Below are 71,459 nucleotides of genomic sequence, written 5' to 3' on the forward strand. Positions count from 1 at the left end.
CCCTCCCTTTCTTTCCAAAATATCAGCCTGGAGGAAGCTCTGCAGAACCCTGGGGTATCATGTTGCATGGTTTGAGAACATGTGCCCCTTGAAAGTGTGTCTTGAGCTTACTCAAAAAGCAGAACTGACTCTCAGTTGCTGTTATCTGCTGCTATAAGTACTAGGTGGATTCGCTGGGGAGAGAGAGGAAAAGGAAGACAGGAGCTACCAGAGAAGGTTTCTCGGAGGAAGGTGGCTGGTGCTGAGCCTCCAAGGATAAGAAAGATATGCCAAGGAGGAAGTAGCAATAAGAGTGCTCTATGAAGAGCTGATGCTGGCAAGGGCACTCACTGGAATTAGATGAGTGGTATGGTGGGCAGACTAAAAGATGTCCCCACTAGTCCTTGTCTCCTGGGATTCACACCCTCATATAATCTCCTCTTCTTGAATGTGAGCAAGATCTGCTTTTAGCAAATAGAATATAGCAATGGTAATCGGATGTCACTTCTGTCATTAAGTTACATGAGATCTTGATTTCTGTTTTTCTTGCAGCTCTCTTTTTTGTCTTCTGGCCTTGCACACTTTGATGAAGCAAGCTGCAATACTGGAGAGGCTCATGTGGCAAAGAATTGCCGGTGGCCACTGGCCAGAAGTCATCTAGGAAGTACCCTCAAGGAGCTAAATTGTGTCAACAAGATCCTGAGAAAAGGCCTGCAGTGGATACATCCCCTGTTGAGCCTTCAGATGAGCTCCCAGCCCTGGTTGACACACTGATTTCAGCCTTGAGAGAGACCCTGAGCAGAAAGCTCAACTGAGTTGTGCCCATCTAACTGTGAGATCACAAGTGTGTGTTGTTTTAAGTCACTAAGTGTTGTGAATGTGTTACACAGCAAAAGACAGCTGATGTAGTGACTTTGGGCATGTTCTTCACATTCCTGACCCTCAGCTTTCTACTCTGTAAGTGTGGGGGAATATGTGAACCACCTTTCAGGTTTGTTGGAGGGATTATATAAAGCAAGACATGGAATGCCAGCATTCTGTAGAGCTAGTTGTAGATGTTCAATAACCAGTAGCTACAGCCACCACCACTAACATCAACCATGCATAAAGGAGAAATAACCCTCAGTAGATTTTCGCAATCTGTGCATGTCTGTCACTTACTGGAAGAACCAATATGGCCCTGTGAACCTCTCCCAGAAATCTAGCACTGGAATAAGAGCGAAAGACAGACAAAACATCTCTAGATGCTTTAAACCCCTCAGTTTCTAGGTTTGGCCCTAACGATGCATGCTTCTTGATCACACTGCACCAAGGAAATCCCAGGTTCAGTACCATGGCTGGATCTGTAATACACATTCATGAACTGATCTTATGTTAGGGGAGAGAAGGGCAACATTGTGCTAGTATTTTCAGGCAGCATTCCCAAGTTAATGTAAAAAAAAAAGTCTGCATTTTCTTTATCATTCCTCCATCATGTTCAACCCCCAACGAAGATTACAACCTTCAGATATTAGTCACTCTCCAGTTGTAAGAGTTAAGATTAACAGGGTAAAAAGATATTCTGTACTGCTTTACCAGAAAAGCTTGGCTGATCCAACAGATTTTAACTCTGTAGGACAGATTTTGCTGTATTTGTGCTTTCCTTTTTTTATTCTGTCTTCCCCAGAGGAGTATTAACTCAAAGTCATCACGAGAAACCCATTGCTGCTTCCTGCTTTTTATTTTATCGCTTGCATCTTTCTCTTTTATAATTTCTCCAGTCATTTGATTAAGCACACACACACACGCACACACACACACACCCCGAGGATGCCATCCACTTCTAAAATGGCAACAATTTGATTGGAAAATGGAGAGTGTATAAAAGCATTTTCATAGCCACCCATTTCACTTTCATCTACCTTTCCTGGTCTACTCAAGCCAACAGCAGGACTTTGCTCTTTAAATGTAAAAGCTGCTATGGAATGCAGTTAGTGACTGAACTTAGAAAGGAATTAAGAAGACTGGAGTGGGTTGGAAACTAACAGAGAGGTACCCTCTGGACTTGTATTTTCAGTGATCTCTAATAAAAATATGATGGATTTCAATGATGTTTTAACAAGGTTGCTGATACTTAAATCTTAAGTATTTAGGAAAAAAACAGATAAGAGATGAAAGAACTTTTTTTCTTTGTCCAAAGTAGGTACGGTGACTGTGTTTTGAGTGGGTGAACTCTGAAAATAACAGTAATTTGACACACCAGCCATTAAGAAGGCAAAGAGGTAAGTCTGTCAGCCACTGCTTGTTTTGTTAGTCTGAAAAGTGAGAAACTATTTCTTGAAAGTTCTGCATTTTTGTTCATTGATGTGACAGAAGGTGTTGCATTTTATTAGCAATAGCCTTTGCCTAGTCATATATACTTGTATTTTACTGTTAGCTTTAAATTAATGGCTTCTAACAATTGGAAATATTCATTAGCTAAGTTTGGATCTTTGGAGATTAAAAAATAGCCTTTTCCAGTCACTGTTTTTTCATCTGAAAACTGGGAATCATGATGTGTGCTTGTGGTGGTAGTATGAATTTTAAGTAGAAATAATTTACATGAAAGGGGCCTGGCACAGAATAGAGGCTCAATTAATGCTGGCAAGGATGATGATGATGATGATGATGATGATGACGACGACGAAACTAAGCAGAGATGTATAATATCCTGATTATTCCTATGGAAAGCATAAGCTTTCTTTAATCAATGAAATGTCTTTAGACATTGTCCTTGATGGATTATGAATATGGTCACCCTAGCAATTCAACATTCCTGTGTTTCATGAGATATTTGTAAGTCATCCAAAGCCCCTCCTTCCTTATTCATTTACAGCGATCTAGTGCAAGGAACTCCAGCTGGATTTAGCTTTATGCAGAGCTTCAGACAGGCCAAGTTGGCCTATGACTGGTTTGTGAGAATAAATAGAAGTTTTAGGAAGGATCTAGATTGGAAAGACAAGATGAGGAGCCCTTTGCCTTCCTCATCATCCATTAAGAGACTCTCCTTCAACCTGAGGGAGGCAATCATACGATGGTTTGCTTCAAACTTAGCAGATGATGTGGTTAACTGGGTTGGGGGTAGTGGCGCAAGAAATGGTATCTGATGCTAGTTCGGCTCTGTGGCATGTCATCTCTTAATTACCACGGCTTCCCTGTCACTGGAGAATATTTGTCAGCTTTTAGAACAATTAACATTATGGAGAGTTGAGACTAAGAGGAAGAATGAGGAACTTCAACAACCTTTACATTTTTAGTCATTTTATAGATATGTCTATTTTATGGACAATCTCCCCAGCAGAACTGAATTACTACATTAATATTTATCCTTGGAATAAGGTAATGTGTGCTCGAGTGTACGCAGAGCAATTAATTTAACAACGCTCTCCAATCTTACCTTGGGAGCTGAAACCAAGCATGCTGACATCAAGTAATTATAAATAAAATATATAGGAATCATTTTGTTTGTACTTAACTGGGGACAAAGCTATTACTCTCTTGCCCCCTGTATTGTAAGTTATCGTTAAAAATAAACAAGAACCACCTCTCATTTAGGAATTCAACACTGTCCAAGCTATGGCTGGGGGAGATAAATAAAACAAGGCTAAGGCTGGTGTGTCCTGTGGCCTGGTGGGGAGGTGAAAAGGGAAGGTTCAGCTAGAGAGGAGACCTCAGCACTGAGATTGGACAATCTACGTCACAGGCAAAAATGGGAATAGAAGATGAAGGAGCACTGGGCTGAGGGTATCCCTGTGAAGACATGAAACGTCTGTGGCATTTTTATGTGATGCTTCTTTCATGTCTCACCAGGAGGACATCCCCGACATTTTCTGTGCTCTTTTAAAATTCCAAATAAACACAGCCACGACACCAAGACTTCTTCTATCGGGAGAGCAAACATGAGTTTGGTTCAAATAGGTTTTGAGCATGATTAAGTGACTGAGAGTGGATGTGTTAAGGCCTGAATAATATCTGAATGCTTCTCAGGTGAAAACCTCTTAGGGGTATCTGTCTCGCAGCTGGGGAATCCTGCCAATGGCAACCAACCACCTTGATTATCTAACTGTCACCTGCAAACAAAAACAGCAGCAAGAAAAATGTAACATGTAAAAATGTAAAATGAGTTTGTTGCTGCTGTCTTACTTTGATGGGAGAAAGGAATGAAAACTCAAAGCAATGAGGGCTTTAGAAAAATCAGTGCCTGGAATTCACCATGGTGTGGACTGGATCGAGCCACTTAGGATGAGGGAAGCAGTCTTTGCACAAAGACGGTAGAAACAGGAATTAATCAATTTGGCCTTTGCCGATGCTATTCATAAGGGGACATTATTTGTTTTTGGTTGGGAAATCTTTGCTTCAGCACGCAGGCTGTGGATTACTGCATAAGAACATTTTGTTTCCATCACATCACGGTGTTGCAAGACAGTTTGAGATGGGAAAATGGAACCTGTTTGTATTCAATCTGGTTGAGAGAAAGATAACGAAACGGCCACAGCCTTTTTTTTTTTTTTCCTAAGAGATGATTTTTATTTATTTATTTTTGTGCCTGTGATTCTACTTGGAAAGAAAGCAAATTTCAGTTAATAACATTGTGCAGTATTGTTACTTTGCTAGATAGATACACCACCGGCTGAGTATATCCCTCCCCCTGCCTTTGGAATCTACCAGGTCCTCATCACATTCTGGCCAAGCTAGGTGGGGCCAAGGTGACCAGCTCCTCAAAGGCAGGTGCTTTGTCCAGCTCAAGGTCTGGCAGCGAATTTGCTGAATGATGTCCCCAGACACACCAACAGAAGCCCAACAAAACTAATTTTGCTGGTACCATACCTCATCCCTTTCAAACACATAGTAATGTATGAGCCACATGGGTATAAAGGTGGCCCAGAAATGATCCACACAGTTATTCATTAATGAGCTTATTCATCAATGAGTGCCTCTTTCCCAGTGGGAGAGGCTTGGGTGTAAAAAGATTTCCAACAGATTTTCACTCTTGAGATTGCCTGGATTTGTACTACATCTATCTTGTCATATTAAACAGGCAGAGAAAGCCACTGCTCACTTTGATGGGCATCGGATACTGGCATGAAAACTGTAGTCCTGAAAGTCTGCGGAGGCTGCTTCATAGATTATTCATTTATAGTTGTGACTATTGTAACAGGCAGACAGCAAAGAAATTTGAATAACTGTCATTAACTGTTGGACTCTTACAATCTCAAAGGGACCTTATGGGTTACTCAGACTCTTTTCAACATCACCGCTTAACAAGGCTTCAGCTTTTGCTTGAATGCCGCAAGTGATGGGAAACTCACTACCTACCAAGAGAGCCCATTTGTTATTTGTATTGCTGTGAGTCAGGAGTTAGAAAATTGTTTCTGTAAAGGGCTGGATACTAAATGCTTTAGGCTTAGTGGACCATTCAGTCTCTGTAGCAAGTACTCATCTCTGTTCTTGAAGCATAGACAAGACAAAAACGAATGGGTGGGCACTAGAACCTTGTTTACAGAAGTGGTCAGTGAGTTAGATTTGGCCCATGAGCTGTGGTTTGCTGACTACTGTTCTAAGGGTGAAGGTGTTCTTTCTCGTCTTGAAACAAAGCAATTGTCTTCCTGGTGGCCTACTTCAACCTCTTTGGGCCACCTGTAACAGCTAATCAAGCTCTGTCCTATAAGAAAACCCCGCAGCTGGCCGGGCGTGGTGGCTCAAGCCTGTAATCCCAGCACTTTGGGAGGCCGAGATGGGTGGATCACGAGGTCAGGAGATCGAGACCATCCTGGCTAACACAGTGAAACCCCGTCTCTACTTAAAAAATACGAAAAACTAGCCGGGCGAGGTGGCGGGTGCCTGTAGTCCCAGCCACACTAGGGAGGCTGAGGCAGGAGAATGGCGTAAACCCGGGAGGCGGAGCTTGCAGTGAGCTGAGATCCGGCCACTGCACTCCAGCCTGGGCAACAGAGGGGACTCCGTCTCAAAAAAAAAAAAAAAAAAAAGAAAAAGAAAAAGAAAACCCTGCAGCTATTTGAAATTGATGGCATCCTCTTTCCAAATCATCTCTTTTGTGTTCGCCACTTCTCTCAGCTCTTTCCAGCTGTCCCAATTTCAATCTTTCACCACCTCCTTGGTGTGGCCAGTTGATGATCTCATTTCGATAACCTCTCGATATGGGTGTTGCACAGCAAGATTTCCAACCTGAAAGCCGATCCTAAACAAATGTTTGAGTCCTCTTCACTTCATTTCACCTGTGCTTTATGGTGCTCTTCACTCAGGCCCTGCTGCTCACACAGGCTGTTCTAGTCACGTGAATGCAAATGAGCCAAACTGCTGCTCAGCCCAGAGGCTGCCCTCTGTCTGGATAAGCCCAGCCAGTCACCCTCCTGGCCTCCCGCTAACCAGGGGGCTCTGCTGGATAGACGCTGCCCCTCCCTGGATTAGCATTTTCTTCCTTCGAAGCTGGAGATGCTTACAGAGTCAAGTGAGCTCAGGAAGAAGGACATGCATTGTGAACTGTAAAGAGTGATGTGCAAGTATTAAAAATTAACAGGACCAGGTTGGGGGCGGTGGCTCATGCCCGTAATCCCAGCACTTTGGGAGGCCGAGGTGGGCAGATCACAAGGTCAGGAGATCGAGACCTTCCTGGCTAACGCGGTGAAACTCCGTCTCTACTAAAAATACAAAAAATTAGCCAGGCATGGTGGTGGGGGCCTGTAGTCCAGCCACTCGGGAGGCTGAGGCAGGAGATTGGTGTGAACCCGGGAGGTGGAGTTTGCAGTGAGCCAAGATTGTGCCACCGCACTCCAGCCTGAGCGACAGAGCAAGACTCTGTCTAAAAAAAAAAAAAAAAAAAAAAAAAAAAAAAAAAAAAAAATTAGCAGGGCCAGACCACCCAGGAGGAAGCCCTAGGTTCAAGTCACAGGGTCTGTCAGGTATCAGCTTTGAGACTGAGGAATCCTCCAGACCAAACCCCCATATATACGATGAGAGCCAATGAAATGTGGGAAATGAGAGGTTTTGAACACCTCAGAGCACCATAAAAAAATAAAACGTCATTAACAGTATAGATACTGATTTTTAGAAAGGAAAGATGCTTCCAATTTTTCCTGAGCCATTTCTAAGGAAGTCCTTTCTCCTTCTTGGGTCCTACTATCCCCAACCCCATATCATACACTTATCTGACTACACTTCACATAATGTTTCTTCTCTAAAGGGAACAACCAGGTTTGACCTCTCTCCGTGGGCTCTATTTTTCAGTATTTGAAAGTCTTTGCAAGTGCTGCTCTTGGACTTGAAATATTTCTGCTCCCCAACCCCCAAACCATTTCCCTTTCATTTGACTGACTCCCACTTATCTTTCAGACTCATCTTAGAAATCTCCCTCACCCCAGGAAGGCTTCCTCAATCTCCTAGATCCAAGGAAGGGCCTCTCTTTTGTGCAACCACAGGACCTAATAAGTGCTCAAACACTTGTTAAATGAATGAATGCACAAATGAAGGAATAGATTGTGGATCCAATAGGCTAATATCTGCAAAAAGCTGGGAACAGATGTACTATTTATGTGTCTCATGCAAACAATACACTCATTACAGATCGCCAAGCCCTCTCACACAGAAGGACCTGTGAAGTGTACTGTGTGCCTCGCGATGTCCCTGCAAAGTGTGGAGGCTGGTAGGGATCAAGACCCCATTGTCCTTATGAATGATGGGAGGAGCCTCAGTCAAGCACAGCCACTAAGTCTTGGCTTGGGTGGCTGTCTGGAGGCTGGATCCTCTTACAGCTACCTGCTCCACTGTCTCACACTCACCACCCCATAGGCCGGACTCAGCAGATGGCCTTGCCTGCTCCTTCAGGGAGGAAACCAGCATTGACAGGAGGCATGGGCTCCCCTAGCTCCCTCTCTACTTGCCTCCCTGAGAGCTCAAAAGAAGGGCAGTCCCTGCACAGTTTCGAGACTTTTCTTCCACCTGTGTCCTTCAGCATCCCTGGGACTTGCTCCATGTCTTCAACTTCTTGTCTACCTGCCTTGGGTCTCTCTCTCTCAGCTCCTGCACACAAGAGCTGCTTGTTACCAGCTCTGGGATTTCCCCTGCATATTCCTCCTGATTAGCTTGTTCTTGCTTCTGCCTTATCATCTGCCCAATATTTACAGATCCTTGGGGACCCAACTCAGATGCCACCTCCTCTGGGCAGCCAGCTGCAGTCCCTGCAGACAAGGTATAGTCACTTTCCTCTATGCCTCCAAGAATAGTATTTGGTAACCTCTATAAGACAGAGCATAACAAGTCACAACTATGAGGGTCTAATGATGATGATAACTATCTTTTTATCAACAGCTCACTTTGTTCCAGGAACTATGCTGGAGACTCCATGCACACATCTCACTGGCAATCCTAAGTCTCAAGCAGCTACTAGCTATGTTACTATTGTTCTTTGTTTCCTTTAGCCTGGCGGACAGTATAGGAAGTTAGGAACTTGGGCTTGGGGTTAGGAAGACTGGATTACAAATCCCCAAGTCCATCATTTGCCAGCTGCATGACTTTAGGGAACTTACATAACCTTTTCGAGCTTCGCTTCTTAAGCAAAGATAACAGACCCACTTTACAGGGTTTGGTGAGGTTAAAATGAGCTTTCCTAGATCAAATTCGTGGTACCTGGAATTCCCGGCATGGGTTAAGCCCTCGATAAAAGCACCTAGGAGGATCCAGAAGACAGAAGACTTATCTAAGTCATTTTTGCATCCCTGGTGCCTAACACTGTGCCTCACTTCAGTAGATACTCGTTACAAAGTCAGGGAGATGTTCTTCTACTGCATCGCTAAGGAACAATCCCTGTGTGGCCATAGGGATCATGGGCTTCCTCAATCCTGGCTTTCCTGTGCACTCCCCACTTCCTATTATTTGAGAAAAACAGGAAGAATGACTATGTAATGTAGGAGTCTTCCCTGCTCCCCCTTTCCCCACGCATACACACACCAATAAAACATGTATGCGCCAGCTTTTGCTGTGCTCAAACAACATGTTTCAAATCTCTGCAAACCATGAATGAGACATTTGTGCCATCGAATCACACTTCCTTACAGGCTGCTTTGTTTCCTGGAATAGCAGGACGCATGGGATCCAAGCTCTGAGGTTTCATTTATTGTAAGCACTGGGCTCCCTGACAAATTAGGTATCAAACTCTACCTGCAGATTGGGAAATGGGGGCTGAAGAAAGAGCTGGCTGCCAATTTGGCACCAAGAAATAGTCCTTCTGGAGTTTCTGTGGACCAGCTCCCTGTCTGCAGCTACCCATAGTAACTGGTTGGGAAATTCAGAGATATTGCTCCCAATTTCACTGGAAAATGTTGGAATGCAACTGTTATACACAGGCTGGGATGCAAAGTGCTTTTCTCAGAAAAGTGTGGCCTTTGGACCCTGATTTCTTCAGACACAAGGTTTCTGTTTCGATAGACTTACAGGGTTTTTCGACAGGAGTTACTGGCATGTCAGTAATAACAATAATTGGAGGAAATGCCTTGTCACTAAGCCAACAAAAACCACTCAGACTCTGCTGTTTCCCAAAGCCCCTCACGGAGGGACTCTCTCCCGTAGAGCCGCAGGGCTAGCGTGTGGGTGTTCCTGGGCAGGCCTGATTCCCCTAAATCTCCGCAGAGTCTGTCCTCTGCATCTTTCTCCCCACATCCATACCAGAGAGGAAGCCAGCAAGGCCAGCTAGGGAGGGTATGGGTTGGTCTTGTGGGTGAGGTGGCAGGCGATTCCTATTCTGTAGCAGGGATGGGAAGGAAGCAGCCCTTTGGTAGGCAGGAGGATCTTCTGGAAAGTAGGGGCAGAAGGTTCCTTGCACCATCCAACTGGGGAAGGCGCACAGCGGTGGGCCCTGGTAACCTGCTAACCAGGATGTCTGGGTTCTTCCCCCAGCTCTGCTTCCGAGGCACCCAGCGGACCTGGGCAATTTGCCCCCCTCGTCGTGTTTCCCGGCACTTGCCTTACCTCCCTGGCCGTTGGGGTGGATTTTGGTGAGGTCCCAGAGAACCAGGAGACAGGCTGCTTCTCTTCTAGAAAGTCATGTTCACATTCAGGCCTTGGGTACTAGTACTTAGCTATGACCTTTAGAGACAAGAACTCCATCTTCCTGAAGACGGTACAAACGTCCTGCGTACTGCAAGCAATTGGAGGGGCCTGGATTTGAACCCCAGTCTGTGTCAGAGGTCCTAAGTCCTGAAAGCGGAAGGCGTCCTGAGGCAGGTTATAGGGCCTACGAGTCGGGCAACTGGACACGGGGATGGGTTGGGGAGGGGCCAAAGGGCGGCAGGGGTTGGGGTTGTAGTGCTTTGACCACGACATAACTACCTTCAGCTACCAGGCCATCCTCCTGTTCCCTGGAAGATAGGAGGAGCTGGAGTGGGGAACGGAGCAACCTGGGCTTCCATAATGAAGAAAGAGCGCAGCAGCAAAATGTCCAGGAAGGAGGGAGGGAGGGAGACCAGAGGAAGGAGGAGGCTCCTCTTTCACCCGCGTCCCCAGGTCCCCATGTACGCCACGTGGGTGGGAGCGTGTCCCACACATCCACGCACCCACAGCCACATTCGCCACGCTCCCGCCGGGGCCGGGCTCACCGCGCGCCTCTGGGTGCCCAGCCTCCACAGGCCACGTAGCCGCCACCTGCTGCTGCATCCCCACTGCGGGGACCGGAGCACTTAGTGCCTCCCTCCGTTCCCCCGCCCCGCGCAGGCCTCCCATCCTCCAGGGCCAGGCGGAGGCCACGTCTTTCCCGGGCCCCCTCCCCATCGCGGAGAGGGAGGCGGAGGGAGGAGCTCGGCCCGCAGCCGCCAGCCCTCTCGGCACTGGAGCTCCCCCTCCCCTCCTTCCCCGCCCCTCGGCTGCCGCAGCCCGGCTCGTCGCGCGCGTCAGCGTGGGCTCCCCGGAGCGAGTCGCTAGGTAACGGGGCTGGCTCCGCAGACCCGGGGCCGGGGAAGCCCGCGCGCGTTGTCAGCAGCGGCGCCTTGGGGCGGGGGGCGCACAGATCCTCCCCCATCCCGGCCTGCAGAACCCCGCTCGCGCGCAGCCCCCGCGCAGGATGCCTTAACCCGCGGCGATCGCTGCCGCTGAGGTGTCCCTCCCCAGCAGAGACCCCGACGCAGCCAGCCCCTTCCTCCTTCCCCGCAGGTGCGCACTGCTCTGCGTGCGGCCGGGTGGGCGTCCCGCCGCTGCGGTCGCGGTAGCCGCTGGTAAGCTGCGCTCTGGGGCTGGGGCAGGAAGCAGGTGGCGCTCGAAGAGCAGGGCAGCTTCGGCCACCGCGGCCGCCAGACCGGCCATGTGCTAAAGTTTCTGGGGCTCAGCGCCCCACTGGGCGCGCAGCGCGGGGCGCAGAGGCGCGGTGGGTGGGGCAGCACGGTCCTCCTGGCGCCCGCCCGCCCCCGGCCCCCGCGGGGCGCAGCTCTGCGTGTTCTCATGCTGACTCTTGCTCTCTCTTTCCCTCCGCGCTGCCTCCCCGAGATCCTCCCTCCGAGCCCCGGCGCGGGGCATGAGGAGCCCCCGGGTGCCGCCCAGAGACCAGCCGGCTGCGCGCACACCTCGCCAGCGGCAGACTGGGACATGAGCAGCGCGCACAGGGTCCCGCGCCCGGCGGCCAGCCCCATCCGGCGGCGGCCCGCGGGTCAACGCTGCCCGGGAGAATGAGGCAGGAGCGGGCGGCAGCCTCCTTTTTTTCCTCCTCTTCGCCTTCCTGCGGCTCCGGCGCTCCGGACCCGGGCCGAGCTTTGGCTCTGCTGCGTGCCCCGCGCGCCCCTCAACCGGCTCCGGATGCGCTTCTCGGTAAGCCAGGCCCACCGCCTCGCGAACAATGCTCCCTCTGGAGGGCCCGGAGGCCGCCTCCGGGCCCCTGTCCTACCCTCCTTCCCTACTTAGAGCCTGGAAACATTCGGGGCTTCCGATTGAATCCTTCAGTTTCCCGTGCCCGAAACCCCGCCTGGAGGCTGAACTGCCGGGGCAGACCTGGTGCTTTCCTCTGCCTTCTGGAGAAAGATGCGGGCTTGACATGCAGGCTGGAGACCTGTCTGGTCTAGATAATGGCATGTGTATGCAGCTGGGTTCAGACTTAGCATTTGCGGGCAACAACTCTTACTTAGTGGGTGTCCAGGCCGTGCCGGGCAGTGCGCCTCAAAACCGCTCTGGGAAATAGGTTCCTGTTTCTCCTTGGCCCCGATGAGAAACTGAGGCTCAGAGAGGTTGAATGACTTAATCAAGGTCACAAGGTTAGGAAGTGGGAGACCAGGATTGGAAACCAGGGTACTCTACTTCCCTGCCAGACTGTTCCCTTTGTAACAAACACACCTGTCTCATTTCTTCTACTGACTGCTTCCGTCTCAAGAGTCATTGCATGTGTGTGAAAATACTTGCTCCAATGAGCATCTGTTCTGATGAAACAAATTGCCGGTAGCATGCACTTTTTGTTTATCCTGCCATCACGTTGCTGCCAACCCCTAATGTGTACTCCAAGTGTAAAGCTGGGGTTCTGTTTTCCCAGTCCTCTTGAAGGATGGAAAGGACAGTGGTTCCTCCTGTGTGCCCAGCACATGCTAGGCCTCAGAACTGCATCCTAAACCTTTCCCTGGGGGCAGGGCTCATCAAGGTTACCTGCCCCTGGTTTTGTAAATCTTGGAGATGGTTACTTAACAGGAGCGGAGGCTGATCCCAGACGGCCACTGTGCAGGGGCTGGCCCAGTGTTGGCCCATATTTGCCAGCCCTCAGTGTCAGCAGAACTTCACACTTCTGAGCCCAAAAGAAAAGGAGTTTTAATGCAGATCCGATGCCTGATGCATGCCCCCAGTTCTCTGGCTTGCCACTGTTAACTGTTTGCTTAAGTGCATTTAGTTCAGTCCTGAAGTGGGAAGCCACATGGAATCAATTGGTCCTGGTCTGAGGGGCTTGTTCCAATGGTGGAGTCATAGTGTTGAGCTCAGCTGTCTACACGTACATTTGTGTTGGTGCAGAGCAAGTCCCTTAGCAGTAGAGGCCTCTGTGTCTCGGTTAGTAAAGAGCAAAGCAACTGTGGACTGACCGGCCCCTCAGACCCCCTTCAACTAAGTGATTCTATGAGTGAAAGAACTAATAAGTTCCAGGCTTGAACTACGGTGTCTTAGTCCAGTGATTTGGACAAACGTTCTACACTGAATGGGTTGTTGATTTCCAAGAAGAGTACATGGTTTCCAGGGAGCTGCGAGATTCAGGTTCAGACCCAAAGAGGTGAAGCTGAAGCTGTGCCTAATAGATTATTTATTGGGCTAACACATAGTGGCTATAAAATGTTCCAAGCTACCAGATTGGGGTTATGGGACAGGTTGGGCCTTTCAGTAGGAGAGATGACATTAACTCCTAAGAACTGATGACATACAATGCATTAACAAGATGCCCAGCAGGCTAGAAAGCAGCAAGCTGGTGAGCTTTTCCTGCCCCTCCCAAAAAGAATCAATCTTATTTGCATAGGTAAAACATTCCCAACGCAAACTATTACTGCAAATAAATAAAGTGATTTTTTTTTAGACTCTCCCAACTCCATTGTTTGCTGAGTATATTAGCCATGCCTGGAGCCTGCCTGAGCTTGGCTGTAGAGGGGCTGGGACAGGGAAGGTGGGCCACAAGGGTGTTCAGACTCTGAGTTAGTTTTTGGCTGTGGGTTAGAGCTAAATCCATCACTTTGACCTATGGGCTGTTAATGGGGTTGTCATGGGTCTTTTTAAGATGTGGATTAATGAACCTCTTAAAGTGTTGCCGAATCCCAAATGAAACGGGCGTGTCCCACCTTTTTCCCAGAAACTCAGCTCTCAGCGGGTTTTGTGACTGTTTTAAATTCACAAAACCAGAGCAAAGCTTTCATTTTTGACAGGCTCATACGGTCTGCAAAGGAAAAATAATGCATCTTGTGTGGGGATATTAATCTCCTAGCATTGTGTGTTTTAGCTTCTCATGATTAACTGGTAAGGTTTTGAATAAAAATGAATGCAGAGAAACAATCTTCATTAAGTTGCTTTTGAAAATGCTGAGGTAATTATGAAATAACGATTTTTGTGTCATAGATTGTACTACTCAGAGCCAAAGCTGGATTACATCACAAAACATTACTCTTGCTACTGATATTTATTTTTTAATTCATTCGTTTTCTCCTATTTTTTGCTTTTTTTCTCCCAATGTGAAAATAAGCAATCAAGAATAAATTTTTCCTTTCCAGTTTTTCTTTGTCTTAAACCCAGGGTTTTTTTTTTTTTTTTTTTTTTTTTTTTTCTGTGAGATCCCTAAAGCTGAACTCTGCCACACTATGCATATAATGGCCTCATGTTAAAATATGTTTTAAGGGCCTCGGATTTCTTTTGGGAGAACAAGAGGGTTATGTGTAATAAGTAAGTAACAACGATGAGACGATGAGACGTTTCCCTTGTTTGCTTACTATTCTAAGTCAGGGGTTAAGACCATGCCCTCATGATTGCAGCAGCCACACTTAGCATCCTGAGGACACAGCCCGAGTGCTGTGGCATTTCTACCTCAGTGAAGATGCACAGCTGGACTGATCGGAGTGTGGAGGAAAAGAACAGCTTCCAAAGGCCAGGAAACCTGGGATTTATTCCTGACTCAGTTGTTAATTGGCTTTGTGGCCATGGACAAATTATTTCAATTTGCCAGATCTGGGTTTATATATATGCAATGGGTGTGTACGTTTGCATGTATATGTGTGTGTATTGGTACCAGACGTCACCCTCCAACTCTAAGTTTGAAGAATCCTCAAAATTTGGAGATAGCTGGTTATTAATAGCTCCAGAATGCTCTGTACTTTAAGGTTACATAACATCCCAATTAGATATTCTTATAAACAATAAGAAATTGGTGATTATCGAAGATATGCTGTTTATTACCCTAAGTGGAGACTCCACACCCTGAATGTGTGAAGGAGGATGGAGCTTTGATCTTAAAGGTGATTATGCCGGCTTCCCTATCAGAGTCCCCTTGCATGGTAGAGGCTCAGCACAAATCTGAGAGCACTAGAATGAGCCTGACTGTCTCTAGGATCCATGTGGCAGAAGATGCAAGAACCATTATGTAATTTGGGTCAATGGAGTAAGAAGACTATGACATTCTATCTGTGTAGCTTTAGGGTTCAGGAGACTTGAAGATTTCGCCTCAATCTCGGGCTGTTCCTGGAAGGTAAGGAGGGGAAGTATGGAATTACTGTTTGCAGTTGTTTTGAAAATGGAGAGTGCTTTAGTTAGAGCCTTGAACTCAGCTGAAGCTGGGAAATGGTGAGGAAGAAGTGTCTATTTGGCTGGTATTTTTGCCAGGTTTTGTGTGCAGGCTTCCTTGTAACATCTAAGAAAGTGTGTTGTCTGAGGTCAGTCTCCCTGGCGAAGCTGCAGTCATTTTCAGATAGAGAGGGCACGAGAAAGGAGCCACCAGCCCTTAAACATTTTGTCCTTGCAACTCTGCAAAGTAGATATTATGAACCCCGTGTTCTAGATGAGGAACCCAGGCTCAGAGAGCTGAAGTGTCTTTCTCAGTCTCTAATAATTATCGAATGGCAGAACCAAGCAATGTTTTAAATGGACTCTGCTGGGGTTTAAATCAATCCGTGCTGGACCTCATTTCCGCTGTTGCTGCAGTGTGTCTGTCTGGCAACCAAATTGTGTCCTTCCTCCCCAGTTTCTAGATAACCATGGCACTAAAAAAAAGCATGCAGATGATTTGACAGAAGTAACATATAGAGGTGATTTTGCTGTCAATAAACCTCTAAATTCACCAGGATTTTTGTTAGTATATTAGATTTCTTGTAACTACACGATGTCAAACGTATCCATTTCCAGAAAGATCCCTAAATAAGCCAAGTGTAACCCTAAAAGGGTTAGTGCTGGTGATTCTTTGGGAAAAGCTAAAAGAATTCCTCTGTGTCCCACACTCATCCCCCTGGGGTTCTGTGGGAAGTGAACACGAACTGACATATGCAACCTCAGTCTGAGAAGTTGTCGCTAGGCTGCACCTCCTGAAAAAGGGACACAATAAAAGTTATGTAACAGAAGCTTTCAAAAGAACTGCTTCTCCTCCTCCAGGATGCCCATGAGTTAATCCTCCCCCAAACAACAGACTAGAGAAGGTATTCAGAGGAACATATGTAAGACCTTCACGGTTCACCTGCAGCTCTTAGGAGTTTCTGGGACTCGGGAGGAAAGGTAGGTGTCAAAGAACTTTTCACATTACGGAGTAGAGGTGCTGTCGTAGCTGATATTGGGGACGGCCTTCGGAAGGTCACCCATGTGAGTATAGCAGCTGCTGTTCTTCGTTGTAAGTGTGTAGAGCTGGCCAAGCATCCACCATTCCCAGGACTGGAGATTCCAGGGTCCTGTCTGTAACACTCAATTTACAAAGAGCAAAGGAAAATCCCTGAAATACTCTGTCGTCCCATCGCGTGGCTTTACATTCTGGTAATGATACTCAGGCTGAGTTTCTTCACCAGCAGTTGAAAATGCTTCCATCTCTGACGCTGGCCTTGCCTGTGTCATGCGAGTGACATCTTCACCAATAGACCCCTCCTTCATCTTCCTTGGATCACTGAGCTACTTATATGGCAAAAGCTTCAAGTTTCTTGATAGGTGCTGAATGAGGAAAAGCAGACAGAATGAGTTAGAAAGCTTGACTATGCTTCATCTACAATCTGCAAAATACTGACCACATCTCAGCAGTCAGCACAAATTTTTGATTTGGTAAATGAGGAATAACATTGCGTGTCCTCAGTGTGGCCTGTGGAATCTGCATCTTCTGCCCCCAAACTTTGAGAGAACAGGTGCCCCGTGGCTTCAGCTTTGGGCTAGATTTCTAATATGTGTAGTTATTAAAAAGTAGAAAATGCAAGAGTAGCTTTGCAGAGTCACCAGAGAGGATAAGATAAGAAGACAGAGAAGTTCACGGCCTCTGATACGTGATTACTGCAAACACTTATTCGGGGCATGATAGTAGAAACGATTTCACACTTGTTTCCAGCAACAAGAATCACAGGATACATTCACTAAGAAATTTAGGTGTGTTTCCTGTTGTCTTTGTATGTGGCTTATGTCAAGTGCAGATGGCACTTCGTGTGGTTAAAAACCTCCACCTTCCCAAGTCCTTCGGGGTGGCTGAGAAAGGCTAGGCTAAATGCCTTGGTGGACCCGAATTTTTGAAGCCTGAATCCCAAGGTCAGGTGGTGGTCTTGGTGAGGGTCAATGTATTTCCAGGTGCTTCTGTTTCTTAATAATCTATGATGAGCTGCTGTATGTACCTCATTTAGCATCACCGAGCAAAAGAGCAAACAGAGAATGCCCAGGGCATTTTCCCAGCCTGCCACGTTTCTCCGCCTCTATCTGCTAATATGGTCTCGGGATCCCGATCCGCTTCTTGATTCTTTTAATTCAGAAAATGGATGATAACGACAGTCATTTTTTAATGATCAATATTGATAAGTCTTTTTTATATATATATATATATATATATATATATATTTTTTTTTTTTTTTTTTTTTTTTTTTTTTTGAGACGGAGTCTCGCTCTGTCGCCCAGGCCTGGAGTGCAGTGGCCGGATCTCAGCTCACTGCAAGCTCCGCCTCCCGGGTTTACGCCATTCTCCTGCCTCAGCCTCCCGAGTAGCTGGGACTACAGGCGCCCGCCACCTCGCCTGGCTAATTTTTTGTATTTTTTAGTAGAGACGGGGTTTCACTGTGTTAGCCAGGATGGTCTCGATCTCCTGACCTCGTGATCTGCCCGTCTCGGCCTCCCAAAGTGCTGGGATTACAGGCTTGAGCCACCGCGCCCGGCCAAGCCATTTTTAAATAAAGTGAATGCCCCCGGAGAGCATCACGTGCAAGTTTAAAATGATTTATGAATGGATACAGTATCCTTGCTCAGAGGGCTTTATTGAATACTTCTAAAACAGTACGCCCAGTTTTGCAGTGTTAAGTCTAAAGGTAGAAGTGAAAGCCACATCCTGTGTTCTTCATCTGAAAAGGAGGAGTGGAAAAATACACCCAACTTCTGAAAGGGAATGTTGAGACTGTTCCACTATCACTTTTACTGACAAGATAACGTTGCTTTGGTCTGAAACTTCTCTGTAGATGCAGCTTCTACACCAGGGCTGGTTGTCCTCGAGTCTGTTTGAGGACATCCCTGTGGCGGTTGAGAGTGGCTCTGTCCATCTGTGCAGGCATGGAGCCATCTCCTCCACAGAGCATGCGTCTCTCTGGTCCTGTCTGATTACCAGGATCCACCCCACACACACACCATCATTCTTTCCTCAGTCAGGGGCAACGGTTTAACAAACAGTTATGGAGCACTAGCTCTGGTCGAGGCACTGCTGGGCATTGAGGCTGCCGTGGTGGACACAGACAGCTGTAGTGTGTCATAGGCTGCTACTGTCATAGGCTGCTAGAGGGGCGTCACCCTCTGCCCTTTTTAAGGGGTCTGTTCAGAATCTGGAGGACTTAGCTGTTGCAGACTTGGAGGCACATGAGGGCTGGTGGGGAGAGCCCAGGCTGGGAGGAGGTGGCCTTCTCTCTCCTCTCACCTTGGTGCCTAGGGCCAAGCCACCCCCCACCTCTGACCCTTCTCTGGTTTTAAGTGCAAAGATTGGGCCACTGTAGGTTTTTTCCAAGTGTGATCCAGGTACCACTTCCGTGGAAACACCAGGTGAGCTTATTAAAACGCGTACGGGTGGACCTTGCTGCAGACTTGCTGAATTAGAACTCCTGGGGATGGGGGGCTCAGAATCTATACTTTTAACACACTTCCAGGTCACTCTCATCTTGGGCGGGCACAGTGGTGTTTGAGAATCACTGGTTCTCACAGGTGGCGGATCAGTAATGCCCCTCCCTGCTCTAAAGGACTCAGAATGCGGCACTCACCCCCATGCTGGCCATTCTTCCCACCTTCACCCACCGCTGTGCTGTCCGAGTCCCTTGACCCTCTTCACTGTGCTTGCCGCTCCTCCTCCTCTGCGCACTACAGTTTGCTTCCCATATGGTAGCCAGAATGGGCCTTTTAAAGGATCTCATTTCTCCTCGACTGGGAGAGCTTCAGTGCCCCCTGTGCCCAATAGCCAGGGACCTTAAGGTGACCCTCAGGGCCCTGCATGATCTGGCCCTCCATCTCACCTCCTCACCCACCACCTGCCCCCTTGCCTCCCTCTTCGTGCCACAGTGCTAGAACCCACCCTATTGCCAGGCGTTCACTCCGAGGAGCCACAGGACCTGGGGACTGGCAAGGCAGGGTGCCAGCCCCAGTAGGTGGGGCACAGCGCTGTGAAGCTCTGTTTTCCGTCCCGCCACCACGCTGAAAACCCCTGCAGACTGACACTCTTAAGCCCAATTGGGCAGATCTGTTTCTGGGCCTGCCCACCACCATAGTAAAAACAAATTTCAAAGCAGCTCTTTAATTCTGGGCACCGTGTTACAGGGTGACTCATCATGGGACTGCATTGTCCAAGTGGCTCTAGAACTTTTTTTCAGAGGAAGTTTCTGGGTATAGACTGCAGCCCTCTTGGGCTGAACTGTTAACTCAGCCACTTTTGATCCCAGGGCCCTGTCATCCCTCCTTCTCTTCTTTCCACAAATATTCACAAGACACCTGCTACATCCAGGCACTGCGGTCCCCGCAATATGTGTCTGCGTGGTTGTATCTCCGACTGCCGCTCTTGCTTACAGATGAAATGATGTGGTCTGGAAAGTATTTCTCTGGCCTTTTTTTCCCCTCCTACCGAGAAATAGTTGCTCTGGCCTGTGTATCAACAGTAGCCCTTTTGGGGCCTAGGTTAAGCAAACTGCACTCGAAAGTATCAGTCCCTTGGCAACTAGGAGGGAAAGATGGACTGTGTTGTGAGATTCCCCTCCGAGGCGAGCTGAGCGCGACACTGGAAGATCTGTGGGGTCTCTCAGCTGGGACGCATGCTCAGCGTGTGGGGCCGGGGCTTGGTTTTCTGAAAGCCAGCCTGCCCAGCAGTGCAGACGAGTGAAAAAGGCCAGGACAACTTCAGACCCTTTTGGGTCTGACGTTGCAGATGCTTTACCTTGAATCGTAAGGAGGGAAGCATTTTCATTCTCAGCATCATTCTTCTTTGGGATGCTTTCTGTGGACACGTTGACCAAGCGTTCACTGAGAGGCCATTAGCAAAGTGGGGTGGAGGATGAAGGTAGAGATGTTCCCTGCCTTTTATGGATTCAGAGACAGTTGGGGAAAACGTGCTACGTAACTACCTGTAGCCAATTAGAGTGATTGACATGTTCCGAGAAGGCAGAGATGGGAAAGATGGGTTTGGCCAGGGGAGGGTGGAGGCGTTCAACTGGAGTCTTGGGAGATGAGAAGGAATTTCTTGAGCAGAGATGAGCGGGAAAGGCACTCTAGGTAGGAGGGCAAGTGTGAGCAGAAGCACAGAGGCCTGTTTATCAGGGAGAGGGGACTGTGTTGTAGGTCTGTAGAGTCAGGCTGAGGCCATGAGGCAGAGACAAGGCTGGGTCACTCCTGCTTAGATGGGAGTGGGTCTTGAATGCTAGATTAAGGAGGGTTCCACGTCTTACAGGTGACAGGGAGCTGTGGGAGGGATTTGACTGAGGATTCGCATTAAAAAGATAGCTGGTAGCCCTGTGTATGACCTCCCATACCCTCTATATTATAGGATAGTGAAGATGTGTAAAATCTTCAAGAAGAAATACTATGCGGGAACAAGCATGGTTGTCCCTGGTGTAACCTCAGGCACCGTTTCTCTGATTGCAATGTCTTTGCTTGTCTGTATCTATTGACTGATCCTCTGGGCCCTGCTGCCCAGACCCCAACTCTGCCAACTCTGCTGAGGCTCGGAAGGAAAGCAAGGTAGCCGCTGGCTTCAGCACTTGCTGCCCCGCCATCGTGGACTCTAGCCAACAGGAAATGGAGCGGGCAGTGTCCCAGCCTGATTCACCGAGCCGTGGGTCTCCCTGTGCCTCTGCAAATACATTCAGGCTGCTCCTGGCCTAAAAACAATGCTCCCAGACTTACATCCACAGCTGAGAGAATCCAGGGCACACATTGGCCGGCCAGCTTCCCTGAGCTTCCCCCAGCAGTGGGCTCAGTGGGTGGGAAAGGGGGTCACAGTCAGGAATTAAGGCATGTGCCACTCAGTGACCATTTGCTTTAAAATCCACATGCTTGGCAGGGCTGGTGACTTTTGCAGAGCTGGCTGGACAAAGGGAACATGAAGAAGGGAAGAGTGTCTCAGGGTCATGGGTGGTTATACTACCCTTGACCTTCCCTTTCTTATTGCTAAGGAGGAGAGAGAGAAAAAGAGAAAAAGCATGTTCCACAAGCCGGTGGGCAAATTCTTAGCTGGTTTCTGTGGAGTGTGGGCCTGGCAGAGAGCCCTCTTCATTACTGGCTGACTGCCAGATGGTGCCAAGGGCATGGCATCCTGGGCAGTCAGCCTCCTGGTGAAGATTGCCACCCTCTGGAGGGTTCCTCACCCCAGGATGTGGGCCTGGGAAGGGAATGCAGCTCCACCCTCCATGGGTCCCATTTACAGGTCAACAAATTGAGGCCAAGAGAAGCAAAGTGGAATTGTGGCCGAGCAGGACATCAAATCTTCCTGGAGTCGGTCATGATCCTTGAGGCCAGCCAATGTCCAGTGCCCACTGCTGGCAGAGTCCACCTGGAAATGGAAAGTTTGTCTTCACACTGCCTTGCTGCCCACCACGCACGGAGGACGTGGCTTTCTCCTTGTTCATCTGTCTTCCCTCTTGGAACCCAGGCCCAGAGCCATGGGGCTGGGCAAGAACCCTAGATGTCTGGCCCTTTGTTTGTTTCTTGGTTTCTGAAGCTTGTGTGGAAGTTGAATGCAAGCAGAGAAAGGAATTCAGTAGCAAGTTATCAGAGCAGATTAGAATGGTTGTCAGGATCTGGGCATGGAAGTCGATGGGGCTGAGTTCTCTGTTTGGAGCTCTAAGGCTCCTGAAATGCAGCATCAGGTGCTGGGAAAGCCTTTCATCCTGGTTCTCAGAGCCCCTGGTGCACACTTACATACATACATAAGTTTAACCCAAACCATCTCGTGAGATCATCGTCGCTGGCTCCATCTCCTTCTCTCAACTATCTATTCCCTGGATCCTCAGTACCTGGGGCGAACCTTGCTTGGCACCTGGAAGTTACTCCTGGCCTGTTAGTGACCGGACGGAGCATGCATTGTGCAAAGGGATTTGTGCAGCGGTCAGTCTGGCTGAGCTTTTGGGGCAGCCTGGCGCTCCTGACTGTTTCTCACCTTACCAAGTAGGTTCTCCTAAATGCATGAGAAGCTGATGACAACTCTGCTGGCTGACTTCAAAACAGTAAAACCTTCAGGGCTTTATTAGGCAGATCTATAAGTACAGTTCCTGCTCATAAAATGCATCCATCACAGCCCCGTGGAACATAAAGGAATTGTTTGCAAACTTTCCCAGGTTATTACCCCCAAACTTAGTAAATATATGTATTGGATAAATAATCTTGGGAGGCCCATAAATTATTGCAGTTTCGGACAGAACTAATCTACCTGCTGGCACATTTCATAGGTTTCACCACCTTATTGACTCTCATTTTAATGAAAGAGGAGAGCAAAGCTATGAAAACTATCCTCTTGGGTTAGGGACCCGACCAGATGATGGATGACAAAACAGTGTAGAAAATGTATGAGTTCTGTGTGGTTATTCAGGGTAATTATTATTAAGACATTTTGAGCATCTGACCTCAGTTCCTTTTGTTTTCCTGGGCAAGGACCTAGTACCTCCCAGATTCTGCTGCACTTGGCTGGCGACTCTCTGTGCCTACAGTCTCACCATTGGAATGGCAGTTCTTCAACAGGATTTTGATGGCTGTCACAGTCACTTTGGGGAACATGCACCTTTTATTTGAAGCTGTTCTTTGAGTCAGATTGTGAGGCACTGGACAGACCTGGATTGAAATCTGAGCTTATCCTCTAACTCCCTGTATGATTCTTGGACAATTTGCTTCAGCCTTTGTGAGTCCTATTTTCTCTTCTGAAAAATGGGCATAATAACAACAATTAATGGTAATCCCAGCTTTGATTAATGTTTACTGGGTGCTTACTGGGGTGGGGACCCTGTGCAACAGGTCCTTTCCATGAACTCGTTCACTGAATGTGTACAACAGCTTGATAAAGGAGTTACTTTTATTATTCCCATTTTACAGATGAAAATACTAAGCCCTCGAGTATGTATTGGTGCATACGAAAACATCTCAGATAGTGGTTTTGAACATGGGTAATCACTTATTTCGCTCAGCTAGGTGACCTTGCTGCGGGGCTCGTGTGAGGTTGCAGTCAGACTGGCTGGGCTGGAATCACCTGCGAGGCTTCCTCACTCGAATGTCTGGCACCTGAGCGAGAAGGGGGGCACAGCCTAAGGGTGGGAGTGGGGAGGCTGGCACAGCTGAGACTCTCCATCGTTCTGTGGACGCTCCGTGTGGCTGGGTAGCTGTACTGCCTACCTGTAGCCTAGGGCTCCATTGCCCCAAGAGAGAGCAGGCAGTTGTAGGAAGTGGGGGTGTCTGTATCCTCTTTGGTGATCGAGCCTCACAAGTCACATAGTATCACTTCTGGCGTGTCCTTAGAAGCAAGTCCCTAAGGCCAGCCCATATTCAAGGGGATGGGGGGCAGTTAGACTCCATCCTCTGATGGGAGGGGTGCCGAAGGGTGGCAGTATGTTTTCAGCCACCACGGAGTGCTCAGGTGCCTTACACAAGGTAGACCATTGCAAGGCAGCACACTGGGGTTTCGGATCCTGAGCACGGCCGTCACCCCCCTGCAGTGTAAAGTGTGAAGCACCACAGGCCCCGTGAAATGGGACCTCTGTAAGCATGTGAGCTGTTTCCCCTTCCGATGTCCTTTCTGAAGAAGGAAGCAGAGCTGTGTGCGAGTCCAGCTGCGGCTCCTCAGCTTCAAAGAGGCCCTTGGTACCAACCCTTGGGGCAGACCATCTCCCCTCCCCTGCTGTCCCTGGCCTCCCTTCTCTTCACCCGGAGCCACCTTCTCACTTTCCTGGGTCCTGGGCAATTCTGTTTTCATGGGCCTCTTCCTCCATAAAAAGAAAAATTAAAACTTATTTCTTAGGACTGAGCTGATATTAAAGATGAACATATTAATGTTATATATTAAAACATTTTCTTCTACCCAGAAGTTCGTTGTTTTCCTTCTGATTTTAAATTGGAACATTTCTGTGGGCCCTGGGCACTGTGCCTGCTGCATCTGAAGGAGAATTTGGCTTGCCCTTCCCCCTCCACCCCTCCCCGCCTCCTCTCCCTCCCCCTCCTCATCTTCCGCCTCCACTATTAACTTTTCCGCTGGACCACCACTTAGTAGGCTGCTCTCCTCTCCTACACTGTGAACTTTCAGGTTCTTCGAACCCTGGGCAAGCCCCGTGACTGGGAGCTGACTGTTCCCGGTAACTCTGGCTTTCCTGTTTCCTGGTCCTTCACCAAGGGTAGACTTCCCTTGTGAGGAGGAACTTAAGCAGGAACTCATCTTCCCTGTAAGCCCACGGAGCTGTCACCCCCGTCTGGCTTCTGGCTGGACTCTCAAAGCAGAGCACCGGAAGGGCCTCCCTTCCTGTGCACCTGCAGGGGTGGTGGCAGCGCAGAGATGGCTGCTCTCCTGGCTCTTGTGTCTGACGCCCCAGCCAGCCCATCCATCCATGAATCCTCCACTCAACCATTTAGGAAACAGCTTTTTACTGGTGAGCATTTCATGAGGCCTATCTTGTCTCCTTCCTCATGAAATTTAGAGGGACACAAAGAAAAAAAAACAAACAGAAAACCTGACAAATGATTCTAAGCAATGGGAGATGTTTTTCCCCAAGGAGTGGGGTCTCACTCTGTTGCCCAGGCTGGAGGGCAGTGGCTATTCACAGGCGCAACCATTGCACACTAGAGCCTTGAATTCCTAGGCTCAAGCAATTCTCCTTTTTTAGCTTCTCAGCGATGGGAGATTTTTTGTAAGAAATTGGCATTTCATGGAAATTGAAGCAAGAAATGCATTCTGGCTTCATGAAGGAGAAATGAAGCCATCAGTGACCAGGATGTCTTCCTTCCTCTCTGTCTGGAGCCCCAGGTCTCACCATCTAGTACCCTTTGTCTCTAACTTTCCTTTTCAACTTTGGGTTTTTCTGCTTGTCCTCTGAGCATATGGCCAAACAATGGTCACCCTAATATGGCAGCCCCAACCCTACATTTGTGTGGCCTTAAAGCTCACTCCGTCTCCCCGGGGCCTAAATTCCCAGGAGAGAAGTAGAGTGGCCTGGCTTGGTGAGGAGCCCTCTGCTCTAAACAGCTGTGGCTGGGAGGTGGTGTCACATGGTAGGGAAAGCTGTCCCTCGAGGCTGTCACTGGGATAGGTTCCCCAGGTAGGGTGTGCAGGAGGGGAGAGAGAAATAGCGCGTTCCCCACGCCTTTGCCTCAAAACCAGTTCCTGGTTTAGGGTAGTGGTTGCCAGCCTTTTGATGTCCACAGAAGAGGATATTTGTTTAGTTGGGAAATTGGTATAAGATTGCCCAGTTTTAATCTGCCGTCTCTCATCAGCATGTGATAAATAATTTAGAAAACAGGAAGATCTTAATATTAGAATTGTAAAAGTGTTTTAAATTTATTCATTAATCAAATTAATCAAGTGTAATTAAATTAATCAGAGTGTATTGTTCTTGGTTTTCCCATGTCACCACTAACAGCTGAGACTTTGGTCATAGAGCTGAACCGGTCTGTGGGCTTACACCGGGCCCCACAGCACTCGGAGTCCTCAGAGATCATTTTAAACAATAATAATGCAACCCAGACAGGAGCAAAAAGAGTCGACCTGTGTCTGGAGCCTGCTGAAGTTGGGGGACAGGGAAGCGACATGATCTAGTCTGTGATTTAGAAAGAGCCCTTCAGCCATGGGGAGGTTGAACTAACATTCACAAATTAGAAATCTGTGCTGGCAAACGCTTTTAAATAGGGCAAATGTTTGGCATAGGCAGACACACTCAAAGTGACTGATTTCTGAAAGTGCATCCCCGTTCAGAAGCTAGAGCCAAGGTCCCACCTCCTCGGGGGTTTTCCCTGGAGCTTGAAAGGAACCTGTCACTTGCCCACCTCCGAGTCTGAAGACACAGACTGGCGGCAGTCGTGTTCATGACGTCACCTTTGACGGTTGATTCCTTTTTTGGAGAAAACCACTGGCTTTTGGAATAATTTTCACCCTCTCTCCGCAAGAGCCCTGCGATTCATGTAAGTTCTGTTTATAAAGCCCCTTCATGGGCACAGGTCAAATTTAACAAGTGTGGAATAGGTGGGCAAGGCTTACTGGCCCAAAATGGCAGATGAGGAAAAAGGCTCAGACTCCCTCAGGAGGCTGCCCAGGGCCACACAGCTCCTAAAAGATGGAGCAGGAATTGGACCAGAGTCTCTGCCACCAAGTTCATCTCCCTATTACTATACACTCGCTACACATGCCGCTGAGAGGCTGTCCCTGATCTTGGCTCTGTTGTCTCTTATGTGTCCTAGCTGGGTGCTTAGTCTCCTAGGGTTGCCATAACAATACCAAAAGCTGGGTGGATGAAGACAACAGAAATGTATGGCCTTGTAGTTCTGGAGATGGGAAGCCTGAAGTCCATGTGTCAGCAGGGCTGTGCTCCATCAGAAAGCTCCAGGGGAGGGTCCCTGTCTCTTCCTGGTTGCTGGTGCTTGCCCACAATCCTTGGCATTCTTGGCTTGTAGCTGCACCACTCCAGCCTCTGCCCCTGTCTTCGCATGACCTTCTCCCTGTGTGTCTATTTGTCTGTGTCCAAATCCTCTTTTTCTCTTATGAAGATATTAGTCATTGGGTTTACTCACCCTGACTCATGTGACTAGATTTTAACTTTGCATCAGCAAAGATGCCATTTCCAAATGAAGTCACAGGTACTAGCGGTTAGGACTTGAGCATATCTTTTTGGGGGACACAGGTCCCCTATGACACTGAGACACTGCCAGGGGGCCCGTAGTGGACCATGCTCTTACCCAGAAAGTTCTGTGCCTGGTCAGTGTTCTTCCCTCCCTGGGTTCTCCTCAGTCCCCTGCTCAGGCCCATGAGATGCTTCCAGTAGGGGCTGTGCTCATGAGTCCCTCTGCCAGGAGGGGCATGAAGTCAGCTGCTGCCAGCCTGGGGACGGGTTGTGCCGCTTTCGCATCTGTTTGAGATGCTGCCAGTGCGTGGCCTCAGTGAGTGGGTGGCAGTGCAAGCACAGTGTGTGTTCCGGGGAGCGGGGCCACCTCTGGCTGGAGGTGTCAACTTCCTCAGGGCTCCTGGCAGCACCTGGTGCATTACTGGTCAGGGTATCATTTTGACCTCAGGGTGGCCGAGGAAGCTATGTTTAGGGAAGTGACATGGAGCTTAGACATTCGAGCTGGCCTGGTTCTTTTTCCCCCACCAGATGACAAGCGTCTCTAGGGCAGGGATGCCTGGCCATCTCTATGTCCCCTCCAGCAGTTTCAGGCTCATGGGAGCTGCCATGTTTCTGCAGCTTTAGTCCCACATTGCTGTGACCCTGTGAGGCTCCCCTGGGCAAGTCTCTTCACTCTCTGAGCACCCTGCAGGGCTGCTGTGGGCTTCCATGAGATGATGCATATTAAAACCATGCACGACTTGAAAGGCCTCCAAGTCCGCAGCTTTCCTTATTATCTGGGAGATGCCTCAGGACGAAGTGGCAGGACCTGATTGAAGAATACGGTTGAAGACAGCACCTCGATATGTCTGGTGGTGCAGGGATAGGTGGCCTTGTAGCCCCAGTGAGAGCCACTTATAGGAAAAGGTGGTAGATTTGGGCAAGGAGGTGGCCCCTCCAAAAACTTGTTGCAGTTTCAAGTGAATTTCTGAAGACACGTCAAGTTTTAGGTGTGCTGAGTCTGCAGTGACCATGGCCAATGGGATGGGAAAATTTTCTCACTAGAGACCAGTGAGAGGGAACATGGACTCTCCAGAGAGTTTCATGAGCGTCCCTGCCAAGGACTAGTGGAAACCCAAGCGGGTGAGGACAAGGATAGTGGGAGAGGTGGGAGGCCACCTGGGATCTTGGAAAAGAGGAAGCTTCCTTTTGGCAGCATGGGAAGCAGCCTGGGAAAGTCCGGGTTGCAGGATGGGAATCCAGGGTTTTAGCAGACAGGAACCTGGAGCAACCTGGCTGGGCAGTGCTGTCAGCAGACCTAAGAATATTGACTGCTTGGCCTGTAAAGGAAAAGTCTGTTGCAAAGTGGAATTGAAAATGGCCAGAAGCCAACGGGGAAGGGGCCGCCCTCACTCCTTATGGCTCTGAGGGGTTGGGTCTGTCCTCAAGTCCTGTGTGTGGCCCTGATTCCTAAAGCTACCTGGCTGCTCCCTGAGAGCAGGAGCTGCTTTCTGAAAGACCATGGATCCTCCCCCACCCCCGCCACCCCCGGCAAGCAGCCAGCGGAGTGCCAGGGGCATAGCACGTGCTCAGTTAACGAGAACCGACAAGGCCCGTTGCCAGAGGCGGCTTTTGCTCCGCTGCTGGAGTTCTCAACCCAACTGTGTATGAGAATAACCTTTCCAGGAGCATTTGAAAAGTACTCATGCCCGGGCCTCCTCACTCTGTATTAATGTTGCAGTTGGTCTGAGCTGGAGCCTGGCACCAGGCATTTTCAAAGCTGCGCATGGATGCTGCATTCATTATTAAGATTCACCACCAGCTCCGAATTGTGGCTGCACTATGTGGGCACGTGCCCGGTCTTTCTGGGCCTGTTCAGTCATTTGCAAATAGCCTTGCAGAAATATACATGGTGGGTCCCATGTGTGCCTGGCACGCAGAGGCACCCTGGCTAATGCTGATTCAGAGTCGCAAGACGATTTTACCCTGTTTTGGAGGGTAGCTGCCCTGTGGAGATGACTGCTCAGGGAAGCTGGCAGCTTTCCAGAAGAGAGAAGAGGAGCAACCATTGCCGATTGGATCATCCAAGCTGGGGTAGCATCTGTCTGGCTTTGAGCACTGGTTTAAGGTGAGCGTTAAGGTCCCGTGGGATGTCAAGAGTGTTTGAGGAGAAAGAACGCATCTTCTTGGTCTAGGTCGCCTTTCAATGAAAAAATGCCATTTTGTCAGAAATTCCGCTCTTGGGGGATCAGGCCGTGCATTTGATGTTAACGAGTTCTCGTTGAACACACGCTATGTGCTGCATCTGTGCAAGGGCTTGGGGACCCCTAAATGAATTTGACAAATTAGACAAAGTCATGCCCTGTTGGAGCCCAGCGGCTTTCGGGTCCCCCTTCCCCAGGCACCTTAACCCAGGACAGCCACACTAGCAGGAGGAGGGTGGGGAGGGAGAGATTCACACATGAGGGTCAGGATTTGAAACGCTGATGAAGAACGGGGTTTGCGGGGCCCTTGTCAACAGTTCTGCTCGTTGAAACATTTTTTTTCTTGGTATAAACTGTTGCCAATCGACTGAGAAAGGTGATTTGGAACCAGGCCCATGACCTTCTGCAGGTGCTGAGCTGTAGGGTCTATAGATTGTTGGGATGTTACATAAAACAAAAAGCCCCTAAGGCCATGCCTGGAAGAGCAGGCTTTCCCACAGGTCAGCCTCCTTCTCTGCATATTGCAGAGCTTCAAGAGATCTTAAAAGAAAGGACTCTTTTAAGCAAGGGTCAGATGGGATAAGGATGACGCACAGCGAAGGTGTAGATGCGGTTGCAGTGAAAGAGAGAGTGAGGACCCAGAGACCTCCTGTCCTCAGCCACAGGCGGCTTCCTCTTGGAGTCCGCGGCACGTGCATATTGGTGCTGGGCATCCCAGCCACACGCTCCTGCTGGGCACCACCTCTCTCCTGGTGATAGGTTGGAGCTGAGGGCACAGAAATGGCCAAGGCAGGGAGTCAAGCCAGACAGCCAGCATCTCCAGAGAATGGTGACAGATGCTGTCTGCCAGGTAAGTGCGGGAAGTGCAGAACCAGCCTTGAAGCTGGACGAGGGTCATACAAGGTGTCCCAGAGAGGGGACATCTGAGCTGCATCCTAAAGGAAGAGTAGCAGTTAGCCATGTGCAGAAGGGTAGTCTAGGCAGGAAGAACAGATGTGTCTAACCCAGGAGGACAGCATGGGCCAGTGGGAGGAGAGCATGGGCCAGTGGGAAGGGCAGGAAGCTAGGACTGGGCAAGATAGAAAGATGTGCCTGCTGGTTTGATAGGGTGAGGGAAGTGTGGGGCCCCATTTTAGCTCAGTAGTCAAAGACCTGAGTTCCAGCAAAGCACACATGTGTGCATGTTCTTAGAGTGTGTGTGTGGTGTGTGTGTGTATGTGTGTGTGCATGCATGGGAGGAAAGGGAGTGGAGAGTTGTCAAATGAGGCAAGCCAAAACCCAGGCAGTGGGATGGTCATGTTAACATCTTTTACAAGGGAGTTCCCGACACATCCTCCAGGATCATGGTTCACTCATCCTCACATTGCTGCAAAGCGGGAATTTTACCAATTATTTAAAGCCCTTCCAAGGGCTTCCAGGGTCTCTGATCTTCCTGGCATAACTGTCTGGCATCTCCCTCACCCTCAGTGCCCTGTGCCCCAGACCTCGGGAACATGTTTCAGGCCCAGTTTTTTCTTCCTTTGAGCCATGGCACGTGCTGTTGCTTCCACTGGAACACTCTCCCACTTCTGTTCCTCCTTCAGATCTTAACCCGCAGTTGCAGTCTCTCTGACCCTGGTCCCTCCCACTGCAGGCTGTGCTCCTGTGTCTCTGGGCTGCTCCACCACACAGTGCCTGCCCATCATAGCATCCACCACCAGGTGGCCTTTTCCTTGGTAGGTTCCTTACAAGCATGCAACATGCTTTGTGCACCTCTCAAATCTTCAACACCTTGCGTGGTACCTGGCCCCAGGTGGGCACTTGGTCGCGTATTTGTTAAATTATTGAATCCTTTAGAAAGCCCAAGCTCAGCAAGGTTAAGAAACGTTTCTGTCAGTGAATAACAGAGTGGATGTTCTTGCTGTTCCCACTCCTGTGCACCTCTCACTGCACCTACCCAGTTGCTGCCTTTCCTACCGATCTCAACGATTATGCAGTCAGCTGTGGGGAAATGGGGCTGAGAGTCCAGTCTTCTAGAAGGTGGAGTGAACCAGGCAGGGTGTCAGTGTTCAGGCTCAGTGGGGAAACTGAGGCAGAACCCCAGAAATAGAGATTGGGCCGTTCCAGCTAAGTAGGGGGAGTGCAGAGACATGACCCTGTACCCACTGGAGACTTCATTTGTGGCAACAAGACTCACTGCAGCCCCACCTCCTAGAGCAAAGCACCTCCGGCCCCGTTTTGCGTGGAATAAAGCTGGGACTTCCATGAAGGGACTGGGCCAGATGTGACGGGCCAGCCAGGAGCTGCACCACACCCTCTGGAACTCTAGAGGCCATTCCAAGCCTCACTTGTTTTTCTTTTTGCAAAAACAGAAGCAGAAAGCCTCTGCTCTGTTTGCCTTACTCTGCAAATAAAAATGGAATCGAGAGAGTAGCAGTTTGAATCCCACTTGCAAGCAGTTTGTAAAAAGTGCCCAGGTGCCCCAAAAGGTGGAAACATTTATTTTCCATTTGCAAAAAATAACACTTTGTTATGTCGATATCATGCGGCAGTAGAGTACTCTGCAGTTTGCAATTTGGGAGTGCAAAGGGCAGGGTCTCCTTGCAGGCCTGGCTCTGGGAAGTCTCCTCATCACAGCCCTCTGTGTTTTCCATGACACTCTCCAGCTCCCAGAGCGGGCTGCCTTGCCTGCTTAGCGGGCTCTAAAGTCGTACTTTACAGTTCATGCCGTGATTCGGGCTTGCGTTGGAATTTGTTCTTTCAGATAGCTCTGTTTGGCATATCTTTTTATTTCACAGTAAAACCATTTTTAAAAATTAACGTGCACATTGTCAGAAATCAAATTGTATAGGCGAGTGTATCATGAAAGCCCTGACAAATCCTGAATGCTTGCTTTGTGCCAGGCACTGTTCTGGGGATGTTTTTCCTGTAAACTCATTTAATCCTCATCACAACCTTGTCCCCACTTTGTGTGATCCAGGATTTGCATCCAGACAGCGCATTGATCGTCTTTGGACCCCAGTCGTGGACTTCCTGATGTGGAAGAGGAAGCCATGCCATACTACTGGCTCTTTCTCCTCCTCTCAGTTTCATCCGTGCTTATTAAATTGCTTCTATCTGTTGCTTTTTAATCTTTAGATACATTTTTCTCCAGCACCCTTGCACAGTGCGTCCGTCTCCTTTTTTCATAAGGTGAGGTTGTTAATCCATATTGTTTCTTTTGTCTTTCCTCTCAAGCTTCGGTGCCACCCACCTACTACCTTCAGGCTGACATTCCTTCAAGGTTGCTGAAGTTTGCATCCCATCCTGAACACTCTAGCATATGCGTTGCCCATAGCTTGACTCTGAATGTTGAGAACAGTAGGTGACATTGCTATAATTATTGCTACATTAGAGATGTCTAATGCTGGGTTAGCTCATGCGCTGGGATGACCTTTTCTTCTCCAGAGATCAGTGTCAGAACCCCTAGACCACTCAAAGCAGAATGGCCCAGAACAGACTCGAGTGGGTTCTCCCGCCTACACAATGTCAGTTGCTTGGAAACATGCCAAATTGTAGTTTGCTTCATCTTTGGATCATGACTTCATTGTGCAGGATATTTTTTCTGGGATTTCTGGTTGCCTTTCTTTTTTTTCTTCTTGCTTTATATGCCTTTTTCATACTCTCCCTTTTTTCATACCGTCTGTTCCATTGAGTCTTTCCCCATTGTTTTTGTTTTGTTTTGTTTTGTTTATTTCTGGAGAGCTAACCCCTCTCAGGATGCTCACCCCTCCTCTACCCAGGGTACTGTATCCTCTCCAAGGCTGCTGCCCCCAGGTCATCTTGGGCTCGCCATCATTGCTTTCCTGGGTTGGAGGCTCTGTTTGCTCAAGTTACTTCCTTAGAAAAGGTACATGGAAAGTAAACTGCCTGAAAATGTCTGTATTTCATGCTCATACTGAGGGTCGATTTCCAGGTTCTAAATCATTTGCCTTTAGAATTTTGAAGACTTTAGAGTTTCCCTTTTTTCATTTGCCGATGAGAAGTCTGATTCTTGGTTCTTATCGATTATTTATTTTCTGCTTTTCTCGTCCAGAAGATGTTAAGAATTCTTCTTCATTCATGGGGAATTCTTCTTCATTCATGGGGTTCATGTATTACATGAGGATAGTCTCCAGGGTGGGTCTTCATTTATTCATTGTTCTGGTCATCCAGTGGACTCCTTTCATCTGAAAGCCCCCGTCCTTCAGCTCTGGGAGATTCTAATGGAACTGATTGTTTAAAAATCTTCATTCGTTTCTCATTCTCCACATCTGAGCCTCTTACTTGTCAGCTCTAAAATCTTCCAGAATGGGATTGTATTCTTCTACATTTTTCTCATTTCTTTGCCTTTTTACTCTTTATTCTAGATTTTGTTGACTTCATTTTCCAGTTTGTCATTTTGTTTTTTTTTTAACTTTTAAAAAACATGTTGGCACTAACATTTTTAACTTCTGAGAGCTTTTTCTTGTCTCTGATCATTTCTTTTCCTAGAATCTATTTTTGTTTATAGATACTAGGACACTGAGTGCTGGAATAGTAATTAGAGCATTTTGTTTGTTTGTTTGCTTTAGTCCATGAATTATTTCTGTCTCCTCTGTGGTCAGTTTTTGATTGTTTTGACCCTGCTCTTCCTGCTGCTCACTTTCTCATGTGCCTTTTCGTTCTGAGTTGAAAAAAGTCTAGCAGCTCTTGTGAGATTTGGCCAATGAGTAAACAGGCTGAGAAAGACTGGGTAACTGACCAGGGTCACCCAGGTAGAAATGTGTAGCTGGTAACCAAACCCCAGTCTTCTGATTTCTACTCTGCTTCCCTTCCCCCCAAAACTTGATTGATTTCAAGTAGATTTGAGGCCAAGACTTATCCCACTTTGCTGATTGCATGGAGGCCGGCATCTCTTGGTAACTGGGGCTGTGGAAGAAGCTGACTTTCCCATCACTGGTCTGTGACTCATCCGTGGTATGCTGGAGGCCCCAGGAGCTCTGTGGTTGTCAGGAGACCATGCAGCCACATCTGGAATGGTTGGTAGCTTCTCACTGGCCTGATGTCCTTTGTCAAAGATGAGGCCCCAGAATCCACTCCCAGGTATCCCACAGCCCCCACAAAAAGCTCAGGCTTCTCCCTCTCAGAACAGGAGACCTGTGCTCTGAGATGGGGACCACAGTGGAGCAGCACCCACTAGAAGGACTCCTGGGTCCCCGAGGCTTGGTTAGAAGTAAATCTTCACCTGCATGCGGAAGAATTCAAGGGGGTGTTTGACTGCAGGCAGGCTGCATGTCTTAGTCCATTTGGGCTGCTATAACAAAATAGCATGAATTGAGTGGTTTCTAAACTACACACATTTATTTCTCACAGTTCTGGAAGCTGGGGATTCCAAGATCAAGTTGCCAGTAGATTGAGTGCCTGGAGAGGGCCCGCTCCATGGTTTGCAGATGACCTTCTTCATGCTGCCTCCTCGCCTCTAGTGGAGGGAGATGTGGAGAGCTGTCTGGGGTCCCTTTTATAAGGACATTAATTCTATTCATGAGGGCTCCACCCTCATGACCTAATCTCATTCCAAAGGCCCTACTTCCTAATACCATCACCTTGAAGGTGAAGATTTCAACATATGAATTTTGGGAGGACACATTTAGATCACAGCAGTGCAAAATTAGGAAAATGTGAAAGAAACCATTAAACCATAGATACTTTAGCTCATGTCACCCTCCTCTTCTGCTCCTGCGACTTTCTCCTATAGAATATTCCGACTTGCAGAGAGAAACAGTGAAATCATTCAAAGGAATTTCTCGGCCCTCCAGCTTTGGGATGCTCCTTAGATCACATGGAATCTGAGACTGAACCATTTATTGGGAGCTTTTCTTTATTCCTTTATTTTTTTTTCATTTATTCAGCAGATGTATATGAAATCTTCCTGTAAGCATAAAATGGTGCTTAAATACAAGAGGTGAGAAGGGTGCAGAGTCAATTAAGACGCGGTGTCTGTCCTCAAGGGCCCTGCAGCTCAGAGGGAGAGACAAACGTGTGAACAGGTGCACTGCGAGGCGGAGGGAAGGCTGCACTGCTGAGAGGTACAGTTAGTGGGCTGCGTGATTGCGGGGAAAGGAGTGATGAATTGTGCTCAGGGGAACTGAGGCAGACTGGTGCAGAGACGGCACCAGGGCCAGGCTGGACAGAAATTTGAGTGTTATTAGATGGAACCAGTAAAGGGGGCAAGGCATGGTTTGAACAAGAGCCAGGGGTCAGAGGCTCACAAGTGCCAGGCCTGTCCCAGGGCTGCTGGCCCCCGTTGGTGGGAGACCAGGGCAGCAAAGGACTTGGCCATGTGAAGATTTGGGTTTCTTGTCTGGTGAGGGCACAGTGCCTCCTTCTTAGGTCTGTGCTGGGGAGTACTGGGGCAGGAGGTGGGCTCCATACTGGTTGCATAGTAAGCCTTAATCCAAGTTAGCTGTCATTGCTTATGACAAGGTGGCCAACAGTTCCACCTGGCCTTGGAGTGCATACTAGTTTGGAGAGCAAGTGGTGCCGGGTTTCAAAGAACATTAAAAACAGTTCATGGCAAAAGGGGAGAAGCAGATGCCCTTAGAAGGGGTGCAGCCACCTTCTCCACATTGCCATTTTGTGGACAGGGAAACAGAGGCTCGTAAAGGAAAGATGTAGCCCATTTATGTGCAGTGAGACAGGACTGAAGGCATGTGGTTTATAGATGCCTTTTGCTTCTTTTTTGTTTATTTAGTTGGGTAGTTATTTTGCTCCCTTTACCTATTTTTTAAGAGCATATTTTTCCCTGCTTTTTAGTTTCAGTACTCATGTATAGATTTCTTTCTTTTATTTTCTAGCATAATGTTTGAGATGGGTAAGAGACAGTCCAGGCAATAGCTTCAGAAGGTGTGTGTTTAACAGGGAAGCAAGCAAGTGCTGTTGTCTGGCTCGGCGTAAGAGCTTTCTGACCAGCAGAGCTGACAGGAGCCATTGCTTATGGACTGCTTTGGGAGGTGATTCATGCAGCCCCGGAAATGCTCAAGCAGAAATCTGGGCAACCATCTGGTGAAACTAGTAGAGAAGGGAATGAGGGTTCAATGAGTGGTCAGACTGGAAAAGCCTGAACATTCTCTTCCTCCCCAGAGAGTTGGGGGCCAGGGATTCTGCTCATGTATTCAGACCCTCCTGCTGTAAGCATTTTGTGAGCCTCTCCTGGGCGCCAGGCCTCATATAGATGCCAGTAATAAGGATGTTAAGGGACAGAGGCAGGAGATGTAAATTTTCTAATGTAGAGCACAGGAGTTAATCTTGTGGATTTGGGCTCAGAACAGCCCCAAGGGTTGACAGCCCTGGCGCCTAGCAGGGCCATCGTGGACAAATTACTTAACCCCAGGGAACTACAGCTTTCTTTTCTGGAAAATGGGCAGATATTTATTCATTGAGCCTCTGCCGTATGGCATTGTTCTTGGCACAGGGGCTGCAGTGAAGGACATGATTGTTGTCAAGTGGCTTCTCTTCAAAGTAGGGAGGAGAAATGAAAACATAGCATACTTTGGAGTAGGGAATCTGACTTTTTCGGTACTTTGATGAAGATGAAGTAGGGCACATAGCTGGAGAGGGATGGGAATGGGGGACCTTTATAGGCAGGGCATCCTGGAAGACTTTTGCTGCAGGGACATGGTGTCTGAGCAATCTGAATGCTGTGATGGAGCCAGCCAGTGCAAAAGTTTGGGCAAAGTGTATTCCAGTAGAGGAGACAGCCGGTGTAAAGGCCCTGGGGTAGTATTTTCAAAAAAGATCAAGAATGTTCAGTCCTTTAGTTGTGATGGGATTGACAGAGAGGGAAGAGTAGCAGGAATTTAGATAGCTAGGCAACAGTAGTATCATGCATATTTTTCCGGTGTAACACCTTATAGCAAAGTCATTTTTTTCCAAGTCTTTTTTTTTCTTTTACCACTGTTAGTCTGGACATGTATTGGATCAAAATTGTAAGGTTGACTTCTCCCTGCGTGTCAGCCGCAGTTTCTTCAAAAAGTTATCATTCAGAAGGATGCTATTTCCAGCCTGGACAAAACACAGTTGGAGGGATCCATATGCAGAGATGAGAATTTTTATATCTCAGAAGATGGTAAAACCCACCCAGCTGTCTAGTCATGTCGGAAAAAATCACATTAAAATGCAAATGCTCCTGAGTAAGTGAAATGTAGATGGGTGCAGCCCGCCAAAGAAAAATATTCATGAAATACAGGCTGTTGATCCACGGCTAGCATGGGCCAAGCCATTTGCTCAGCAAGACCTAAGCGCTAGGAAATCGCAATGATGGGAGCTGTTCCGTGCCCTTAGCAAACCCTGATCTCCCCAGGGGCATTTGGAAATGGGGATGCTCAAGTGCTGGGTAATCATGGGATGCGGTGGGGGAGCCTGCTTCGTAAAAGGTCAGTCTGACCACATCCCTTTCATCGTCTGTTTGAACCTCTCAGCATGGACCTTGGGGACAAAGACTAGAGACAGTGTCACCTCCACCTTCCCAAGAGGAGGAGATCTGCATTTCCCTGCATTGTTTAAACTTCTATTTCTGATCCTATCAGGGACTGTAAGCTGGAATTCCTTAGAAACCTTTCTCCTTTCATGGGTGGGTCTTTGAAAAAGCATTGAGAACATAGATTTTCTTAGTAAATATCTGTTATTTGCAACTTTGAGCCATAAAACATAGCAGCGGAGAGAGAGAGAAAAATGTCTACCAAACAAGATGACTGTTTCCCATTGAATCCATGCAGCAGTAATCAGGTGGGCGTTACTATTCCATTTTGTAGACAGGGAAACTGAGGCTCAGAAACAATAGAGTGGGGCCGTTCAGAGCATGGCCTTGGTGAAAATGAGAGAATCCCAGCTCTCTCACATCCCGAGGAATGGGGAGACGTTTCTCCCACTCGCCGACTCCACTTTGCCCATCTATAAAATGTGATCATAGCGCCTTCCTCTCTTCTGTTGTTGCAAGGATTAAAATTGTTGATGGACATAAAGTGCTTAGAACATTACCTGGCCCCTGGGAAGCAGTCAGCAATGCTAGGGGCTCTGCTGACTGCTTCAAATGTGACCACGGTCACTCAGCAAGCAGGAAGTAAGAGATGATGACATCAGCACGATTGTCCCTGTGCAGGAAGACCACGCTAGAAGCCCAGAGACCTCTTGAGATCACCAGCAACAAACATTCAACACAGATCACAAACGAGCATTGTCCTGCTCACACAGTTCTTGCTCAGTTACCTGTGGAATTATTCTCCCCACTTTACAGATGAAAAAAAAATGACATTCATAAAAAAATAAAAAAAAACTTCTTTTCCTTAAGGATTGCAAACAAAAGCCTCTTCCAGCCAGTGTTCTCGTTACCTACTGCTGTGTAACAAGCCAGCCTCAAACTTGTGGCTTGAAACAGAAGGTTGTTGTTATCTCATGGGGTTCTGTGGGTTGACTGGACTCAGCTGGTGGTTCTCATTTTGGGTCTCCTGGGTATTGTGGACAGATGGTGCCTGGGGCTGGAGCCACTGGCTGGTAACTGGGCTGGGTTGGCTGGCACAACCAGGGCTGTAGGTCTTCTCTGCCCCCGTTTCTCTCCACTTGGCTAACTGGGGCTTCCTCACAGCAGGTGGCCTCAGGGGAGTTGGATTCTGACATGGCAGCCAGCTTCCGAAGAGGGAGTGTTCCAAGACACAGGAAATGGAAGCTGCTGGGCTGTAAGCCTGGCCCAGGAACCTGCATGGGCTCTCACCCAAGGGGAGGGAGCATGGACCCCTGCCTCGTGACTGGAAGCAGGGAGTGGCCATCTGTAATCCCCCATCGCTGGGCAAGGTGGATTTTGCAGATCCTGGAGGGCTACGTATGTGTAATAGTTCACCCCCCTGTAACGTAGGTTCTGCTAGGTCCCTCAGCACAAACCTGGAGCCTTGCTTGATCCTGCTGGAGACAGAGGCCATCACTGACTCCTGTTAGGGGGCCTGGGTGGTTGACTTAGACCAGAACCTGCCTCTTTGGGGATCTGGGAAAAGGTCACTCTGGCAGACGGACTGAACCCAGGCAAGCAGTCAACATTCAAGGCCTGTGGAGGACATGCTGGTGATAGGCAGAGCACGGTGGAAGGGAGTGGGAGAGGACAGGTGGGCCCTGGAAGGATTCAGGAAGGCAGGCAGGCCGACCTCCAGGCCTCAGGAGCACAGCCAAGGCCACCGGGCAGGTGCAGGGCAGACCACTCTGTCTGGCAGGTGAGGGACAGGCATGAAAGTCAACAACCCAGGCCAGGGTCACCAAGCAGGTTTCTGGGACAGGAGCTGAGCCAGAGGCCGAGTCCTAAGAGGTGGGCCACAGCTGTGTACTGGTAAAGCCCAGGTGTCATCTCTGAAACACAGAAGCTGGGGTTCCCAGAACCCAGGGCCCTTGAGGCTCAGCCCCAGAGAGGTGGGGAGCCCCTTCCAGGCCTCGGGCCCTGATTGCTGCTGAGAACCAAGGCAGGTAAGGTCTGCAGAGGAAAGTCCAGGAGGTGGAGGGGCTGCCCGGGCTGGGTACCGCGCAGGGCCTGTGTTTATATCCTCTTCCCCTCAGGACACCAGCCCCGGCTGAGGACCTGTGCAGGATGTTCCAGAGCTCCCTTCAGTTCTGGGGTTTTCTGTAACCAAAGACTGACCCAGAGCCTGTCACCAAAACCAACTCATTCCACCAGGGCCCTGGAAGCTGTGGTTCAAATCCAGCACTCCTTAGCCTCTGTTCCCTACATCCTCTAGAGGGATTGATACTAGAGCAAATTCTTAAGTAGGACTTAGCAAAGACCCTGGTGGTTTGGCCTAAGTGTTTGTGAACTCGTTGAATAAGGGACTTAAGCATTACCTCTTTTTAAAATTTTGAGCTAATGTAGAAGTAGCTTCTGCACCCAGTGTCCCCTCCAGTGAACGTCTTATATAACCCGAGTGTAATCAGCAAATTCAGGAAGTTACCAATGTGCAATACTGTTAATTCAATTGCACACCGATTCAGATTGCACCAACTTTCCCACGAATGTCCTTCCGTTCCAGGATCCCGTTCCAGATCCCACACTGCTCAGTCGCCATGTCTCCTTACTCCCCTCCAATCTGGGGCAGTTCTTCAGTCTTTCTTTGTCTTCCATGACCCTAACACTTCGGAAGAACACTTGTCAGTTATTTTGCTGAATGTCCCTCAGTTTAAGTTTGCCTGAAGCACTTTTTTGGACTGAGGTTGTGCATTTTTGGCAAGAATCCTGCAGAGCTGATGTTGTGATCTCCTTGGTGCCCTATATCGGGATTCCTGGTGTGGACATCACTGGTGACATTGACTTCGATCACTGGGTTAAAGGGATGTCTGCCAGGCTTCACTGTAAAGTTACTATCTTTTCTTCATAATTGATAAATACTTTGGAGGAAATACTTTGAGACCATGTGAATCTCTTTCTCCTCAAACATGAGCTCATTAGTTGTAGCATCCATTGGTAGATCTTGTCAACAATAATTATTACTGTTGTGAGTGCCTCCTGGTGATTTTTCTGTTTCTCTCTCTTTGTATTCCTACATTTATTTATTGGAACTCTACTGTAAGGAAGAACTGGTTTTTCTCCCCCATTTATTTATGCGATTATTTATCTATGTCAATAAAAACTCATAGACATTTCTTTTATCCTATGATTTATAATCTAAGACTGTAGTTATTTATTTTCTTGCTCAAATTGTCCCAGCTTTGGCCATTAGAAGTTCCTTCAGGTTTACTCTTGTGTTTTCAACCAGCCCCTCCACCCCCACCTGTTTTGGAACACTTCCTTAACTTTCTGGTATCACAAGATGTTCAAGGCTTATCTTGTATGTTCCCTTCCTCAGCTCTGGAATCAGCCACTTCTCCAAGGAGCCCAGGTTCATTTTATTGGAGAATGGCGTAGAGAAACCAAGGTTTGGGTGCCAGGTATCTTTATTGCTACTGAGCTGTCATTGCTTTTAGGCCTTTTAGGGGACATCACTGGGAATGACATGGACAGGCACTAATCCATGCGTGCACACTCATCTGTATTTCTGTGTCCGCCTACCTGGATGTATATTAAAAGCCATGTGTGTATACTGGTATCTCTAGTTCTAATCCAACATCACAAGGCTCATTTTAACTTTTTCCCTTTCTTGAAACTTTTTTATCCAACAACAAGAAGCCCAGCTTTTGTTAGCTAAAATATATTTATTTAATTCTAGTATACACTAAAGTAGTTTCAGATTTGTTAACCCATGCCCCCATGAGAAGCACATTTTACTGAGTAGGTGATAGTGTTTGTGTACAGTCGTTTTGTCTTCAGCCTTATGCTATCCAATCAAAATACTGTTTTCCAAAATTACTTACGTGAGTTCTTTTCTTTTCCACCCCCTTCAGTGTAGTCATACTATTTATATGTAATAGTTTGGTCCACTTATTAATGTTTACATTCCATTCTGGGTTTCCTTGAGGTCTTGGTTGGTTTGAATTGTTTTGTGTGGACATATGAAAGACATGCTAAACATCTCAATGCTCCTGAGTCAGATCTATAGCAAAAGATACACTCAGAGAAGCATCACTTCCTCCCCGTCCTCGCCATCGTGATCCTACCCCCGTCTTCTCTGCATCCCTTTCTCTCCCACCTCTTCTAGGGAACCAGTCTCTTTAATTTCTAGTTTACCTTTCCTATATTTCTTTTGCACAAGTGAGCAGATGCATGCATGCATTGTTGTAGCCCCTTTCTTCCATGAGGTGTAGCATGTACTTTGACACTTTGCTTTTCTAAGTTAACATTGGGTGCTTGAAATCTCTCCAAGTCCATTCATAGGGTCCTTCCTCCTTCCTTTTTGCCACCACATGGTACTCTTATGTGTGGACATGCCGTAGTTTTTTCAGCCCCATCTCCTATATCTGAGAATTTAGGTTGCTTTTCATATTTTTGCATTTACAAATGATGCTGCATTGGATGAACTTGCACGTGTGTTTTTGTAGCATTGGAGGTTATCTTCAGGGTAGAGTCTAAAAAGTGGAGTTGCATAGTTGGAAGGATAATGTATATGTGGTTTTGTTAAGTGTTGTCAATTTTGTTTCCAGAAAGCTTTGCTTTCAAGGGTTAGAAAATGTTTGTTTCTTTTTGGAAGTCAACGGTAAGCATAAGGGGCAAGGTGGGGGTATTGCTACTCTTGTTATGGGGTCTTTAGGATGTTGCTTTTCTAGCCAGAAATCTCTGTGGCCAGTGGTGCCTTTGCCCAAGTTCTTGTCCCGCATCCAGGAAGAATGAGGTGTGCAGACAAGTGGAGGGTGAGCAAGGTGAAGAGGTGCTTTACTGAATGTTACAACAGCTCAGGGGAGATCTGCAATGGGTAGCTCCTCTCTGTAGGCAGGTCATCCCGTTGAGTGTTCAGCTCTCAGCAGAGAAGAGGCCCTGGAGTGAGTGGCTCCTTTATGCCAGCAGGTTGTCCCACCATTTCTTCAGCTCTCAGCTGAGAGGAGGCCCTGGAGAGGGTGACTCCTCTTTGCAGCTGAGTCTCGACATCTCTGCAGATCTCTGAAGCCCTCAGCAGAGAACATAGATCCTCTCTGCAGTTGGTCCTCCTGTGGTCTCTCTGTCCTCTCCATCCTCTGCCCTGCTCTGGCTGACCCTGGGGCTTTTATGGACCTCAGAGGAGAGGAAGTGTGTGCCAGTTGGTCCATGGGCAGTCATGGGTGGGCCTGGAAAAGGCACCACAAGTCCCCAGTTCGATCTGCAGGACTGGCAGCCCGGTCCCCAGCCTTCAGGCCCTCCCTGGCCTTAAGGTGGGGCCTTCCTAGGGACCCACCTCCTTCTGCTCAGGAATCTGCCTGCCTCCTGATGCTGTTCATGGCACCCAGGTCCCAATTTTGCTCTGAGATCAGAGCAGATGCCAACAGCAGGGAGAAGTCAGACAGTGGGAAGAGGCACTTCCAAGGCTGTGAGGGCAGGTGTGACTTCCCAGGTCCCCAGGAGTGCAGGGAGGCCTGAGTCTGCAGCCATGGTTTGGGCAGCTGCAGCAGCACCCAGTGGGGTGGGGCTCCTGCCTACTCAGCCGCTCCAGATGGCCTGCCACTGCCATCACTCTGATGGAGGCTCTTTCTCACCAGGCAATGATCTGTCAGGCAAAGTGCGTCCTCCCATCTGTCCTCTCAGCATCGAGGAAGGGCAGATGCTGGTCTCTCCCTGACAGCTTACTGAGGGCTCTCATATACGCCGCCTTGTTTTGTCCTCTAACAACCTCATGAAGAATCGGGGCTTACTCTACTGTTGGCTCCATTTTAGAGGCAAAGAAACTGAGGCAAAGAGAAGTTAAGAGATTTTCCCTTGGTCACAGAGTTAGTTGGGATCACAGAGTCTCAAATTAAGTTTCCTCAGATTATGGCCTTCTTCCCCTCTCCATGTACACTATTGGAACCATAAGAGGCCTTGGCTATCACCCAATTTGAGCCCATCATGAATCCATTATGGATGAGGACCAGAGAGGGAGGTTGATGTATTTTAGGTGACACAGCTCATTGAAGGCCATACCTGGAACCCAAATCCCTGGGTCCTTCCCCTACTCCCTGTTAGTCCTGGGAATTGGAGGTAGAGTCTCCCTGGCAAGTGGGGTCCATGGCCCGGTGGAAGTGGCAGGCAGGCGGGGGGTGACGTTGCTGGGCTGGAGGTCTGCTCCATAGGCCTGTGTCTCATCTCCACTATTGAAGCATCCTTGCCTCAGAGATACCTGGTGACTTGCGTTCCTCAAGGAAGTCTAGACTAATAGAATTAACCTTTCCCACAACTGAAAAACGTGTTCTCATTGAGCAAAGGAATTACTGATTAATTTACCCTTAAGTGTCAGTACAGGGAGCTGTTTTTTCTCTCTTTAGATCAGTGTTTAAACTTTTCTCACTCAACACACAGTAAACTAATCCCTCCTTTCCATCAGACTTCAGGGGGAGAAAGAAAATAAACAAGGTTATCCTTGCTGCCATCTCTTTTTTTTTTTTTTTTTTTTGAGATGAAGTCTCACTTTGTCACCCAGGCTGGGGTTCAGTGGCATGATCTTGGCTCACTGCAACCTCCTTCTCCCGGGTTCAAGTGATTCTCCTGCCTCAGCCTCCCAAGTGGCTGGGACTACAGGCGCCCGCCACCACGCCCAGCTAATTTTTTGTATTTTTAGTGGAGACGGGGTTTTACCATGTTAGCCAGGATGGTCTTGATCTCCTGAGCTTGTGATCTGCCTGCCTTGTCCTCCCAAAGTGCTGGGATTACAGGCATGAGCCACCATGCCCGGCCGCTGCCATCTCTTTATAGGGAAGTCCAGCTTGGAGGGCTGGGCTAGGCTGTCCCTGCCCCTTGTCTCAGCTGCCTCTCAGAGTGAGCCAATGCATGCACTCACTCTCAGTACAGAACACCGTGGCTGCCCCAGGCCGGGCTCAGGGGCCAAAGAACAGGGAGGTGAATCAGACCCACCCAGGCCTGACCCTCCAAAGGAGCTCAGTTTAGTGGGGGAAAGACTCAAATCAAGAGATGGACACAGGATAGGGCAGGAGTTGCCCAGACATCCGAAGACGGGGTCCTAGGAAATGCTACCAATGGAATTGAGCCTCAGAGGGCCAGCAATAGTTATCCAAGCCAAGAAGAGCATGTGAACAAACGCACAGAGGTTAAAGCCACAGCAGGCGGTGGTGGGACAGGAATGTGGTGGGCATTTGAGGGCAGGCAGGAGATGGGCAATACCTGGGAGTCATGTCGGCTGCATGATTTAAGTCGCAACTTAGTTTATGATCATTTCTTTACTTTTTTCACTGCCATATCCCTAGTACCTACAAACTTCCTGGAATGTTGCAGAGGTTCACTAATTATTTTAAGTCTCAATTCCTTATCTCTAAAATGCAGATAATGCTTATTTTTGTCTGTGCTGTCGCAGTGTCTCTAGAATAGGGTCTTGGCTGGGCATGGTGGCTCACTCCTGTAATCCCAACATTTGATGGAGGTGGGCAGATCACTTGAGCCCAAGAGTTTGAGACCAGCCTGGGCAGCAGAGTGAGACCTCATCTCCAAAAAACAAAATAGAATGGGGCCAGCATAGAGTAAATACTAAATAAATATTTGTTGAGTGGGTGGATGGATGGAGGAACTGTGTATTTACTAATTAGTAGCTATGACTTTTATCATCATGTGTGGCTGGATAGTAGCTACTGGCCCCATCATGACAGATACCAAGTACAAAGCCAGATCCAGCAACATCTTGGCAATTAGGGAGGGGAAGCACTGTAATTAATGCTAATCATTGTGAACCTTCGTTGATCAGACTAAATGCTTTACAGATGTTTTATCTCTTCAGCGGTCCTTTGGAACTCCTGGGAGTAATTCCTGTCACCAGAGATGGCCTGGCTGCCATCTCCCTTGAGTGGCCGTCTGATGACAGCCACACCATTCTGTGGCTGCCTGTGCTGGGCATGGGCACATGTGGAGGAGTTTGTCCTTTGGAAAACTCTTGCCCAGCCCCTGATGAAGACCTTGCCTGGGTTCAGACTCTGTCACTCAGAGACTCCCAGCTCATTTCCTGAAAGCCTGGAAGGCAACTGTGGAATGTTGCCAGAGCTGGCAACCACCCTGTCCAGACATTTAGTCCTGGAGAGCCGGTTACCCATTTTACTTTCTGTGGTTTGATTTTAGGAGCCAAGTGAGTTTCAAAAATTCAATATAAAGTATCTAATGCATATAAGAGTATACATAGTGTATATGTGTGATTGAGAAAATAAACAGGAATTGAACATCCATGTATACATTGCATCTAATGAATAAATTCCACAAGTGCCTTGCATGACTTACAAAGGCCTCTGTTCTAGTCCCTGCTTCCTCCTCCAGCCTCAGCTCTTAGGACAACCCCCTCACCATGCTGCTGCGCCAGTCCTCCTCGATGTAGCATTCCATACTTGCACATTTTCTTTGCATCTGCCAGTCCCCTGCCTCAGTGCCCTTCTCCCACCATCAGCTGAGATGGTCCTACTGGCCTTTGATGTCTCCGCTCAGACCTTCTATCTTCTGGGGACAGTTCACTGTGTGCCCTCTCTGCAGTGCCCTGAGCCCTCATCACCATAGTGATCAATTTTTGTTTTCCCCTCCTTGGGCTATGAGCTCGTTGAAGGCCAGAGCTCTCGTCTTCCATTTGTATATGCCCCTTGCTTTGGGTGGCTGTGTTTTAGGTGACCACTGAGGTCTCTTCCTCGAGGGGAGAAGTTGATACTTCCTCTGTGCTCTGGCCTCATCTGCTAGATTTGTCAAACGGTGATGCTAAATTTCCAGGCAGGAGCTTGTCCTTGTAGATAGGATCAGCGTGAACCTTCCCCGCTCCAAAATATGGAAATGTTCTCAAGATGGAGAAACACTCAGAATTACAATTGAGCCAGAGCCACTCCATTGAACGCAGGCAGCAAGTGATGGAAAGAATTTGGATAGAATAGTCCCTGTCTTCCTTTTCCGGAATGTCTGGTACCTTTTAGCACATCAGGGAGCACAGATTTAGTTCTGAGACTGGCATTATTTTGACAAACAAGTTGGTACTAGAATTAAATGACACAAAAGTCAACTCGCATTCAGCCTGAACATCTCTGCTGTATTATAGAAAAGCTGTCAGAACCTCTCTCATTTGTCATTTTTCACATACAGCAACGACCCCTTTTGGTTTTCAAGTTCCAGCCTCTCAAGCAGAGAGATACTGACACCAAGATTTCTCCTTGCACGCTGGCATTGTTCTCGTCACTTGGCTGGTGAGGTTCTTCGAGGATTGTTGGAAAACAGAAGCACTCGTAGTCTTCGTAGTTTTATTTATTTATATATTGATTGCTTTGAACGTGATAAAAGTAAATTAACATAATCAACTCTGTTATAGAACATTTCTGATTTTTTCCCCCAGCATGTTTTTCCTAGACAAGTAAGTTTTAAAAATCTTACTTGCACTATATTGTACTTTGTATTTTTACTTTAGTCCCTGTAATCATGTTGAATTTATGTGATCATTGATTTTATTTAATATGGAAAAGCTAGTTTCTTCTTAAATTTACATTATCTAATATTCTCACTAGCTACATTCTGCATTCCACACTGCCTTTTATTGTAATATTGTCTAAATAGATGCAGAAAAATGGAATTTTCTCTATTAAAGTATTTTACATTTGAAATATAAAAGAACTAGATAACATTTTTCTGTTCAAATGTGTTCATTTTAACATTGTTTGGTTAAAAAGATAGATGAAGTTCCAGTCAACCACTTTTTCCCCCTGAAATTTCAAGATAATGCTGTACTAACTGTTCTAGATATAACATTAGCTTATCCTTCTCTGTGATAACATTGTTTGAACTTACTGAGAAAATATTCCCATCAGTAACAAAAATAAACTATTTAAATAATAAAAAAATTATTTGCAGTCATAAGTAGAACTGAATTTTAATATCCTGTGTTTTTCCCCTTATCACATCGTGGGCATCTTCCTTTTTTATTTGAGACAGAGTCTCGCTGTCTCGCCCAGGCTGGAGTGCAGTGGCACAATCTCGGCTCAATCCAAGCTCCGCCTCCCGGGTTCACACCATTCTCCTGCCTCAGCCTCCCGAGTAGCTGGGACTGCAGGCGCCTGCCACCGCGCCCGGCTAATTTTTTGTATTTTTAGTAGAGACAGGGTTTCACTGTGTTAGCCAGGATGGTCTCGATCTCCTGACCTCGTGATCCACCCACCTTGGCCTCCCAGAGTGCTGGGATTACAGGCGTGAGCCACCTTGCCTAGCCAGGCATCTTCCTTTTTTTACCACATGGTCTTTGTCACCATCATTTTCTTTCTTTCTTTTTTTTTTTTTTTAATTTTACTTTAAGTTCTGGGATACCTGTGCAGAACCTGCAGGTTATTTACATAGGTATACATGTACCATGGTGGTTTGCTGCACCTATCAACCCATCATCTAGGTTTTAAGCCCCGCATGCATTAGGAATTTGTCTTAATGCTCTCTCTCCCTTTGTCCCTGACTCCCCTACAGGCCCCGGTGTGTGATGTTCCCTCCCTGTGTCCATATGTTCTCATTGTTCAGCTCCCACTTATGAGTGAGAACATGCAGTGTTTGGTTTTCTGTTCCCGTGTTAGTTTGCTGAGAATGGTCACCATCATTTTCAACTGCCAGGTAATGCATCAGTGAGTTGTAATCACACGAATTTTTCATTCCCCAGTTTACTATTGATCACTGAGTGGCTTGGCAAGGGACGAACTCCAATTCTTAGAATTGGCTCTGAGAAATTGGTCTAGAGAAGTAATAAAGAGGAAACTTCACCAGCGAATAGAGGCTGCAGAGGGTGCCAGGACTCAGCATCTTGGATATTGCTCAGCCATCGTCTGTCCAGCAGGGTCACTAACCTAGAGACCTCTAAGTCCTAGATGGAATTTTTTTTTCCTTTTGAGACAGAGTCTCAGTCTGCCACCAGGCTGGAATGCAGTGGTGCGATCTTGGCTCACTGCAGTCTCTGCCTCCTGGGTTCAAGTAATTCTCCTGCCTCAGCCTCCCGAGTAACTGGGACTACAGGTGTAGGCCACCACACCCAGCTAATTTTTGTATTTATAGTAGAGGTGAGGTTTCACCCTGTTGGCAAGGATGATCTCGATCACTTGACCTTGTGATCCGCCCGCCTTCACCTCCCAAAGTGCTGGGATTACAGGCGTGAGCCACCATGCCCGGCCGCTAGGTGGACTTTATAGCAACCTTGAAGAAATGTCGGCCAGAGGAGAAGGCAAATAGTAACCAATTGACAGCCTTGGAAGGGTGCTAACGAGCTAGCTGGTATCAAGCTGCAAACCTAGTCAAAAACTGGAAGGTGAGTCATTTAGACAGCTGTATGGAGAGTGTGCACATCCTGTGTGTGGATGAAGCTGGGAGGAGAGTGACTATGTAGGAAGACAATCATCTGGGAACCAAGGTGAACTCAACAGATTGGCACAGTGGATAGAGGTCAGCCCCTTGGACTGTAATGTAAATACTAAGTCCTATTCTTGGGTTAAAAATGCTCACCTTCCATGAACGGGAGGGAGCAATTTGGCTTTGCAGCGTCATGAGTCACGGCATGCTGTGGGGGCCCCAAAGTGAGGTGTTCTTATTAGCATCCATGGATGTGCCACATCCAGGAGGGAGAGGACAATCCTGCCCAGTTTGGGCTCAAAAAACTTTCCCTGGAATAATGTTTTCCTTGTGCGTGCTGTGATTTTTAGGGTGGGCCTTCCCAGGAGAAGGGATCATGATTAGGAGTGGCTATGTGGACAAGCAGGGAACAGAAGGTGCTTAGCTGGACAAAAGGGCTTGTGAAGTCCATGAGAATGAGCCTGTCATCATCATTGTCATCATCATCATCATCACCACTTAATCGTAGTGGCCGCCATTCATCAAGCTAGGAGACTTACACCTAGTATCTTTAATCCTACAAGCTATTATCCCTACTTTATAGATGAGGAAACTGAAGCTCAGAGAGATGAAGCAGCTTGCCCCAGTCACATAGCTGATAAACCACTGAGACAAGGTGGATCCCAGCTATATCTGAAGCCAGAGTTGTCATTCCTTCAGTATCAGTTTTTCAGAAACCGTGGTGCTACCTTGCAGAGGATAACAAGGACTTGCTTTTGTTTAGTTCCTGGTTATAAAGTAGTTCCAGTGGGTGCACGCTAAGCGAGAATATTTTGTTGTAAAGTAAAGGGCTTTCCTGACTGAGCTGTCAGCTGGTAAAATATACTTCCTGAGAGGTGGTAAATTCCAGAATGATGGGAAGTCTTCAAGAGGAGGCTTGGTTAGCATTGAGTATTCTTCTAGGGGGAATTCAAAGAAGCCAACAAAATAAACTTGAATACCCCTTCTGTACAAGTAAAAGCTCCTTGGTTGCATGCAACAGATACTGGTAAGAAATGGGTTCCAGCTGCCTTAAGCAAAAACACTGTTTTTTGCAGGGATATGGGGTAGTTCATGGGATAGAAGGAAATGGTGAACTGAGCTTTAGAAAGGGCAAAAGTCAGCCTGGCTCCAGGCATCCAGGCGGCAGCAGCAAATGGAACCTCATTTCAGCACCGTGGCTAGGATGAGACAGTGTTTACGGTTAACCCACCTGCTATCACTCTACCTAAGACTAAGCTCCAGAGAGAGAGCATCTTATAGGCTTAGCCAGGATCCAGACCCATCTCCATGGCAGGTTGATTGACAGCCTCCATTGGGAAGGGTAATTTTCCAGAGGAAAATCGAGACCCTGATCCCAAAAGAAAGACCATGGATGCTGGGCAGGCCCAGTGAGCCATGACCTCGGTGCCTTCTAGCCCTGACCGGCTGGGATTCCACACTGAACCCTGAGTCCCCCTGCAGGGCTCTCCCCAGCTGCCCTGCAGCCTCTAGGCCCAGACCACACACAGCACTGTGTCACTGTATATTCATGTGGTTTATTTTCCAAGACATGCATCCTAATTAAGCAAATGATTAAAAACTCTCAAGTGTGCTCATTGGAAGCAGCCCGGCAGAGGACTGGCTTGCTGAGAACTGTGCTTGAAAGTGAGTTGCCCATCGCCTTGGCACAGTAGGGGTGCTCATGAGGGGCACCGTGTCTTTCCAGAGAAGTGGCTCCCTTCCTGGTTACCATGCAGGGTTTCTTTTGGCATTCAGCACAGCACTTAATATGCCCAGTCTTTAAAACCCTGTGTTTTTTTAAAAAATGGTTTTTGCTAATTAGTTATTTGTTTTAATATCATTATTGTTTTATTGTTAATTATGTAGTTAACTAATAAGTATTAAATCAGCAATTGACTTGTTAAATATGGAATAGATATGAGAAGCATATTTAGAATGGAAGTAGAAAGAGCAAGCGCTCGTGTATCCACCACCAGCTTGAGAAATATTACCAGTGGCTTAGAGAGTCCCTGAGCATCCTCTCCATCCTGTCCACTTAGTGGGAACCACTACGCTAGCTTTGAGGTTTATTATTCTCTTGCTTTTCTTTGTGTTTTTATCACACTTGTACCTCCATATAAAATATTGTCAGATTCTCCCTGTTTCTGAACTTCCTACCGAAGTGGGAACATCCTTTCTGTGGTCTTTTGCAACATGCTTTTTCACTCGATATTGTATTTGCAATTCATCCATGTGATGACACATTCCAGCATTTCATTTTTTCCTCAACGCTCTGTGTTATGCCAGCATGAGAACATACAACAGTAGATCCAGGCCACTGAGGATGGCCATCGATGCTGGATTCAGCATTTCGCTTATGCTGACATTGCTGTCTTTAAATGCTCTTATCCATGTACCCTGCTGCGCATTTGCAGGTGTACTTGGTGTGTATCTCAAGGTGGCATGGCTGGATCACTGGAGTATGAGTATGTTTGGCTTTACAAGATAATGCCATCCTGTTTTCCAAAGGGACAGTATCCACTGATACTCCTGCAATAGGTATCTGGAGAGTCCCTGCTGCTCTACAGACTCTGTCTGTGTTCGGTGGTCTTGTCAGATGTTTTAGTTCTTGGCCAATCTTATGGCTGTTTGATGGTAGCTCACTGTGTTTTAATTGGCATTTCTCTGATACTGAGGTTTAGGTTCTTTATGGCTATGTACTTTTTTGAGAAATGCCTGGACACTGTTTTGCCCAGTTTTCTACTGGATATTTATCATTTTCTTGCTCATTTGAGACTAGAATGATGTGTAGTATGTATCCCAGTTTGTGGCTTAACTTTCTGCTTTTGATGATATTTTATTTTTTGATAAACAGATATTGAATTTAAGGTTGTCGAATTTCCTTATAGTTTGAGCTTTTATGTCTTGTTAAGATACCATTCTCTACCCCAAGGTCATACAGATATTCCTTTATATTGCCTTATAAAAGTTTTGAATGTTCTCTTTCTATTCTTATCTATAATCCATCTGGAATGGATGAGCTACTAGTTTGATTTCATTTATCCTTTCATACAGATACTCAGTTATTCCAACATTGCTCATCAAAGACCCATTTTCCCCTGTGGATCAGCAGTGTCCATGTATGTGTGACTTTGTTTTTGTTTCTTTGGCCTATTTGTCTAAGGCTTGTATAAGCCTTAGACCTAAGACATATTGATGTCTTATGAGGCAGATTTCCCTACCTTATTCTTTAGTAAACGTATTAGCTGTTATTATCCATTTGCTCTTTGATAGACATTTGAGAACCTACTTATCAAATAACACCAAAAACCCAGTAGACATTTTGACTGGAACTACAACAAACCTATAGAACACTTTAGGAAAAACTGATGTTTTTAGGATATTGAATCTTGCATATTGAAGGTGGCATTCCATGAAGATGGTATATCTTCCTTTTCATGTTGGTCTGCTTTTATGTCTTTCAGTAAAGTTTATAATATTCTTTATAAAAATTTCACACCTCTTTATTAGATTTATTTCTGGGCACTTTATATTTCAGATTCTATTGCAAATACTGTTTTTAAAAAATGAACATCTTGATTGAGATATAATTCACAAACCACAAAATTCATCTATTGGAAGTGTACGGTTTCATGACTTTAGTATATTGAGTGTATTTAGAGTTGTGCAACCATCACTAAAAATCTAAGTTTAGAATATTGTATTGCTCCAAAAAGAGACGCTTTTACAATTATCAGCCAATCCCCACTTCCCCCTCCACCCAGCCCCTGGCAGGAAGAAATGAGTAAATGATTGAGTTGATAAATGAATATCTATACCTTTTAGCAGACGTTATGTCAGACAATGACTGATCCCAGCCTTTGCCTGTTGTTTTTTATAAATTTTTTTACTTTTATTTTTTAAGTTTTAATTTTTGTGGCTACAAAGTGGGTGTATATATATATATGGGGTACTTGAGATGTTTTGATACAGGCACACAGTGTGAAATAACACATCATGAAGAATGGGGTATCCATCCCCTCAAGCATCTATCCATTGAGTTACAAACATTCTCATTGCACTGTCTAATTCATTTAAAAGTGTGCAGTTATTATTATAGTTGTTGCTTCTTGTTTCTGTTTTCCTTTCCCATCTCTATCATTGCTCTGGTTTCTAGGCTAATCTCCTGGATTCTGTGAGTATCCTCCATCACTGTTCATCCTCCAGACCCTGGCCAGACAACTTTTTCCAAAGAAAACAATATTCTAACCACTCCATTTAAGGAAGCCCTCAGTAACTCCCCTGGGAATCAAGCCACACTCCCAACATGGTGTCTACAGGGGAATTCAAGTTTCCAAGTTGACGACTTAAGCAACTTGGAAACAGATGCTTAAGATGCAACTCTTCTGTGAGTCGGAGAAGGTCTCTTCTAGGTCTTTGTTTGCTTCAGAGTCCTCAGAAAGTAAACACAGCTGACCTGATTATTCCCCTCCACTTCCTCCTGAGTCAGAGTTATCTCGGGTTAACTCAGGAAAGAGGCTAAATTAAGCCTTGAAACGAAGCAGCCTCCGTGACAGGCACTTTGTTTTGCTTGACTGACTGTGATGATGGGTCTTTGGTTATAAAGGCAGCACTAATTGCATCTTCTTAAACCAACCCTGGCCATCTATTCCCTGGCCTGCAGAGACTGGGAGATGCCAGGTTGCCCCAGAGCACCCACTCATTCATTCAGTCACTCATTCATTCACTCATTCAATTTTCTTAAGTTCCTGCTCCATGCCGGGCACTATACTTGGAGGTGGGGATTCGAAAGTCCTTCCTCTAAGGGCTTGCAGTCTTTCTAAGAAGATGAATGATAAACCAGAGACTCCATTAAAGAGATGACTAGTGCTTGGATAGACATCTGTCCAGGGCAGTGAAGGGAGTGGATTTCTAAGGTTCTTACAACCAACTTCTCATGACTTTGTGCAAAGTTTGAGCCATGGAGTCGCCAAAATAAAAAGAGGGGATCCACTAACACCTACAAACTAGCAAACAGACACAACCACTTTGGAAAGCTGTTTAGCAGTATCCACTACCGTCAAACATATGCATACCCTGTGCCTGGCAGCTCCTTTTCTAGGTATGTATGTAGTCAATTGGAAATGCACATGTGAATTTTACATTAAAAGAGAAAACTGTAAATAAATACTGAACTGTAGTTAAAACATGCAGCATGCTTCTGTGTTTAAGGGCAAATGAAATAATATCTGCAATTTAGGCCAAGCATGGTGGCTCACACTTATGATCCCAGCACTTAGGGAAGCTGAGGCAGGAGGATTGCTTGAGCCCAGGAGTTCAAGACCAGCCTAGCAACATAGTGGGACCCAGTCTCTACAAAAAGAAATTTAATTAGGTGGGCATGGTGGTGCACACTTGTGGTACCAACTGCTCATGAGGCTGAGGCAGGAGGATCATTTGAGCCCAGGCAGTCAAGGCTGCAGAGAGCCGTGATCACACCACTGCCCTCCAGCCTAGGCAAAAGAACAAGAGCCTGTCTTAAAATAATAATGATAATAGTAAGAGTAATAATGATATATGTAGTTTAAAGTGCACCCAAAAAAGAAGATAGATGAATAAGGAATGGGCAGATATGTGACAAAGCAAGTATGGGAACATGTTAGTGATGGATTTGAGATGGTGAGTTTATGGGTGCTCACTGTAAAATTCCTTCAAATTTGCTGTATGTTAAAAAAACTTCATATGAAATATTGGGAAAGATGTATGTATATGCTTGCCCAAAGATACGTACAAGAATGTTCATAGCAGCATTATTCATAATAGCCCCAAACTTGAAGCAACGAACATGCCCATCAGCCACAAAATAGAGACATAAATTTTGGGTGTAGTGATCCAGTGGAATACTGTTCACATATGAGATTCAATAAGCCACAGCTATACACAAAGACGTGAGCAAATCTCACAAACACAGTGTAGAAAGTAAGAAATCAGACTCAAGAGAGGACATACTGTATGATTCCATTTACATAGAATTCAAAACCAGGCAAAACTCATCAATGGTGTTAGAAGCCACATTAATGGTTTTCAGGAGGTAGGGATAGTGACTGGACGGGGCACTGTGGGAGGCCCCTGGGTGCTGGAAGGCTCTGTTTCTTTATCTCGGTGCTAAACAGATATGAAAATGTATCAAGCTGTACACACTTTGTGGACTTTCCTGTATGTTTACTATACGTCATGAAAAGCATACGAGGGGAGAAAAAGCAGGAAAACCAAACGAATCCAACTAGAAGCTTTCCCTAACTGAGCTATGGGAGTAGAAAACCACTGTAGGTCTGTCTAGTAAACCAAAGTTGTGAGGAGTATGAAACTTGCCTTTAGGGCGTTCCTTTGTTCACTTATGCACATTTTTGTGTTGCATCAGTTCCTCCATTCTTCACTGATGTGCTTGCCTCTCCTTCGTACAGATGTTCATTCACATATACTGTCCTCCGGATCCAGAGCCGCTCTGGAAGGTGCGAGCGACCCAGCCCTCTCGGGGCTCATGTGCACGGAGGGAGGGGCATGCAGACATTTCATTTCCCATTTCGTTTCACATTCCCACGTTCCTGGATTCCCGTTTGTGATCCTTCCTGGATGTGTGTCCTGAGACAGCATTCGAATGAGAGACACAGAGCCAGTAAGATATATATAGGTGTGTATGAAGAGATTTGTTATACAGAATTGACTTATGTGATTTCGGAGACCAGCAAGGCCTGAGATCTGCAGGGTGAGTCAGCAAGCAGGAGACCCAGGATGGCCGGTGGTGTGGTTCCATCTGAAGACCTGCAGGCTCCAGGCCCAGGAAGAGCTGCCTGAAAATCGACAGTTCCAGTCCAAAGGCAGGAAAAAGCCATTGTCCCAGCTTGAAGGCAGGCAGGCAGGAGGAATTTGGGGGAATGTCAGCCTTTTTGTTTCATTCGGGCCTTCAGCTGATTGGTCCATCACCACCCACATGTAGGAGGACAGTCTGATTTCTTCAGTCTCCCAACTCAAATGTTAATCTCATCCTGACACACACACACCCAGAATAATGCCTGACCAACTATCTGGGCATGCATGACTCAGTCAAGCCAACACACAAATTTAACCATCATCAAACCCTGAAGCATGAAAAGCCTTCTGGCTCTAAAGGTGCAGCCCTCCAATGGAGGAAATGTAGCTATGGGCTGGTCTGGTGCACATCACATCACAAGTGGACGAGCCGCCACCACCACACACACTAGTCCTATTTTAGTTATGGTTTGGACCAGCAATTGGTGGAAAAGAAGGCTTTGACTGCCCAGTCTGCCTCCTGGATGGCCATGTTTTTTGTCTTCGAAAATAAAAAGTTATTTTGGTTATTGCAATATGTATCATGCATACAAAGAGAGTAGCTGGAAGATATGCCAGCAGTTTAAAGGAACAGTTTAAAGCATAACAGATGGCAGATGACTAGTATCTGAAGGCCACTGGTGCCCCTCCTTCATGGCAGCCTGCTCCGCTCTTGCCTGGAGAAAGCCACTGTCCTGAGTTTTACACTAGTCATTTTGATGCTAATCATTGCGTTACTTTTTATGAAAATCAAAGAGCTCATCTCTAAAACAATAGATAACTTGGTTTTGCCTGTTTTGAGCCTTTATGAATCAAATGGTGCTGCACAAATTTTTCTGCCATGTGCTTTTTCCCTCCGTTAAGTGTCTGGGCTTTGTTCTTCCTGTTGCATGTAGCTGTAATTCATTCATTTCACCATCATATAATATTCCATTGTAGAGACTGACCACCACATGTTCATCTGCTCTCCTCTTGGTGCGTATCTGGGTAACTTCCAGTTCTCTGCTATGGCAGATGAAGCCCATGGGAGCAGTCCTGTCTATGTCTCCAGGTGCACAGAAGCGAGGCCTTCTCTAGGGTACACGCCTGGCAGAGCAGGTGTCCAGTGGTAGAATATGTCTTTTCACTTTTCTGGCTAATGCCAGGAAATCTTCTGGAATGATTGTAGCAGTATCTATTTCCACAAGAGATTATGATAATTTCTCATGGTACTAGTCATCCACACTGTGTGTAGACCCCTTACCATCCTGCCTGGTCTCCATGAATCACCTTCCCTGGCTTCCAACCATCCCTACCCACACCGCAGTCAGAGCTTTAGCATGGTAGGACTGTGATGCCCGCTACACACTTCGTGGATACTCAGGACAGCACGTTTCTTGGGTGTAACCTGATATGTGAGAGTGTGTGAAATTCCCACCACCAGGACGGAGGGCACAGACCTTAGTTTCACTGCAGTGCAGCTGACCCAGTTTCTCCTTCAAGGGAAAGGGGGAAAACCAGCTCAACAAAGTGGGTGGTGCCCGGGTAGACTCCTAGGCTCCTCTCTCTGTACCAGTGTCAGGACGCTCATCTTCTAAACCGATTAGCCGTGTTCTGCCATTTTCCCATGGCCAAGAGCAAGGTGTCCCAAGATAGGATCCTTGTGTGATTTGTCATCCCCCCAGCATGGTCTGACCTGCAAGCAGATCACCACCCGCTGCAGATCTGCCTGGCTATGGAGGGCGTGCTTATAAGTGATCATCTTTTGTGCTGCCTCTTTCCAATTACAGGTTAGCCTGGTGAGGAAGATAAAGACATTTGCAACCAAGATGGTAATCACGAGTGGAAATGATGAAGACAGAGGAGGTCAAGAAAAAGAAAGTAAGGAGGAGAGTGTCTTGGCAATGCTGGGGATTATTGGGACCATTCTGAACCTGATTGTGATCATATTTGTCTACATATACACCACCCTGTGAATGGCCCAGAGCGTCCTCAGAGGCCTCGGGATGGCCAGAGACGGAAGTCCTGCGTGTCGGCGTATCACTGACCAGACCCTGCGAGAACCAGCAGGCTTGACCCACCCACACCACCCAATCAAATGCACCTTCAGACTTTACAGAAGGTCACACAAATAGACCGATCCTGCTGCAGGGAGCAGACACTAAAGCACAATGATTCCAACAAAACTCATTCACAGCACTAGGAACTCAACGTCTTTGGCAGGGGGCCCAGAAGAATGCTTGGACGACCAGCCTCTGACACCATCGGTGAGCGGATGGGTGCAGAAATTCATTATTCCAGATCGCTGACGGGTACCACATATTTGAAAAGATGAATAGGGCGGACACGGCTCAGATGTGTGTCTCCCAGGACAAGTGTTTCATCTTCACTTGACGAGCTATTTAGTGGAAAAACCACAGGGGCAGCCCTTTGACAGGCATCCCATTCATCAAAAGTGTCTAACTATTTGATACCGGGGAGATAACTTATTTTTCTTTTTTCATTGGCTTGATGTGTGTATCTGTTCATATCAAGGTTTATAAATATATATTTTTAATAAATGTGCTCTATTTTTTAGCATGAACCAAATACTTGGAAAGGCACTCCCAGATCCATAGAGCTTTCCTTGGTTTTTTCTGCTTTGTCCCTTCCTCCCCCAACTGCAGGTGTTCTCTTGTGGAGCCATTTAGTCCTCTTGTCTCGTCTCGAATCTTTTACTTTTGCGCTCTTGTTCTTTCTCTCTCTCTCCTTCTCTGTCTCTCTGCCTCTTTGGTCTGAAGGACATTTTCCCATACTACCAGCCATGGTTTTGGTTGGTGCATGTTTCAAGATTGTCTATTGAGTGGCTTTTTGTTGTTCTCTCGGAGATATCAAACGATTGTGGGCATGCAGACCTTAGATGCACCCTATCTTTACTGAGAATTATGCATGAATAAGGGCTGAGTGATAGATCAGCTTAAAATTAAAAGGACTACCGTTGAGGAAGAAGAGTGTGGCTGTATTTGCAGATGAACTTTTGAACAGAATATTCAGCTTCTTATTGGCAGGGTTATTGTTTCATTCTTGTCACCATTTGTTTATCAGATTTTGATTTTAGTGGTCATGTACCGTGACAGTTGGGAAGAACAAGGTGGAAAGCTCAGAACTAGGTGCATTACTCCTTCCTTGGCAAGATACCCGGGATCCTCTTCAAAAGTGGGTGGGGTGTAAATGACACAAGAACTCCCCCATGAGAGCTCATGGTGGTTCAGGCTGTGAGGACAGCCCTGTGACAAGTGACTTTTCAGGGGCATAAGGAGGGGATTTAATGATTGCCCTAAAGGACTGCTGCATTTTTAAAGCCCCTGGTTTACACCCACGTGAAGCAACTTCCTCTCTGGCAGGGATGGGTGCATAAAAACAAATTGGCTCCCTGAAATGGGCCCTTGCCTGGCTGCAGTGACATGGCCTAAAAGAGGGGGTTAGTATTCCTTCTGCCATTGCCAGCTGTATTCATCTGTTTTCACACTGCTGATAAAGACATCCCCAAGACTGGGCAATTTACAAAAGAAAGAGGTTTATTGGACTTGCAGTTCCACGTGGCTGAGGAGGCCTCACAATCATGGTGGAAGGTGAAAGGCACGTCTCACATGGTGGCAGACAAGAAAAGTGAACATGTGCAAGGAGACTCCCATTTTTAAAGCAGATCTCGTGAGACTTATTCACTGTCATGCAAACAGCATGGGAAACCTGCCCCCGTGATTTGGTTACCTCCCACTGGGTCCCTCCCACAACACGTGGGGATTCAAGATGAGATTTGGGTGGTGTGACAGCCAGACTGTATCACCAGCCTTGCCCCTAGGCAGAAGCAGCAGCAGTCTGCCTGGCTGGATTCAAATGATTCTGAGGCTTCTGTAGTCTATGCCTCCAGATCTCTCCCTCACCCATGCTGTGGTGTCTGAAATTCCATCATTAGAGAGTCATTTCTTGGGCTCTATTAAAGGGACCAGGCTCTTTTATAAAGCAAATGCTCCTGAGCAGCTGGCTCTGGCATTGATTTATCAGATATCTTCTCTTCCCTGCCAGAAGGAAGGAAGCTAAGGTGCATGCAGGGCGTACTGTGTGCCCAGGCACTGTGCCAGAAGCTTTGGATACTTGGAGTCATTTGATTCTCATAGTAACCCTGTGAGAGAGGGAGGTTTTCCTCCCCCACATTGTAGAAGAAGGAAAAATGGTTCAGAGAGATCAAGAAATGTCCCTGAGATCACATTGCTCCTAGTGGAGTCAGGATCCAAACCCAATGTGTCTGATTCCTTAGCCCTTGGGGGTCTGGAGGCTGCTGAACAAGAGAGGAGGTGGAGAGGAGAGAAAGCCGCAGGAATACCACCGAACACCCTTCTCCCTCCCCTGTAAAAACAACCCTGGGAACTCCTTGGACACTAGCAGAATATCATACACTAAGGACAAGGGATGAGAGGAGGCTGGTTAGAAATAAAGCAATGTCAGGGGAAAGGAGCTACTCAGTAGGCTCTATGTGATTCTAGAAAGACTGTATGAAAATTCTGAACATTGAACAGAATAAACAATAAAGGTGCAATGGAAAAAAAATATTCCATGTCTTTTCTTTCAACATTGTGGGATATAAAGCATTTCAGTGTCAGTCCTTTGCCTATACGTAGTGTTTATTTATTTATTTATTTTTTAAAAAACTGAACGTGATGCTGTTAAACAGAGACTGTTTTGTGTGGACTGTAGAAGCCTCAGTGATTTTTCAAGTATATGAATTTGACATGTATTGAGGGGGAAAGTGCCTTTCCAATCCTCTGCTCCCGGGATGGTTCTTCCAGGTTGTCCTAATCCACAGCCTGGAAATAAAGCTGCCTGTTCGATGTTGAACAGAGCAGTGACACTCTTTCCCACAGCTCCAGCATGCCCTGTCTTATTTCCTTTCTAATTTAGTAGAGACCATGAACACACACTGGGCAAACTCATAGCTTCCCCCAAATCTGAAGCCATCGCGGAGGGACATGGAAGGGAGAGGCAGGCAGTGCCCCTCCTATCCTCAACATCTGAGGTTGAGCCCCAAGCCCAGCCTTGGCCAGCAATAGCAATACCCAAAACAATGCCAGGGCCATATACTCTACCAAGCACTTTCTACTTATCCTGTGGGACACAGAACAATCCCATGAGATGTGTGTGTGTTTATCCTCACTTTGCAAGACCAGGAAGAAAAGACAATTGACTTTTCTGAAATTGCACAGCCAGAAACCAGCAGAATCAGGTCTTTGCCCCACGTCCACCCACCGTCAGCACCTTGCCTGGCCCAGGTGGTGTGATGAACCATCTGACTAGCCCAGTCACAATATACAGATTCCCATCAGCTCTGGCACTTCTTGATCACAATACAGTTGGCCCTGTATTGATCACAATACAACTGGCCTTTAACCTCTCCTCTGGGAAGGCAACTTTGAAAGGCTGGGTGCCAGCAGCGGAGGGCCAGCTGGGCTGCTGGCAGTGTAGCCTGGTGGTTTGGAGCCGCAGAACACTTACCCTATGGCCAGAAACCTCCTGGTCCTGAGTCCCATCTCTTCGTCTTTCAATCTAAGTGATGGCGGGCAGCTCACAGGAACTCTTGTTTCAGCTTTCCTCATCTGTAAGAGGGGATAACAACGGTCCCGCCTGAAGCTGCTTTGTGAGGATTAAAGGAGCCTGACCAGCTGAAGCTGCCAGCAGCACCAGGCCTGGCCCATAGCTCGTGCTCAGGTCATGCTAAGTTCCTGCTGCTACATGAAGGTAGTCAGGGAGCCGTTGGACATACATTTTGGGGGCCCCTCCTGGCCTCACTCTCTCCAGTCTGCATGGTGCCCTTGCCTGCAGGGAGGCCCAGAGAGGGGCCTTATGCTGTCAACAGAAAGGGAAGTTCACATGGTAACTCGGTCCTACTCTTCTTGTCTTTTCATAAATCACACACGCATAGTCACGGTCAAAAAATTATTATAATTCTAAAAACTCTATAAAAGCATTTTTTAAAATTAAGGTAACTGCCAAATCTCACCACCCAGAAGCAATCACTATTAATATTTAGTGTGTAATTTATAGAGCAGGTGGCTTGCGTATCTGTTTGGTGAGTCAATTTTTTCTTGAATTTTGAAATCTCTTTGTCTTCAGGCAGGGCACACTCTTCGGCCACTGCTCCCATGGCCCCTGCAGTCTTACAGTGGACAGCTCTCTGCATTTCTGTAACTTGGGTCACAAGATGTTCTGGATGACATCCTTGAATGGCCGTCCAGACATTGACCTATAAATAATAGATTGGATATTGTAATTTACAAAAAATGGCCTCATGCTATGAGCATTGCCCCCAAATAATTTTGTCATTGGCAATTATGAATATGCTTCCATATCAATGGATCTATATGGGCAAGCCCTCGTGGTGCTTGTTCAGTGTTCTCTGGTTTAGACATACCATCACAAATTCCCCTCTTCTCTTACTGCTGACCCTCAAGATCATTGTCCGTGTTTTGCTACGAACCATGCAGCCTTGCTCTTTAAAGCATCCCAAGCACTGCCCATATCTCCTCCATGATCCCCTTAGAGTGGTCTCAGGTGGTGTCCTTTACAGCAAGCTTCAAGGACATAACCCTCTCTCCCTCCCTCTCTGTCTGTCCCTCTCCCTCCCTCCCTCTCTCCTTCTCCCTCTCCCTCCCTTCCTCTCTCTTTCCCTCTCTCCCTCTCCCTCCTTTCCTCTTTCCCTCTCCCTCTCCCTCCCTCCCTCTCTCTCCCTCTCTCTCTTCCTCTTCCTCTCCCTCCCTCTGTCTCTCTGCTCTCCCTCTCCCTCAGTCTCTCTCTCCCTCCCTCTCTCTCTTCCTCTCCCTCTCCTTCCCTCGCTCTCTGCCTCTCCCTCTTCCTCTGCCTTTCTGTCTCTCCCTCTCCCTCAGTCTCTCCCTCCCTCCCTCTCCCACTTGCTCTGCCTCTCCCTCTCCCTCCCTCTCTCTGCCTCTCTCTGTCCCTCCCTCTCTGTCCCTCCCTATCTCCTTCTTCTTCCCTTCCTCTCTGCCTCTCCCTCTTCCTCCCCCTTTCTTCCTCTCCCTCTCCCTCCCTCTCTGCCTCTGCTTCTCCCTCTGTCCCTCTTTATTATTCCTTCTTTCTCTTTCCCTTTCCTCCTCCTCTAAACACCAGGGCCTCAGCTCACTTTCCTCTCCTTTACATGTTGCCACCCCCATGCTTAGCTCAGGGCCCCCTTCCCACCAGCTGCCTGCAGAGCATGAGAAAGCCCACCCCCTTCCCTGTCGCACTGTTCTCCACACCGACAACCCCACTGGCCATTTAGGCACTTCCCTACCCGCGATTTCAGGAGCCCAGACTGGCTAGGAGCATGCCACATATTAGGAAGAGAAAGTTCCAGGGGCCAAATTCCTGATTTCTCTTCCAAAAGAGCTCACCTATGAGACTCTGGCCTCCATCTCCCTAAAGGCAGGACCCCTATAACAGGACACCTCCAGAAAGATCCCCTTGTGGACCCGGAGACCCTCTGGCATCACTATGCAATGATTCCTCCCTGTCCTGGGAAGCAGATGGGATGAACAGACTGTCAATATTTTCTGTTGTTCGTAAACATGTTACATAAAACTGTGGATACCTTTCCCAGAAGATGGGCTCCGTGTTGCCATGAGAAGCAAGATTACATAGCTGTAAATTTTCTCTTAAAAGACTCTTCGTTAAGAGCCGTATTTGTTTACTTTCTCCACTTCCGTGAGGGAGTAATGGGGAAACTTTTCCAGAATGGGGTAAGAGTCACAGTTGCATGTCTCCATGGGAAAGTAACGAAAGGTCCTCGCACCTCCCTCCCTGACACAGCAACCGGCCAGGTACATGGACAGATGCTCAGCTTCAAAGCCAGTCCATCCAACAGTGTCATCCACCCCTGACTACCAAGAGGACAACACAACTCAGCATCCTGTTGCGGCAGTGGAGACATCCCACCTTCTAGCGAGAGCAGGAAGCAGGGGGGTCATAGCTGAATAGCCCTAAGCGTTGTTGTTAATCAGAAATAAGACGACAGCGCTTTTAACTGGTATCTGTCTCATTGGGACTAAAGGAATCAAAGTTAGAACAAACACAGAGAGGTGAGTCAGCCTTAATTCTGGCAAGATCCAAAGCCTACACTTTATGTCTCCCTTATCTCATCTTTCTCTTAACCAGGAAGGCATTGTTTCTAGCACAAAAGGTCAAAGGCACAGATTGACTGACCCATCCATGTGAGCCAGCCACAAATCAAAGCTGCCGAGATGTAGACAGGCCGTTTCATCTCTGAGACCTCCAGCCAGAGAAGGCTGACTTCAGGCGCTTCCTCAGGAGCCTGCGCATGCCTGAATGAACAGTGGTAGCTTCTATTGGAGTGGATGCATGGTTAGCTTGCCTAGCCCCTCAGTCAGTTTCCAAAGAGATTCATAATTCTCACAACAGAAGCCAGGTAGCCGCCACAGTGTGGCGTCCTGCCCACGGTTACCATCACTGTCTCCCCTTCTCTCTACCCAAGCCTCTGTCGTCCCAGCCTCTGGAGTCACTGCCTGACGAAGGTTAGCCCTGTTCTTCTTCTTGTATGTATGTATGTATGTATGTATGTATTTATTTATTTTTGAGATGGAGTCTCACACTGCCCTCCAGACTGGAATGCAATGGCATGATTTCGGCTCACTGCAACCTCCGCCACCTGGGTTCAAGTGATTCTCCTGACTCAGCCTCCCAAATAGCTGGGATTACAGGTGCCCACCACCACGCCCAGCTAATTTGTTGTATTTTTAGTAGAGACGGGGTTTCACTATGTTGGCCAGGCTGGTCTCAAACTCCTGACCTCATGATCTGCCCGCCTCAGCCTCCCAAAGTGCTGGGATTCCAGGCGTGAGCCACCGCTCCCAGCTGAGGCCATGTTCTTTCTTTGGTAACTTTGTTTTAATTTCTAAAGAGCCCTCTTTAGTGTTTTTAGTTCTAAAGACTGTACTGCAGAACTTTGGGTTCTGAGGTTCTGAGACTGCCTCAATATTGAAGAGTCGTGTGAACTCAGCTTCAAGAGGCTGTTCTGGTTTGACGTTGGCTTGGCCACCCAAGCTGCCAATAGTTCTCACCTATCCCATTTTCCTCCAGAAGAGTTGGTGGATCATTCCATTGCCTGTGAATACTAAAGCAATACGTGTGTGCAGAAAGCCAATCCTCACTCCTCAAGGACCACCCGCCTTTTTTTTCTGAGGGCCAGGAAGTTATCCAGAAATGGAACTGGGATTCAGAAGCAGAAGATCTGTGTTCAAGTCCCAGTGCTGCCACGTGTGGGCTGTTGCTCTTGGATCACACCCGCAGTGCTGCCGAGCCTTCATTTTCTTCTTTTGAGTTTAATAATTCTGGTCTCTCAGTGTTGTGTGGATTACATCTTTATATATCATTTGGGGAACTGAGAAATGTGTGCTTCTGCTGGCAGTTAATCACAGATATTACAAATTATATAGAGATGATAGATAGTTGGATAAATAAAAAGTAAATAAATAGCAGAGATGAAAGAATGTATAGAGATAGATATATTTAGACAGATATGTGTATTTAAATAGTTTCACTGAAGAATGATAAAAATACAAGATTCAGATGCAATAATGTTTCAAAATCCTTTTATTGTCAAAATTAAGTGTGATTTCACCTGGGTTGGTAGCAGAGCTCTATGTGACTGGAAAACTAAATATTAGGAACTTGGAAGTAGCTACATATTCAAATATGAGCGCAATGATCTCTTCATCAGTGATTTGAGATTTGAACTCTGCCTTCTATCCTCAAAGAGAACAAGCAGAGATTTATTTATTCACAAGGCAAAGGTGTGTGTGTTGCAATTTCAGAGCCCTCTGTGTAGACAGATACCTTAACCCCTTTGTTCCAGGTGGTCCTCAGAACAATCTTTGTGGAGTGGATGGGACAGGACCCCATGCGTCAGTCACGGTCAGAAGTTAGCCACATCCTTCCTGCGCTCTCAGGCCAGTGCTCACGTCTCCTCCTCTGCCTCTTTACTTTTGCAGAAGAAGACAGAGATGTAATCAATCACTGGAAGAATTCTGGAAGAAGTCGCCATAGTGTTCTGGGTCTCTGTGCCACTAGATGACTTTTATATTTATGAAGTTTATCATTTCTCTGGGCCTCAGCTTCATTATCCATAAAATGGGATGCTACCTGGCAAGGGCTTTGTAAGGATTTGTAGATCATGCATGCCCAGCACCCAGCATGGTGCTTGGCACATGCGAGGTGCTTGCTGAATGAAAGTTATTATCATTATTTCCCAAAGACATAGGAGTAACAGGCTCCATTCAGCTCCTTCAAGGTTAACCTGAGTAACCATCTCTAACCACCAGCGTGTCACTCTAGACCCCTCTTGCTAAGTGAGCCCTCACTGGAAAGCATATGGAGCTGAGTGGTTCTACCACTTACTAGCTATGTGGATTTAAGACAAATAAATTGTCTGAGCACTTTATACTTAGAGGATGTGATGATATCCAAATAGAATCCCTAGAGATGGATAAAAACACACTAGATTAATTGTTCCTCTTGCAGTAAAAATACTCCATATTATTCAACTATGTCTCCAATAAGTTAGGTACAACAAGGTTTGGGAGTCTCATCTTAGATCCTCCCTTCTGTTTCCTTTCCTCCTTCCAGAGCTGGTCTTCAGCTGGTAGGAACCAGTACAGATGGGCTGGGTGTCATGGCCGACACCTGTTCTGATTGGTTAGTAGCTTGTTCTTATTAGCTGGCACCCATGCCATACAGGTGAGTAGATATTTTAAATATTGCTCTGTTCCTGTCTATTATCCTATCCCCAGGCCTCCCAGAAGAGGCCAGTACAACTCCTTCTTTTGCAATATTCTTCATTACTACTTTCCCAACCTCTGCCAGCCCTGGCCACCTCTCATGCATCCTGCCAGGTACAAGACTCTTTGAGGCAAATACTGCTGTAGGAGTTCTTATGATTCACGCAGTAGTGCCCTTTGTGATGCCATCCACACCCAACTTCCTTTCTCTAGTGGCAGCTGTCTCGCCATTGGGAAGTACTCTGCAGGAAAGCAGTACCAGACTCTTATTTGCTCAAGTACGGCCACTATTTTGGTCCAAGGATTGATGCTTGACCCAAGCATTGACCTTTCCATTGACAGTCCAAGGACCCTTGATGTATATAGCTTGGCTTAAAAAGATGGGCTGAGCCAATCCAGTTTCCAAGAGATATAAATAGGAGTTTCCAGTAAAAATCTAGGTCAGAAGGGTGAATATCTTGAGAGCTCCTGTGATGTACAGAGGAATGGGAAACTCTAAGGGACTATGCACAGCGTAAAGGCTTGAGTAAGGTGACCAGAAGAGGAGCAGAAAACATGGACAGTGTAGTAGATCCAATGATTGGTTCTAACTCTTTATAGTAGTATCATATATTCTCCCTTTCCTCATCTCCCGTGGCCTAAGCATGGCAAAGTTTAAATTCCCAGTTGTCTACTTTGGGGTTGGCCGTATAGCTTGCTTTGCTAAAGGAATGTTAGTGGACATGATGCAAGCAGGAGCTTGGCATGTGCTTTTGCATTTGGATTTTTCGCTTTTCAGTTTCTGACATCATCACGAGAGAATGAATTCTGGGTGTCTGCTGCTGCTGCAACCTGAATCTGAAAATGACACACTAGTGTGATGGTTAATACTGAGTGTCAACGTGATTGGATTGAAGGTTGCAAAGTATTTTTCCTGGGTGTGTCTGTGAGGGTGTTGCCAAAGGAGATTAACATTGGAGTCAGTGGACTGGGAAAGGCAGACCCACCCTCAATCTGGATGGGCACCATCTAATCAGCTGCCAGAGCGGCCAGAGTAAAAGCAGGCAGAAGAACGTGGAAAGACTAAACTGGTTTAGTCTTCTGGCCTCCATCTTTCTCCTGTGCTGGATGCTTCCTGCCACTCCAAGTTCTTCAGCTTTGGGACTCGCACGGGCTTCCTTGCTCCTCGGCTTACAGACAGCCTATTGTGGGACCTCACCTTGTGATCGTGTGTGTCAATGCTCCTTAATAAATATATACATATGTATATTAAGCTTATATATAGTATATAATAAACATACATATATGAGAGTGTGTGTGTGTATACATATATATCCTATTAGTTCTGTTCCTCTAGAGAACCCTAATACAACCAGGATCCTAGTTTTTCTAAGAAACCTACACAACCACCCTTGTCAACCCAAAGACGTGAATGAAACATGTTGAGCCACCCCCCGTCAACCCAAAGACATATGAATGAGACATGTTGTCTACCACTGGGATTCTCTGGTTGTTTTGAGCACTAGCTGACTTACACAGGCAGAGAGAGGTGGATACACCATGACAGGGAGAAACTTCCATTTCAGGAACTTCTAAGTTTGAATTAGCAAACACAAGGGAATATCTACCCAACCTTGGGTAGATTGGAGACAGAAAACACTCATTATAAAACAATAAGTTAATACATTAGACGTTACTAAACTCGGAAGTTCTACTCCTCAAAAGATACTATTAGAAAATGAATAGTCATTATCTGACAAAGGACTTGTAGTCAGAATATATAACGATCCTGTATACAACTCAATAATAAAAATAAAGACATTCCAATTTTTAAAATGAACAAAAGACTTGAACAGACATTTCACAAAGGAAGTCACCAATAATCTTTTGATAACATCATTAACTATCAGGGAAGTGCTAATTTAAAATGCAGCTACACACCAACATCTTGAATAAAGTTTTTGCATCTTGTAGCTTCTCAGTCTCCATAGTACCGGCTTAAACAGTTGTATAAGGTGCAGACCTTCTCATTATACCTCATCTTTTTAAAGAAAAGTCCCAACTGTCATGTTTAAAACCATGCAACTGTGAGACTCCGGAAGCTTGAAAGAATCAGAAAATTTCCAGACAAGCTTCTTTCTTATATATTTCAAGCCTTCTTTCTCCTCCATTAACCACACACTTCTGGTGCTGGGTACCACAGATAATGTTCATATTAAGAATCCACCTCTGGCCTCTTTTCACTTTTGGCCATGATGCCAGTTGAATAGTTAAATGAGTGGCAGTTTTCCTGGAAGCTCTTCCTGCTAGCAATAGCCTGAATATATATGAAAGTAACTGTGAATGAAATCAATTTATTTCATAAAACTCAAAATAAATGTGTCCCTAACTTGATAATTCATTCAGCCAGATACCAGAAATGCTCAGACATACCTCAGTGTCATCAGATACAAAGGAATATGTAATGGAGAGGAAACCAGATTGGAAAGAGATAGCAGCATTAACCAGCAGTGGTTAAAATATTGTACTTTAGCAAAACATATGACCCTGTGAGCACATTGCCAGAGCCCTGCCCAATGTTTTATGAAGTCCTGTTCAGCGAGAGGTCCTATTAGTCCTCATGGAGAATCAACTCCTGTACCTATTAGTGGACACCCACACTTTTGTTTGCAAAAACAGGATTTCCTTCTTCCATGTGGTGTTCTTCTCTAATTTGATGTGATTCTAGCAGAAGCTTCCATCTTTCAAATCCCACCTCTCTGCTATTCCCCGCTTACTTTCAACTGCCTCATGAATGAGTCAATCAGAGTAACCTGTCATGTGGCCAGAGTTGAATGGCCTAGTGTTAGTCACCTGATCTTGGCTGGGACAATTAGAACGAAAGGTTAGGAAGAGTATCAGAGTCCCTTGAATGGCAAAGCTGTGAGATGCCAGCATAATCATCATTATCATCATCACCATCACCATAGCTAGAATTTGTCATATACTCAATAGTATTTGCAGCACCTTATGAGATAGCTTATGATATTATCCACATTTTAGAGATGAGAATACTGAGGCTTAGACAGGTTAATAGACCTGCTCATGGGACAGAGCCCCTAAGTAGAATGGCTGCAGTTGTAACCCAGGCAGATTTATATAAGGGCCCCTATGCTTACCCACTACTCCACAGCACATTATTGGTTTTCTGGCTGTGGGGGAAAGATGGTTGGACAGAGTGAGGACATAAAACACAAAGATACATAGGAGTCCTTGAGCCCCACGTGCAGCCCTTTCCTTCCTGGCCTGTGGTCCTGGAAACTTAAAAAAGAACGGTTTGCATTATGTCACTTGCAATAAAAAAAGCTCAACCCTCAATCAAAAGAGATAACCACACAGAATCTCCTTTCACACTCACGGTCCGTGTGCAATCAGATGGGGAAGGGAGATATGAATGGGTTCTGAGATCCTGAGAACCCAAGCTCTACTTCCTTCCCCCTTCCCCTTTATTTAACACATCTGATTACAAAATGCTGACTTCCATTTTGTCTGCTTGTCTGTGGACCTATGTCAGTATCTGAGCCCCTCGCTGTCCTGCAACGAACTATTGTTACAGCCAGGGGGACCTTCTGCATCCTCTAGTCCACGGAAACAGGCTCAGGACAAGCAAGTGACTAGCCCAAAGGCACAACCACGTGAGAACTGCCTGCCTGGCTGATGACACAGGGGGCAGCTCCTGATGTGCGGGCTGCAGGCTGGCTACCCTGTCAAGGAGGTAATAGCAAGCTTGTGGAAAGAAGACACAGCCTATTTTTCTGATGTGGCCTGGAAGTGTGGCACTCTTGTCTGGCAAGTAATGAGATATATGTTTTCTTTGTTAACAGCTGGCTAGTAGATTTTATCCTTGTCCAAAAGCAGAGATTACATTGGCTTTAGAAGTCTGGCAAGCAGGCTGTAAAGTATATAAAGACCCAGTTTTGTTCCAAAACCCAGATTTGTGCGAACTCCTCCAAATGTTCATCCATAAGCTATAACTCCAAATTTTTGGCACATTCCATTGTGTAACTTGTTGAGCTACAGTGAGGATGGAGCTGGGTGTGGGATGCATGGCAGGGAGGACTAGGATCAAGCCAGCTGAATTGAATTCAAGGGATGAGGGAAGGAGCCATTACTTGTCAGGCGATTATAAGGCACAGTGATGAGCAACATCCCAGAGTTCAACTCTCTAGGTTCAGATCCTGTCTTTTTTTTTTTTTTTTATACTTTAAGTTCTAGGGTACATGTGGATAATGTGCAGGTTGTGACAGACTGGATTACGAAAATATGGCTCATATACACCATGGAATACTATGCAGCCATAAAAAAGGATAAGTTTGTGTCCTTTGTAGGGACAAGGATGCAGCTGGAAATCATCATTCTCAGCAAACTATCGCAAGAACAGAAAATCAGATCCTGTCTTTACTGCTTACTAACAAGAAGACCTTAACCAGTTACTCAACGTCTTCATGATTTAATTATCTTCCTTGTGAAACAGGAGTGTTAACAATAGAGCCTGCTACATAGGCTCATTGTGGGAAGCAAATGAGTTTTCACACATGCAGATGACCAGGAACAGTGGTTCACTCTGATGACCAAGAACCCACTATGGCCCTGTGCAATGCTCTGCCTCATGGGATCTTCATCACTCCCTGTGAAGTGCTTTTGAAGTCCTATTGATGAGAAAACAGGGACTCAGGGAAGAGGTACCATTGCCTTCAATCCCACGGGCAGACCTCTCAAGCCTCTGTCACTCACTCTGATTCTTTCTAAGCCACAGGATCCCATCTCCAGTCTTCTCCTATAACTGCACAGAAATTTTGCA

The 71,459-nt window shown here is 46.9% G+C and overlaps 1 protein-coding gene across 4 annotated transcripts; it reads left to right on the forward strand.

Annotated features, from left to right (window-relative positions):
• Nucleotides 1-10,945: 10,945 nt before the first annotated feature.
• TUNAR (transmembrane neural differentiation associated intracellular calcium regulator) lies at nt 10,946-60,407 on the forward strand. Of its 4 annotated transcripts, none has more exons than XR_012416095.1 (3): nt 10,946-11,216; nt 11,485-11,802; nt 46,767-47,522. XR_012416095.1 is itself a non-coding variant. In XM_045396936.2 (3 exons), the coding sequence occupies exons 2-3, from the start codon at nt 11,791-11,793 to the stop codon at nt 57,794-57,796; spliced, it is 198 nt and encodes a 65-aa protein (XP_045252871.2). In that variant the 5' UTR covers nt 10,946-11,216; nt 11,485-11,790; the 3' UTR covers nt 57,797-60,407. The 4 variants fall into 4 exon arrangements, 2 of the variants coding, with proteins under 2 accessions (XP_045252871.2, XP_065405406.1); XR_012416096.1 differs by lacking the exon at nt 46,767-47,522 and adding an exon at nt 21,545-24,309; XM_045396936.2 differs by lacking the exon at nt 46,767-47,522 and adding an exon at nt 57,611-60,407.
• Nucleotides 60,408-71,459: the final 11,052 nt, after the last annotated feature.

This window comes from Macaca fascicularis, chromosome 7 (genome assembly GCF_037993035.2).
Source record: "Macaca fascicularis isolate 582-1 chromosome 7, T2T-MFA8v1.1".
NCBI classification, from domain to species: Eukaryota; Metazoa; Chordata; class Mammalia; order Primates; family Cercopithecidae; genus Macaca; species Macaca fascicularis.

What these genes read in the sequence shown, in the direction of transcription:
- TUNAR (XM_065549334.2), top strand. Translation starts at nt 48,186, where the DNA reads ATGAGTGAGAACATGCAGTGTTTGGTTTTCTGTTCCCGTGTTAGTTTG. An exon ending in CCATCATTTTCAACTGCCAG is followed by an intron (nt 48,267 to 57,610) that starts GTAATGCATCAG and finishes TTCCAATTACAG; the next exon opens with GTTAGCCTGGTGAGGAAGAT.